The 57,854-nt window shown below is 45.2% G+C and overlaps 2 protein-coding genes and 3 non-coding genes across 6 annotated transcripts; 4 read left to right on the forward strand and 1 right to left on the reverse strand.

The window, feature by feature from the left end:
* Window positions 1-4,795: 4,795 nt before the first annotated feature.
* LOC109882156 (nuclear FMR1 interacting protein 1-like) lies at window positions 4,796-20,900 on the reverse strand. 2 transcript variants are annotated; one of them, XM_031818533.1, is made up of 10 exons: window positions 20,459-20,900; window positions 19,495-19,559; window positions 18,644-18,748; window positions 14,932-14,994; window positions 13,976-14,052; window positions 7,578-7,670; window positions 7,219-7,406; window positions 6,989-7,120; window positions 6,581-6,822; window positions 4,796-6,433 (listed from the first exon to the last, which is right to left on the reverse strand). In XM_031818533.1, exons 1-10 carry the CDS (start codon window positions 20,667-20,669, stop codon window positions 5,813-5,815), a joined length of 1,797 nt encoding a protein of 598 aa, XP_031674393.1. In that variant the 5' UTR covers window positions 20,670-20,900; the 3' UTR covers window positions 4,796-5,812. The 2 variants fall into 2 exon arrangements, with proteins under 2 accessions (XP_031674393.1, XP_031674394.1); XM_031818534.1 differs by having other exon boundaries at window positions 18,644-18,745; window positions 20,459-20,810.
* A 5,536-nt stretch (window positions 20,901-26,436) lies between these two features.
* LOC116366427 (nucleolar protein 58-like) lies at window positions 26,437-40,733 on the forward strand. The gene is made up of 12 exons (XM_031818535.1): window positions 26,437-26,850; window positions 27,471-27,547; window positions 27,697-27,749; window positions 29,045-29,306; window positions 29,586-29,650; window positions 33,940-34,347; window positions 34,562-34,725; window positions 35,421-35,555; window positions 36,806-36,867; window positions 39,076-39,218; window positions 40,060-40,187; window positions 40,293-40,733. The coding sequence occupies exons 1-12, from the start codon at window positions 26,806-26,808 to the stop codon at window positions 40,347-40,349; spliced, it is 1,599 nt and encodes a 532-aa protein (XP_031674395.1). The 5' UTR covers window positions 26,437-26,805; the 3' UTR covers window positions 40,350-40,733.
* LOC116366430 (small nucleolar RNA SNORD11B) lies at window positions 34,400-34,479 on the forward strand. The gene has a single exon (XR_004208273.1). It is a non-coding gene; the product is annotated as a small nucleolar RNA SNORD11B (small nucleolar RNA).
* LOC116366429 (small nucleolar RNA SNORD11B) lies at window positions 35,618-35,701 on the forward strand. Its single transcript, XR_004208272.1, has one exon. It is a non-coding gene; the product is annotated as a small nucleolar RNA SNORD11B (small nucleolar RNA).
* Window positions 40,734-45,138: 4,405 nt separating the features above from the next.
* On the forward strand, window positions 45,139-45,329 carry LOC116366428 (U2 spliceosomal RNA). Its single transcript, XR_004208271.1, has one exon. It is a non-coding gene; the product is annotated as a U2 spliceosomal RNA (small nuclear RNA).
* The last annotated feature ends 12,525 nt before the right edge of the window (window positions 45,330-57,854 follow it).

The raw sequence follows: 57,854 nt of genomic DNA on the forward strand, positions 1-57,854 counted from the left end.
GGTCAAATAAAAACCAGATAAAGCAAACACCTCACGGCACAACGCCTCTCCCCTATTGGACGCAGATAGTTTGGTGTATGATGTGTATGCTACGTGTGCCTTAAAAATATATGTTCTGTCCTTGAGCTGTTGTTGTCTATTGATGTTCTGTATTATGTCATAATGTATTATGTTCCGTGTTCCGTGTTCTGTGTTCTGTGTGGACCCCAGGAAGAGTAGCTTCGGCTTTTGCAACAGCTAATGGGGATCCTAATAAAATACTAAATATCTACAGTAGCTCTGATTGGACTGATCATGGCAACATCATACTTTCAAATCTTATCTAGCAGTCATGAATCAAATCAACAATCTACAGGGAAATCCTTTTTAATCCTTGTCATATGAAGAGAAGTTAAAACTTGTGCTCATCGGCCATAAACATTACACAAATTGCAAACGCATATTCAACAATGAGTGGTTTGGAAGGAATCAGTGACTAACTCCAAGCATTGCAAAGCAATCACTAGCCTGCTTTTCAGTGGAGTGGGGTTTGGGTTTAACGGTCTCTTTTCCAAGCTTAAACAGATAAACATTCAACATTGGCCATGCTGTCAATCCAGCATGACTTCTGCCGTGCTCAAAACAACAGGAAACTCGGGGCTGAGACTGGGAAAATACATTTCCAATGGTCATATAACTCGGAATTGCAAGTCGGGAACTCAGGCCTCTTTCTAGAGCTCCGATCTGAAGATCACTGACATGATTTAACCTTGTTTTTTGCTGAGTTCCCAGTTGTCTTGAAAGCACCATAAATCCAGAGAATGCCGGACTTTGATGACAAAATGAATGAATCCAAAGATATCTTGTATGCTGCTGCATAAATTGTGCAACTTGTGGTGCACATGTCAGAACAGAACTCTCTATAGCCTGTTCTAGAGAAATGTAATTATGAATATTGTTGAGCTTTAAATGTCTGCTTATATGCCCCTTTATTTATCCTACGGTTCTGACTTTGTGTGCAGAGAATACTGTAAGAAAGGCCCATGTTCTGAATTCTGTCGCTGTACATTTCAAAAGTGCTGAACAAAAAGTTACTGTAAGATGGCCCCGAAGAAGATGGCAGACATTTTACATGCCCCCAGTCGATTGTTTATTTGCGTTGTTTGAAACTTGTTTTTTAAACCTTGTTTTGTACATAATGTTGCCGCTACCATCTTCTATGACCGAAAATAACTTCTGGAAAACAGGCCTGCGATTACTCACTACAGACTAGCAGAATCCTTTTTTCCCCTTTCACGACTCTGACGAGCCCGACACGAAGGACACACTGCTTCCTCGGGGACAGGCCCCGATCACGTGAAGAGGCGGCAGAGAAAGAGAGGCCGATCGATTGAGAATCCGTAGGCGATCGAATAAACCCCCACTTCCTTCCATTCTGCTAGCAAACGTGCCATCTTTGGACAATACAATCGACGAGTTACGCGGAAGATTAAACTAACAACGGGACATTAAAAACTAACATCTTATGCTTCACGGAGTCACAGCTCAACAACATACTGGTTATACGATGTACCGGCAGGATAGAAACGTGGCGTCTGGTAAGACAAGAGGCGGCGGTCTATGTATTTTTGTAAACAGCCGGTGCACGATATCTAAGGAAGTCTAGAGCTTTTGCTCGCCTGAGGTAGAGTATATCATGATAAGCTGTAGACCACACTACCTACCGAGAGAGTTTATCTGTATTCTTTGTAGCTGTTTACATACCACCGCAGTCAGAGGCTGGCACTAAGACAGCATTGAATGAGCTGTATTACGCCATAAGCAAACAAGTTAACGCTCACCGAGAGGCAGCGCTCCTAGTAGCCAGGGACCATTTTACCAAATTTCTATCAGCATGTTAAAATGTGCAACCAGAAGGCGTCAAAAAAGCAAAAGCTTTACTCCACAGAGACGCATACAAAGCCCTATCTCCGTTTGGCAAATCTGACCATAATTCTATCCTCCTGATTCCTGCTTACAAGCTAAAATTAAAACAGGAAGCACCAGTGACTAGATCAATAAAAAAGTGGTCAAACGAAGCAGATGCTAAGCTACAGGACTGTTTTGCGAGCAGACTGGAACATGTTACGGGATTCTGCCGATTGCATTGTGGAGTACACCACATCAGTCATTGGCTTCATCAATAAGTAGACCGCACGTACATACCCCAACCAGAAGCCATGGATTACAGGCAACATCCGCACTGAGCTAAAGGCTAGAGCTGCCGCTTTCAAGGAAGCTTAGAAGAAATCCTGCTACGCCCTCCGACGAACCATCAAACAGGCAAAGCTTCAATACAGGCCCAAGATTGAGTCATACTACACCGGTTCTGAAACTCGTCAAAACATTACAGACTACAAAAAGGGAATATCTTTTTTTTGGCGCTAAAGTATTAACTTAAGGGGGCTGAATAATTTTGCACGCCCAATTTTTCAGTTTTTGATTTGTTAAAAAAAGTTTGAAATATCCAATAAATGTCGTTCCACTTCATGATTGTGTCCCACTTGTTGATTCTTCACAAAAAAATACAGTTTTATATCTTTATGTTTGAAGCCTGAAATGTGGCAAAAGAACGCAAAGTTCAAGGGGGCCGAATACTTTCGCAAGGCACTGTATACCCCACTTTGGACACTCTTTCTCTCCAACCCTTACATCTTATGGTTCCACAGGATGAGGGAAATGGGATACTAAACCCTTATTACTCCCTTCAGGGGATCTGACCTGACCTCTTGACCTCAACCCCTCCTTCGCCTAATCCACAGATGTCCATCCACTTCCCTTATAGCAATCCTGTGATCTCCTCCCATCCACCCAACACATTCCAAAGCCATCGGTCTTTCTACGGAGACCCATTACCTTCTGGCATAAACCCAGTCTCTTTTTATACACTATGCGTCTGATCTATCATGTCTTTAATATCTCAATGTTCAAAGTTTACCACGAATCCAACAGGATGAATGAACCGTTTCGCTGCCAGACAAGGCTCCGCTGATAGTCAGGTGTAGCAGTGGTAAGGTGTTGGGACAGATTGATATAGTCCCTAACAGTTTGTTGCCCCCCCCTGTCAACATTATAGTGCAATTAATGTATTGTTTAGTGTTGTGCATCGGCTTTGCTGGCATGCATCTAAAAACTGTCCCCACCAGGATTTACATGCTGGAGTTGGACGGTCGACCACTGAAAGCCCTGATGCCCTACAATTCAGTGAAGCCCAATAGATAGTGTGTTAAGCTTTGGTTGACATTTGAGAAAGAAAGAAATGGTAGTTATGCTGAGCTTATAAAAATGGCCCTCAATTTACCTCCAAATGACTTGAGGACCATCAACTGTCTGAGCTCCCTAGGAAGTATCCCATCCACCAGAACCAGTGAGTTCAGATCAGTCTGATTATCTGTGCTCGGAGTCAGAGGGGGACCAGCTTGAGGTAGGCTGTACCATCCAAGTGTTGAAAAGTAAATCTCTCCCATTTATAACACTGCACTAATCCATCAAAATGTTCTCCCAGTAAAGTGTAACCTGTGTGTTTGCTTGTTGACGTCTGTCTCCTAACCTCTAACTCTGCTCCAGACCCAACTGATGTTCTCCAGGACCTAGGGGGTTCAACCCAACACTCAGACCCAACTGATGTTCTCCAGGACCTAGGGGGTTCAACCCAACACCCAGACCCAACTGATGTTCTCCAGGACCTAGGGGTCCTGCCCAACACCCAGATCCACCCGATGTCCTCCGTTACCTGTTCTCCAGGACCTAGGGGTTCTGCCCAACACCCAGACCCAACTGATGTTCTCCAGGACCTAGGGGGTTCAACCCAACACCCAGATCCACCCGATGTCCTCCGTTACCTGTTCTCCAGGACCTAGGGGTTCTGCCCAACACCCAGACCCAACTGATGTTCTCCAGGACCTAGGGGGTTCAACCCAACACCCAGACCCAACTGATGTTCTCCAGGACCTAGGGGTTCTGCCCAACACCCAGACCCAACTGATGTTCTCCAGGACCTAGGGGGTTCAACCCAACACCCAGACCCAACTGATGTTCTCCAGGACCTAGGGGTTCTGCCCAACACCCACCTGATGTCCTCCGTTACCAGGGTTAGGGGTTCAATTAATTGTTGTATCCTAGGACACACAATAGATATACATTTCAACCACAAAAGGTGTACTAATGAGCTACGAGAGATAGAACAAAATGAATCATCATAAAGGAGGACTGAAATGAGATGATTTCACTGTAGACCAGGGCCTGTTCAAATAACAACATGACAAGCCTGTGTATGGCTCAAACTGATAAGCATGTGAATGGAGTGAAAATGATCTGACTTCGTGATCTGTGAGATAAGTAACTTTAATATGGTCAAGCAGATTACATGTTTTCTTCGCTATTTACAAAACGTAGCAACGTTTAAGACACGGATTTCATGTTGTAATGTTAACAAGGTCCCCAAAAGTAGTTGTTAACAAAAGGCCCAGCTCCCTGCCATCCAGAATCTCTATATCAGAGAGTGGTGAGGACAGCCCAGTACATCACTGGGGCCTAGCTCCCTCCATCCAGAACCGTTATAACCACCTAAGCCATAGACTTGTCTCTGCTTCCGCGGGGCAAGTGGTACCGTTGTATCAAGTCTGACACCAACAGGCTCCTGAACAGCTTCCATCCACATGCCATAAGACTGATACATAGCTTACATGCATTTCGCTACACCCGCAATAACATCTGCTAAACACGAGCATGTGACAAATACATTTGATTTGAAAAAGGACAAAGATGGTCCAAGAACTATCGATTTCCTGGGTTATATTCCCACAGTAGAACAAGTCATTTATTTCCATGTTGAAAAAAGAAGAGTACAAATAAAATGCCAGAGGTAGTTGATGTTTAGATGAAAACATAAATGACTGTAGGGAAATAACTCGCCAACATCAGAGACAAGGTGAAAGGTCAAGGGGACTGTCTTGATTTAAGGGTTAAAGGCTCTGCATGGCCAATCCGATATGGCCGTACAGCATTTACTGCGATACGGCCTCTACAGAAGTCAGGGCATTCATACTTCAGAGCTGTTGTGAAGGAAGGAATTTTGTGTTTATACAGGAAGTCCCGCCCCCAACTACAGTCATCCAATTATGTCAAAAACGGAGCTATACAGAGCTCTGCATGGTTACAAAATTTGGAGGTGCACGGCAATGCGGAGCTTGAGTTGGCCTCTGCAAGCCTCCGGAGGCTACGCAATTGTACGGAGCCTCCGGACCACATTTCTGGATCAAGAATAAATCTGCTTTTAGGGTGACAGTCTTGATTTAAAGGTTAGGGTGACAGTCTTGATTGAAGGGTGACAGTCTTGATTTAAAGGTTAGGGTGACAGTCTTGATTTAAAGGTTAGGGTGGCAGTCTTGATTTAAAGGTTAGGGTGGCAGTCTTGATTTAAAGGTTAGGGTGGCAGTCTTGATTTAAAGGTTAGGGTGGCAGTCTTGATTTAAAGGTTAGGGTGGCAGTCTTGATTTAAAGGTTAGGGTGGCAGTCTTGATTTAAAGGTTAGGGTGGCAGTCTTGATTTAAAGGTTAGGGTGGCAGTCTTGATTTAAAGGTTAGGGTGGCAGTCTTGATTTAAAGGTTAGGGTGGCAGTCTTGATTTAAAGGTTAGGGTGGCAGTCTTGATTTAAAGGTTAGGGTGGCAGTCTTGATTTAAAGGTTAGGGTGGCAGTCTTGATTTAAAGGTTAGGGTGGCAGTCTTGATTTAAAGGTTAGGGTGGCAGTCTTGATTGAAGGGTGATAGTCTTGATTGAAGGGTCAGGGTGACTTCAGGGGTCTTGGGTCTCCCAGACTTCATCATCATAGTTGGGGATGGAGGTCTGGGAGTGGTCTTCAGGGTGACCATCTCCATAATTAGCCTTCACAGCCAAGTCCATTGGGGTTTCCTGGAGGGGATGTGACTGTGAGCCGGCTGGTCCACTCTGTGTGTTCTCTTCCATGCTCTGGTCTTCTCCCACTTGTTGGGCTACAGACTGCTCAGCCACAGTCCCCAGGACATCAGGGTTAGAGTTCAGCTGAGTTATGACATCAGGGTTAGAGGCTGCACCTGGCATCTCCTCAGGATGAACATCTTCACCATTCAAAATGTCCACCTCTGAAGGTCCCTGGCAGACTGGTGGTTTCTGGGTACCTTCTAGTGATGACCTCACCTGGTCACCTTTTTCATCTGGACCAACCACAGAGGTAGCTGGGAGTAGAGCCCTCAGATCATCTGCTCTCACTTCCTGTGTCTGGAGGTCAAGGTTAGGGTCATCTCTGGTCACCGTGCTACCCAGAGTTCCCTCCTGGTCCTGAGTTTGACCCTCCAGTACAAAGAAGTTGTTTCGGACAATGTAGCGAACACACTGCAGGAGCACGTTCCTCTCATGGCGGATGTCTGGGGCCAGTAACTGTAAAGGTCAGGGGTCATAGAACAATTCAGCAGGCAGAAAAAAATGCTAACTACATTCACAATACAGACTTGAAAATGTTTAACTTTTATCTCAACCGATTTGTAAAATCAGTTGTGCCTTGATGCCTCTTTCCCGGTGTCTTACCATCTCAAGCAGAGTGGCGCGGCGCTGTTGGGGGGTGTCCATGTTGTTTCGTCCTCCTCTCGCTCCTCTTCCTCTCCCCCGACTAGGTCTATGAGGACCAGACCCAGGCTGTGGTTCCCGGGGGGGCTCAGGGTAGAGTCTCTTAGCCCCAGATGAAGCACTGTTCTGGGGCTTGGCTGGCAGAGCCTTCAGCATTGCCTGGTTCTCCTTCAGCAGCTGACTGGTCCTCTGGATGGGCAGGACTGAGACACCACTAACTTTACATCTCAACGTGTTGAATAACGAAATATAATGAAAGTTAAAATATTAAAGCTAAAACAGTGGAATCGACGTCTTCTGTTTGTTGCCTCCACACACAGACAGAGAAAACAAGCCTCCATACGGGGAAAACAGACATTTAAAGCTCACCTTGTGGTTCCTGGTCACTGTCGCTCTCGGTCATGGAGCCGTAGCTGGCCATCAGAGATCCCAGCCCTGATGTCATTTGTTTAGGGGCCACAGTCACCCCACCTCCACTGACTGGCTCCTCTGTATCAGAGTCTGCAGGGGTCAGAGTCAACAGGGGTTGTGTATACAGGAACAGACATTAGGACCTTTAAAAAACTAGTCTCTGGCAGGTTCCTGGATCACTGACTGACCTGGGTCGCTGTTGGCAAGAGCCCCCAGTGGGTCTCCCTCCCTGGGGTACTGAGTGAGGGGTGGAGGCCTCTCCATGGGGGGTTGAGTGGGGTGTGGCGGTCTCTCTGACTGACGAGGACCTGGTCTGGCCCATCTGCCCCTCTGGAACCTTCCACCACGCTGTCCACAACCCCTACCCCTCATCCTCCTGACAACAGAACACACAGCATGTTGTAGCATGGCCTTAATAGTTCAGCCAATATTAGGTCCCAACTATTCCGTGGAGGAAACTTGTGCATCAGTACAATATCATCCTGTTGTATTTGTAACCTAACTTGTACAAACCAATAAAAACAAATAAAAATGTAGGAAGAAGTACCCAAACTGAGCGGTTTCCAGCACCGCTCCAGTCTCCTCCCTGGCATCCATCACCTTCCTCCTCTTCTCCACGTTCACCAGGGTCGGGTAGTTCCTGTACAGACAGAGACAAAGCTCTGATGTGTGCTTTCTGATAGTGTCACGTGACCTTGAAATTACTAAAAGGTGTCCCGCAAGGGTTGATGTTGGGACCCATCCTCTTTACTATTTATATGAATAATATATCTGCAAAAAGCGAACATTAATCTATATGATAATAACACCATTGGCCCTGCTGCTGACCAGCCTGTTAGAGCATCAGATTTGGTTACCTTGCAGAAAGCCCTTATGGATTTCAAATAGGTCCTTCATGCGGCGGGAAAAACAAAATACATCCTGTTTTTTCTCATTGAGATATTTCAGATGGTTTACACATTTATGTGATGGTCCTCTCATTGAGCAGGTTCCCAACCATAAATATTTGGGCTTTTGGATTAGCAAAAATGTAAAAAAAATAAAAAGACAGACAGATGAGCTGGTAAAGCTGAGATTCAAGGCTTTATAGAACTAGACCAGGCCTCTCCCTAAACAGAAAGCAGGCTGGACACTCAACGTTCCTGCAGCCCCTCATTATGGGACTTCCCATTTATCAGAATGCAGCAGCCATTACTCTAAAACTCTTGGCTGCAGTGTTCAGGTTTAATACTCATCAATGCATCATTTATCAGCTGGTCAGCTGAACCTCTAAAATCCCAGTAGTTTAGAAAGCTGATGAGGAATAGATTCACTCTAGTTTGTGAGTGTTTTGGTAGATTGTAATAATTTGTGTTATTGAAAAGTTGTGAATCTGAAACGGCTGTGTCTGTTTTACTGAATGATGTTGAATAGTTTGTTCTCAGGTCACCATTGAGAATGAGAACCTGATCTCCCCTGAAAAATAACCACTACAAAAATACCCTTAAAGCTAACAAAACACCTATACTGTATATGCTTCTATAGACAGCTAAACAAACTGGAACAAAAACACCCTACTTTCGGAAAATATTCAGACCCCTTGAATTTTACCACGTTACGTTGCAAAATTGATCAAATAAAAGAAAGAAGCAATCTACACAATACCCCTTGAAGGATAAAGCGAAAACCGGTGTAACGATAAAAAATAAACAGAAATACCTCATTTACATCAGTATTCAGACCCTAGCCATGAGGTCAAAGGAATTGTCCTTATCTCTCCGAGACAGGGTTGTGTCGAGGCACAGATCTGGGGAATTGTACCCAAAAAAATGGGGACTTTCAAAGTTGCAGCCAAGAACACAGTGCCTCCATCATTCTTAAATGGAAGAAGTTTGGAACCACCAAGTCTCTTCCAAGAGCTGGCCGCCCTGCCAAACTGAGCAGTCGGGGGAGAAGGGCCTCGGTCAGGGAGGTGACTAAAAACCAGATGGTCACTGACAGAGCTCCAGAGTTCCTCTGTGGAGATGGGAGAACCTTCCAGAAGGACAACCATCTCTGCAGCCCTCCACCAATCAGGCCTTTCTGGTAGAGTGGCCAGACGGAAGCCACTCCTCAGTAAAAGGCACATGACAGCCCACTTGGAGTTTGCCAAAAGGCACCTAAAGACTCTCAGACCATGAGAAACAAGATTCTCTGGTCTGATGAAACCAAGATTGAACTCTTTGGTCTGAATGCCAAGCATCACATCTGGAGGAAACCAGGCACCATCCCTACGGTGAAGCATGGTGGTGGCAGCATCATGCTGTGGGGATGTTTTTCAGCGGCAGAGACTGGGAGACTAATCAGGATCGAGGGAAAGATGAACGGAGCAAAGTACAGATAGATCCTTGCTGAAAACCTGCTCCAGAACGCCCAGGACCTCAAATTGGGGTGAAGGTTCACCTTCCATCAAGACAACGACACTAAGCACACAGACAAGACAACGCAGGAGTGGCTTCGGGACAAGTCTCTGAATGTCTACCCACAGCTGGTGTTGCCACCCCTGGGGTCATGGCAACACCTACTGTACATGACCCCAGGGTGGCAACACATACTGTACAGTCTAAGTGATATCAATGGGTCTTTCTCTATTCTGATTGTTTTATACTGTTCAAGAAATTCTACACTCATTTGAGAATTTCCACAATGCCACGTAGGGCTGCATGATATGGGCAAACAATCTAGGCCTTATTTTTAACCAAATGTTGAAATTGCAATTTGACTTGTGATTTAGAGCATAACACTTGGGTGAACTGTTGGAATCATGGAAATAGAATGATTATTCAAATTTTATAGTTAGAATATAATAGTGGGCACGTCGAATACAGTGTTTGATATAACAAATGAAAATGCCAGGGAGGAGTTACTGTGACAGGGTAGGAACCAAAGTGTTGACAAGTGTTTCCTAGGAGACTCTTAAATATTTGGCTACATTGAATGTTCTCTCTTACCTACTTCACGAAGCTAACATATTCTTGCTTCGTGAATTCCTCTGATTTAGAAGTTACTGTTGCACAAAAAACATGCAGATTTAGTTCTACACCATCACTGGTATTATCAGGCTGTATTTGCTCGTTACGTTTGCTTGGACTCAGTACATTTGTTAGTAAGGTAGCAATTAGCATTAGCTAATAGTGTAATTGCAGAAGTGGATTAATATTAAAAAGCAAAGTGGAAACAGCGTTGTTGTCATCAACATTGCCGCATGTCAAATTCATTTTATTTGTCACATGCACCGAATACAACAGGTGTCGACCTTAGTGAAATGCTGACTTACAAGCCCTTAACCAACAGCATTAAGAAAATAAATAACACTTATTTGTAAGTACAAAATAGATAAAGAAAATAAAAGGAACAAATAATGAAACAGTAAAATAACAAGCGAGGCTCTATAATAGAGGTCGGCCAATTATGATTTTTCAACTCCGATACCGATTGGAGGACCACAAAAAGCCGATACCGATTAAAATCGGACCATTTTTGTTTTTGTAATAATGACAATTACAACAATACTGAATGAACAATTATTTTAACTTAGTATAATACATAAATAAAAATCAATTCAGTCTCAAATAAATAATGAAACATGTTCAATTTGGTTTAAATAATGCAAAAACAAAGTGTTGGAGAAGAAAGTAAACGTGCAATATGTGCCATGTAAAAAAGCTAACGTTTAAGTTCCTTGCTCAGAACATATGAAATCTGGTGGTTCCTTAAAACATGAGTCTTCAATATTCCCAGTTAAGAAGTTTTAGGTTGTAGTTATTATAGGACTCTCTCTCTCTATACCATTTGTATTTCATAGACCTTTGACTATTGGATGTTCTTATAGGCACTATAGTACTGCCAGCCTCGGGAGTTGATGGGCTTGAAGTCATACATCTTCGTCGCCAGACCCACTGGCTCCAGGTCATCTACAAGTGCATGCTAGGTAAAGCACCGCCTTATCTCAGTTCACTGGTCATGATGGCAACACCCACCCGTAGCACGCGGTCCAGCAGGTGTATCTCACTAATCATCCCTAAAGCCAACACCTCATTTGGCCGCCTTTCGTTCTCTGCTGGCTGTGACTGGAACGAATTGCAACAAAAAAAAATAGCTGAAGTTGGAGACTTTTATCTCCCTCACCAACTTCAAACATCTGCTATCTGAGCAGCTAACCGATCGCTGCCGCTGTACATAGTCTATCGGTAAATAGCCCACCCATTTTTACCTACCTCATCCCCATACTGTTTTTATTTATTTACTTTTCTGCCCTTTTGCACACCAATATCTCTACCTGTACATGACCATCTGATCATTTATCACTCCAGTGTTAATCTGCAAAATTGTAATTATTCGCCTACCTCCTCATGCCTTTTGCACACAATGTTATAGACTTTTTTTCTACTGTGTTATTGACTTGTTAATAGTTTACTCCATGTGTAACTGTTGGAGGAAATTATAGTTGAAATGATTAATAATGTATACATTTCAAATAGAACCATTTATTCTAATACTATTATGTATGGGCTCTTGGTTAAGCTGTTACTGAAAATGTAAGTGAAACGAATTAATTGTCTGTACCTCGCGGGAAGTTTAAGGGAGAGGGATGATGTATCTTTTCTGACAGATAAGAATGGTCCTTGATGTACCATTTGTGGAGGAGAAGATATCTTTTAGACAGATTGGAATGTCTGGTTTATGAGGGGAGTAGAAGACATCTCCGGACCTGAAAACACTGGGCTATTGTGGGAATCGAAGAGAGTGTGAGAAACTGATGATGTCATTTTATGTTCTCTCTTTAAAATGTAAGGGTCTTTGTATTTTTGGTTAGTACTCTTGCAATAAACGCTGTTACCTGGCTTTTAAGACTGGTCTCGATCTACTTCATGCATAATTAATGAATTTACAACTCATTAATGAATAGAGAGAGTGCGAATTTGATTTTGGCTATAAAACATATAGGAATTTAGAAATTCCACCAACAGTAACTCTGTGTTGTCTGTTCACACTGCTATGCTTTATCTTGGCCAGGTCGCAGTTGCAAATGAGAACTTGTTCTCAACTAGTCTACCTGGTTAAATAAAGGTTAAATAAAAAAATAATAAACAGCGCTGTACTTCAAGCACAGCGAAGAGCTGCTGGCAAACGGAGGAAAGTGTGGTTTGAATGAATGCTTACGAGCCTGTTGCTGCCTACCACCGCTCAGTCAGACTGCTCAAATAATAGACTTAATTATAATGTAATAAACACAGAAATATATGAGCCTTAAGTCATTAATATGGTCAAATACGGAAACTATAATTTCGAAAACTAAACGTTTATTTCAATGAAATACGGAACCGTTATGTATTTTATCAGACGGGTGGCAACCCTAAGTCTAGATTTTGCTGTTACATTGCACAACCTTCAATGTTATGTCATAATTATGTACAATTCTGGCAAATTAATTACGGTCTTTGTTAGGAAGAAACGGTTTCCACACAGTTCGCAACGAGCCAGGCGGCCCAAACTGCTGCATATACCCCGACTCTGCTTACACTGAACGCAAGAAAAGTGACACCACATTGATTATGTGCAATGCAAGACAAGCTAGTTAAACTAGTAATATCATCAACCATGTGTAGTTAACTAGTGATTATGATAAGATTCTAAAAAAACTATCAAAGATAAGTTTAATGCTAGCTAGCAACTTCCCTCCTTGCTGCCTGCCCTCACGTAATAGAAACAGGACAGAGGCAGGATAGAACAGAGGCGTGGCTGGTTATACGCTGCACCGGCAGGACAGGACAGAGGGTGGTTAACTTCCCTCCTTGCTGCCTGCCCTCACGTAACAGAAACAGGACAGAGGCAGGATAGAACAGAGGCGTGGCTGGTTATACGCTGCACCGGCAGGACAGGACAGAGGGTGGTTAACTTCCCTCCTTGCTGCCTGCCCTCACGTAACAGATGCCTGCCGCGCAGTTTCCTGCAATATAATTGGCATCCAAAAATGCAGATTACCGATTGTTATGAAAGCTTGAAATCGGCCCTAATTAAATCGGTCAACCTCTTATCTCTACAGGGGGTACCGGTACCGAGTCAATGTGGAGGCTATATACAGGGGGTACCGAGTCAATGTGGAGGCTATATACAGGGGGTACAGAGTCAATGTGGAGGCTATATACAGGGGGTACAGAGTCAATGTGGAGGCTATATACAGGGGGTACAGAGTCAATGTGGAGGCTATATACAGGGGGTACAGAGTCAATGTGGAGGCTATATACAGGGGGTACAGAGTCAATGTGGAGGCTATATACAGGGGGTACAGAGTCAATGTGGAGGCTATATACAGGGGGTACAGAGTCAATGTGGAGGCTATATACAGGGGGTACAGAGTCAATGTGGAGGCTATATACAGGGGGTACAGAGTCAATGTGGAGGCTATATACAGGGGGTACAGAGTCAATGTGGAGGCTATATACAGGGGGTACAGAGTCAATGTGGAGGCTATATACAGGGGGTACAGAGTCAATGTGGAGGCTATATACAGGGGGTACAGAGTCAATGTGGAGGCTATATACAGGGGGTACAGAGTCAATGTGGAGGCTATATACAGGGGGTACAGAGTCAATGTGGAGGCTATATACAGGGGGTACAGAGTCAATGTGGAGGCTATATACAGGGGGTACAGAGTCAATGTGGAGGCTATATACAGGGGGTACCGGTCCACATGGCTGGTAAAATAAACATCTTACTACTGCCAGAATCTACGCAAATTTGGCAGGTGTTAATATTAGGCCCCGATACTGGTGGTAACAGCACATTGTTCATATGGACCACAGAATCAGATCTAATCCAGAAGTAGTCATTTCAAGAGAACTTGAGGAAACAAAAGCATTGCTGATGATTGACTGCACCTTACAACAAAGTATTACCATGTTAAAAACATACTACAGTACTGACCTGCGCCTCTCCTCTCTCCATTTAGAAATCTCCTCTGGAGTGTCCAGCTTGATTCTCTTTGCCCCTGGGGCATGGTTCTATAGGAGACGGTACAGGAGGAGGTTAAACACATGGTTCTATAGGAGACGGTACAGGAGGTGGTTAAACACACGGTTCTATAGGAGACGGTACAGGAGGAGGAGGTTAAACACACGGTTCTATAGGAGACGGTACAGGAGGAGGAGGTTAAACACACGGTTCTATAGGAGACGGTACAGGAGGAGGTTAAACACACGGTTCTATAGGAGACGGTACAGGAGGAGGAGGTTAAACACACGGTTCCAGACAGGAGGAGGAGGGTAAACACACGGTTCTATAGGAGACGGTACAGGAGGTGGTTAAACACACGGTTCTATAGGAGACGGTACAGGAGGAGGTTAAACACGCGGTTCCAGACAGGAGGAGGTTAAACACGCGGTTCCAGACAGGAGGAGGAGGAGGTTAAACACGCGGTTCCAGACAGGAGGAGTTAGGGTATTGTTATTCTATACATGTATAGAAGCAACACTCTTGCTGACAGTTGTGGCTGCTTTGTGTGATGTGTTGTCTCTACCTTCTTGACATTTGTCCTGTTGACTGTGCCCAATAATGTTTGTACCATGTTGTGTTGCTACCATGTTGTGATGCCATGTGTTTCTGCCTTGATATGTTGTTGTCTTAGGTCTCACTTTATGTATTGTTGTCCCTCTTGTTGTGATGTGTGTTTTGTCCTATATTTATATTGTATTGATTTTTAATCCCAGGCCCCAGTCCCCGCAGGAGGCCTTTTGCTAGGCCGTCATGGGAAATAATCATTTGTTCTTAACCCGACTTGCCTAGTTAAATAAAATAAAATGAATATACAGGAAGAGGTTAATGCTTGGTTCTATATAGATGAGGGGTTGATGGGTAATAGCTGAGGCTGGCGGTCTACTTACATTTTTCCAGTGAATGTTGACCAGCTTCTCATGAGCAGTGAAGCTGCAGTCTTCAACTGAGCACTAAAAAACAGAAGTCTCTTTTACTGAAGGTTAACTAACACAATGCTTTGCCTGTTTTACTGAAGGTTGACTAACACAATGCTTTGCCTGTTTTACTGAAGGTTGACTAACACAATGCTTTGCCTGTTTTACTGAAGGTTGACTAACACAATGCTTTGCCTGTTTTACTGAAGGTTAACTAACAATGCTTTGCCTGTTTTACTGAAGGTAGACCAACACAATGCTTTGCCTGTTTTACTGAAGGTAGACCAACACAATGCTTTGCCTGTTTTACTGAAGGTAGACCAACACAATGCTTTGCCTGTTTTACTGAAGGTAGACCAACACAATGCTTTGCCTGTTTTACTGAAGGTAGACCAACACAATGCTTTGCCTGTTTTACTGAAGGTTGACTAACAACGGAAATGCTTTCTCTGGAACAGGCCCAGATCCTTGTGATTTGCATGAAGAGGAGGCGGAGAAAAGGGGGCGGACAGCCTTCTGAAAATTCATAGGCGATCGAATAAACCCCCACTTCCTTCCATTCTGCCAGCAAACTTGCAATCTTTGGACAATAAAATCGGCGAGTTATGCAAAAAATTTAATTACCAAAAGGACATTCAAAACTGTTATATCTTATGTTTCACAGAGACTTGGCTGAACGATGACACTATCAACATACAGCTGGCTGGTTATACGATGCACCGGCAGGACAGGACAGAGGCTGGTTATACGATGCACCGGCAGGACAGGACAGAGGCTGGTTATACGCTGCACCGGCAGGACAGAACAGAGGCTGGTTATACGATGCACCGGCAGGATAGAACAGAGGCTGGTTATACGATGCACCGGCAGGACAGGACAGAGGCTGGTTATACGCTGCACCGGCAGGACAGGACAGAGGCTGGTTATACGCTGCACCGGCAGGACAGGACAGAGGCTGGTTATACGCTGCACCGGCAGGACAGGACAGAGGCTGGTTATACGCTGCACCGGCAGGATAGAACAGAGGCTGGTTATACGCTGCACCGGCAGGATAGAACAGAGGCTGGTTATACGCTGCACAGGCAGGACAGGACAGAGGCTGGTTATACGCTGCACCGGCAGGATAGAACAGAGGCTGGTTATACGCTGCACCGGCAGGATAGAACAGAGGCTGGTTATACGCTGCACCGGCAGGATAGAACAGAGGCTGGTTATACACTGCACCGGCAGGACAGGACAGAGGCTGGTTATACGCTGCACCGGCAGGATAGAACAGAGGCTGGTTATACGCTGCACCGGCAGGATAGAACAGAGGCGTGGCTGGTTATACGATGCACCGGCAGGATAGAACAGAGGCGTGGCTGGTTATACGCTGCACCGGCAGGATAGAACAGAGGCTGGTTATACCCTGCACCGGCAGGATAGAACAGAGGCGTGGCTGGTTATACGCTGCACCGGCAGGATAGAACAGAGGCGTGGCTGGTTATACGCTGCACAGGCAGGATAGAACAGAGGCGTGGCTGGTTATACGCTGCACCGGCAGGATAGAACAGAGGCGTGGCTGGTTGTACGCTGTACCGGCAGGATAGAACAGAGGCGTGGCTGGGAACGGGGCGTCTGGAATAAATAAATAAATACACATTAAAAACTCTGGACCACCTGTACTCCACACACAGAGACACATACAGCTCTCCCATGAGAACACCAGCTGTTCTGGAAGACTGATCACGCTCTCCGCAGCCGATGTGAGTAAGACCTTAAAACAGGTCAACATTCACAAGGCCGCAGGGCCAGACAGATTACCAGGATGTGTGCTGCGAGCATGAGCTGGCCAACTGGCAAGTGTCTTCACAGACATTTTCAAGCTCTCCCTGTCCGAGTCTGTAATACCAACATGTTTCAAGCAGACCACCATAGACTCTGTGCCCAAGAACACGAAGGTAACCTCCTAAATGACTACCGACCCATAGCAGTCACGTCTGTAGCCACGAAATGCTTTGAAAGGCTGGTCATGGATCACATCAACACCATTATCCCAGAAACCCTAGACCCACTCCAATTTGCATACCACCCCAACAGATCCACAAATTATGCAATCTCTTTTGCACTCCACGCTACCTTTCCCACCTGGACTAGAGGAACACTTATGTGAGAATGCTATTCATTGACTACAGCTCAGCATTCAACACCATAGTGCCCTCAAAGCTCATCAATAAGCTAAGGACCCTGGGACTAAACACCTCCCTCTACAACTGGATCCTGGACTTCTTGACGGGCCGCAACAGGTGGTGAGGGTAGGTAACAACACATCTGCCATGCTGACCCTCAACACAGGGGACCCTAAGGGGTGCGTGCTCTGTCCCCTCCTGCACTCCATGTTCACTCATGACTGCACGGCCAGGCACGACTCCAACACCATCATTACATTTGCAGATGACACAACAGTGGGAGGCCGGATCACCGACAATGACGAGACAGCCTATAGGGAGGTCAGAGACCTGGCCGTGTGGTGCCAGGACAACAACATCTCTCTCAACATGATCAAGACAACGGAGATTATTGTGGACTACAGGAAAAAGAGGACCGAGCACACCCCCATTCTCATCGATGGGGCTGCAGTGGAACAGGTTGAGAACTTCAAGTTCCTTGGTGTCCACATCACCAACAAAATAACATGGTCCAAGAACACCAAGACGGTCATGAAGAGGGCACGACAAAACCTATTCCCCATCAGGAGACAAAGGATTTGGCATTGGTCCTCAGATCCTCAAAAGGTTCTTCAGCTGCACCATCGAGAGCAGATTATTGGCTGAATCACTGCCTGGTATGGCAACTGCTCGGCCTCCGACCGCAACGCACTACAGAGGGTTGTGAGTACGGCTCAGTACATCCGAGGCCAAGCTCCCTGCCATCCAGGACCTCTATACCAGGCGGTGTCAGAGGAAGGCCCTACAAATTGTCAAAGACTCCAGCCACCCAAGTCATAGCCTGTTCTCTCTGATACCGCACAGCCAGCGGTACCAGAGCACCAAGTCTAGGTCCATGAGACTTCTAAACAGCTTCTACCCCCAAGCCATAAGACTCCTGAACACCTCATCAAATGGCTACCCAGACTATTTGCATTGTCCCCCCTCTCCTTTATACAACTGCTACTGTTATCATCTATGCATAGTCACTTTAATAACTCTACCTACATATTACCTCAACTAACCGGTGCCCCCACACATTGATTCTATCGGTACCCCCCTGTATATAGTCTCACTATTGTTATTTTACTGCTGCTCTTTAATTACTTGTTACTTATATTTCTTATTTGTATATATATTTTTAAACGGCATTGTTGGTTAGGGGCTCTTAAGTAAGCATTTCACTGTAAGGTCTTGGTTAGGGGCTCTTAAGTAAGCATTTCACTGTAAGGTCTTGGTTAGGGGCTCTTAAGTAAAGCATTTCACTGTAAGGTATTGGTTAGGGGCTCTTAAGTAAGCATTTCACTGTAAGGTATTGGTTAGGGGCTCTTAAGTAAGCATTTCACTGTAAGGTATTGTAAAGTACTGTTGTATTAGGCTCATGTGACTAATACAATTTGATTTGAAGCTTGGAACCCTGATGACCTAGTATGATGTCATTACATTCGGTTCATCACCTCATGTCAAATCAGAATAATTTGATCATGAGAATCAGTTACCTTGACATGTTCAGAGACATGTTGGTCATACTTGTCTTGGTTTTTGAAGCCTCGGTCACACGGGTCACAGAAATGTGAAAACTCTGGTTCTTTTTTATTTTTCTGCTGGAAAGAAAACAAAACATTTGAACCCATTACAGTCAAATCAGTCAGTCCCCCTATTGGAGTGTTACACTGTCTAAGACGGGGATGGCCAACTGATGGGGGACACAAAAAAACAAATCATCATGAGGGGCCACAGTGTGTCTGTGTACCACCATCCATGAAGGGGAGGAGATGGGTTAAAGGAGGATTTTTAAGCCTTGAGACATGGATCGTGTATGTGTGCTTTTCAGAGGGTGAACGGGCAAGACAATAGTCAGTGCCAGGCGCACAGGTTGGTGTCAAGAACTGCAACGCTGCCGGGTTTTTCACACTCAACCGTTTCCTGTGTATTTAAAGAACTGTCCACCACCCAACTTGACATCTATGGGTAGCATATGAGTCAACATGGGTCAGCATCCCTGTGGAACGCTTTTGACCAACTGAGGCTGTTGAGGGGGGAGGGGGTTGCAACTCAATATTAGAGAAGAGTTCTGCATGTTTTATACACTCGGTGTACTTTGTATCCCTCATTTACTCAAGTGTTATCATTATTTTTGCAGTTACCTGTGTTAATGGCTTGTTTATTGTTTATTCCATGTGTAACTCTCTGTTGTTGTTTGTGTCACACTGCTTTGCGTTATCTTGGCCAGGTCTTAGTTGCAAATGAGAACTTGTTCTCAACTGGCCTAGCTGGTTAAATAAAGGTGCAATAAAATAAAAAATATATATCAGAGACCTGGCTTTTGGTTTGATGGTGGATTTACTACCTTTTTCCCATGGTTGTTGGGACGACCATAGTCCTGCCTTCCGCCTCCACGATGGAAGTTCTGGCCTGTGGGTCAAAGGTCAAAACAACAATATTATGACTTGCCGACCTACTGCTGGGTGCAGTTCAGTCATCACCAATCTGACACTTCTGTTCTGTTAATAATGCCCAGATTCTGGTTCAACCCAGACGTGAACCAGCATCTCCTCTGCCCAGATACTGATTCAACCCAGACGTGAACCAGCATCTCCTCTGCCCAGATACTGATTCAACCCAGACGTGAACCAGCATCTCCTCTGCCCAGATACTGATTCAACCCAGACGTGAACCAGCATCTCCTCTGCCCAGATACTGATTCAACCCAGACGTGAACCAGCATCTCCTCTGCCCAGATACTGGTTCAACCCAGACGTGAACCAGCATCTCCTCTGCCCAGATACTGGTTCAACCCAGACGTGAACCAGCATCTCCTCTGCCCAGATACTGGTTCAACCCAGACGTGAACCAGCATCTCCTCTGCCCAGATACTGGTTCAACCCAGACGTGAACCAGCATCTCCTCTGCCCAGATACTGGTTCAACCCAGACGTGAACCAGCATCTCCTCTGCCCAGATACTGGTTCAACCCAGACGTGAACCAGCATCTCCTCTGCCCAGACACTGGTTCAACCCAGACGTGAACCAGCATCTCCTCTGCCCAGACACTGGTTCAACCCAGACGTGAACCAGCATCCCCTCTGCCCAAATGATATGTACATTACACGGGGCCAAGCTTGGTCAGCCCTACTGACCTACCCCACTAACTGGCGTCATGAAGGTTTACTTCAACAGACCTGATTGGTATAGGTCATAGTAGTCCACCAGGGGCTCTCAGCCAGGCACGTGTCAACCTAGGGACCGTGCAAAGAAGCCTCTTTACCAGGCCGCTGCTAGAACCATAACTCTCCTAGTTAGTATAATACTCACCATATGAGCCTCTGGGTCGACCTGGTCCGGGGCCGCAGTTCCAGTGTTCTCCCTGGCCGTTGTATCTCCACGGCTCGGACGGTGGCTCGTACCAGTTCCACATATCGGGCTGGAAGTTGCTCGGGGGTGGAAGGAACGTTGGCGGACTCACCATCGAACCCGGAGGAGGCGAGACAAAGTTCGGCGGAGGGTAGCTTCCAAAATCATTCATGATGTAGGTGGCGCCTCTTCTTCAATGCTATGTGGATTCAATTCGTTTGTATAAATGTTTGTCCAGCTACGACCGCGGAGGTATAATAAGAACCGCTACAACACATGTGTGTTTCTGCTCCCGTTGCCGCGTTCACGTGATAGTCGTAACTAGGAAACACTGAAATTTCCGAATATGCAAGTATTGGTTGTACTTATGTACACGTGCCGATTTCAACCAGTCAGCAAGTCGGACATTTGAGTTTCCTAGTTCCGACTGGCACATGAACGCCACAAGTTTACATCTGCAAAGCGTGTTCACCAGACTAAACGTCATATCCGCTCGTTTACAAAAACCAAAAACAATTCAATAATATCATTATTTGAGGTAACAACGATTTAGGCAAAATGAAAATTTACCATAACTCGTGTAGTTTATGAAAACGAACTCATGTAGAATTATATCTGCCCTATGTACATAGTGATTGTACACTGGTCTCTTTAATAAGATTTACATTTTTATTTTATTTTTTTATTTCACCTTTATTTAACCAGGTAGGCTAGTTGAGAACAAGTTCTCATTTGCAACTGCGACCTGGCCAAGATAAAGCATAGCAGTGTGAGCATACAACAAAGAGTTACACATGGAGTAAACAATTAACAAGTCAATAACACAGTAGAAAACAAAGGGGGGGTCTATATGCAATGTGTGCAAAAGGCATGAGGAGGTAGGCAAATAATTACAATTTTGCAGATTAACACTGGAGTGATAAAAGATCAGATGGTCATGTACAGGTAGAGATATTGGTGTGCAGAAGAGCAGAAAAGTAAATAAATAAAAACAGTATGGGGATGAGGTAGGTGAAAAGGGTGGGCTATTTACCAATAGACTATGTACAGCTGCAGCGATCGGTTAGCTGCTCAGATGTTTGAAGTTGGTGAGGGAGATAAAAGTCTCCAACTTCAGCGATTTTTGCAATTCGTTCCAGTCACAGGCAGCAGAGTACTGGAACGAAAGGCGGCCAAATGAGGTGTTGGCTTTAGGGATGATCAGTGAGATACACCTGCTGGAGCGCGTGCTACGGATGGGTGTTGCCATCGTGACCAGTGAGCTGAGATAAGGCGGAGCTTTACCTAGCATAGACTTGTAGATGACCTGGAGCCAGTGGGTCTGGCGACGAATATGTAGCGAGGGCCAGCCGACTAGAGCATACAAGTCGCAGTGGTGGGTGGTATAAGGTGCTTTAGTGACAAAACGGATGGCACTGTGATAGACTGCATCCAGTTTGCTGAGTAGAGTGTTGGAAGCCATTTTGTAGATGACATCGCCGAAGTCGAGGATCGGTAGGATAGTCAGTTTTACTAGGGTAAGCTTGGCGGCTTGAGTGAAGGAGGCTTTGTTGCGGAATAGAAAGCCGACTCTTGATTTGATTTTCGATTGGAGATGTTTGATATGAGTCTGGAAGGAGAGTTTGCAGTCTAGCCAGACACCTAGGTACTTATAGACGTCCACATATTCTAGGTCGGAACCATCCAGGGTGGTGATGCTAGTCGGGCATGCAGGTGCAGGCAGCGACCGGTTGAAAAGCATGCATTTGGTTTTACTAGCGTTTAAGAGCAGTTGGAGGCCACGGAAGGAGTGTTGTATGGCATTGAAGCTTGTTTGGAGGTTAGATAGCACAGTGTCCAAAGACGGGCCGAAAGTATATAGAATGGTGTCGTCTGCGTAGAGGTGGATCAGGGAATCGCCCGCAGCAAGAGCAACATCATTGATATACACAGAGAAAAGAGTCGGCCCGAGAATTGAACCCTGTGGCACCCCCATAGAGACTGCCAGAGGACCGGACAGCATGCCCTCCGATTTGACACACTGAACTCTGTCTGCAAAGTAATTGGTGAACCAGGCAAGGCAGTCATCCGAAAAACCGAGGCTACTGAGTCTGCCGATAAGAATATGGTGATTGACAGAGTCGAAAGCCTTGGCAAGGTCGATGAAGACGGCTGCACAGTACTGTCTTTTATCGATGGCGGTTATGATGTCGTTTAGTACCTTGAGTGTGGCTGAGGTGCACCCATGACCGGCTCGGAAACCAGATTGCACAGCGGAGAAGGTACGGTGGGATTCGAGATGGTCAGTGACCTGTTTGTTGACTTGGCTTTCGAAGACCTTAGATAGGCAGGGCAGGATGGATATAGGTCTGTAACAGTTTGGGTCCAGGGTGTCTCCCCCTTTGAAGAGGGGGATGACTGCGGCAGCTTTCCAATCCTTGGGGATCTCAGACGAGATGAAAGAGAGGTTGAACAGGCTGGTAATAGGGGTTGCGACAATGGTGGCAGATAGTTTCAGAAATAGAGGGTCCAGATTGTCAAGCCCAGCTGATTTGTACGGGTCCAGGTTTTGCAGCTCTTTCAGAACATCTGCTATCTGGATTTGGGTAAAGGAGAACCTGGAGAGGCTTGGGCGAGGAGCTGCGGGGGGGGCGGAGCTGTTGGCAGAGGTTGAAGTAGCCAGGCGGAAGGCATGGCCAGCCGTTGAGAAATGCTTATTGAAGTTTTCGATAATCATGGATTTATCAGTGGTGACCGTGTTACCTAGCCTCAGTGCAGTGGGCAGCTGGGAGGAGGTGCTCTTGTTCTCCATGGACTTCACATACCGTTTTACCCACTTTTTATTTTATTTCGCCTTTATTTAACCAGGTAGGCTAGTTGAGAACAAGTTCTCATTTGCAACTGCGACCTGGCCAAGATAAAGCATAGCAGTGTGAACAGACAACACAGAGTTACACATGGAGTAAACAATAAACAAGTCAATAACATAGAAAAAAAAGAATCTTTATACATTGTGTGCAAAAGGCATGAGGAGGTAGGCAATAAATAGGCCATAGGAGTGAATAATTACAATTTAGCAGATTAACACTGGAGTGATAAATGATCAGATGAACATGTACAGGTAGAGATATTGGTGTGCAAAAGAGCAGAAAAGTAAATAAAATAAAAACAGTATGGGGATGAGGTAGGTAGATTGGGTGGGCTATTTACCGATAGACTATGTACAGCTGCAGTGATCGGTTAGCTGCTCAGATAGCAGATGTTTAAAGTTGGTGAGGGAGATAAAAGTCTCCAACTTCAGAGATTTTTGCAATTCGTTCCAGTCGCAGGCAGCAGAGAACTGGAAGGAAAGGCGGCCAAATTAGGTTTTGGCTTTAGGGATGATCAGTGAGATACACCTGCTGGAGCGCGTGCTACGGGTGGGTGTTGCCATCGTGACCAGTGAACTGAGAAGGCAGAGCTTTACCTAGCATGGACTTGTAGATGACCTGGAGCCAGTGGGTCTGGCGACGAACATGTAGCGAGGGCCAGCCGACTAGAGCATACAGGTCGCAGTGGTGGGTGGTATAAGGTGCTTTAGTAACAAAACGGATGGCACTGTGATAAACTGCATCCAGTTTGCTGAGTAGAGTATTGGAAGCAATTTTGTAGATGACATCACCGAAGTCGAGGATCGGTAGGATAGTCAGTTTTACTAGGGTAAGTTTGGCGGCGTGAGTGAAGGAGGCTTTGTTGCGGAATAGAAAGCCGACTCTAGATTTGATTTTGGATTGGAGATGTTTGATATGAGTCTGGAAGGAGAGTTTACAGTCTAGCCAGACACCTAGGTACTTATAGATGTCCACATATTCTAGGTCGGAACCATCCAGGGTGGTGATGCTAGTCGGGCTTGCGGGTGCAGGCAGCGAACGGTTGAAAAGCATGCATTTGGTTTTACTAGCGTTTAAGAGCAGTTGGAGGCCACGGAAGGAGTGTTGTATGGCATTGAAGCTCGTTTGGAGGTTAGATAGCACAGTGTCCAAGGAAGGGCCGGAAGTATACAGAATGGTGTCGTCTGCGTAGAGGTGGATCAGGGAATCGCCCGCACGCAGCAAGAGCAACATCATTGATATATACAGAGAAAAGAGTCGGCCCGAGAATTGAACACTGTGGTACCCCCATAGAGACTGCCAGAGGACCGGACAGCATGCCCTCCGATTTGACACATTGAACTCTGTCTGCAAAGTAGTTGGTGAACCAGGCAAGGCAGTCATTAGAAAAACCGAGGCTACTGAGTCTGCCGATAAGAATACGGTGATTGACAGAGTCGAAAGCCTTGGCCAGGTCGATGAAGACGGCTGCACAGTACTGTCTTTTATCGATGGCGGTTATGACATCATTTAGTACCTTGAGCGTGGCTAAGGTGCACCCGTGACCGGCTCGGAAACCGGATTGCACAGCGGAGAAGGTACGGTGGGTTTCGAGATGGTCAGTGATCTGTTTGTTGACTTGGCTTTCGAAGACCTTAGATAGGCAGGGCAGGATGGATATAGGCAGGGCAGGATGGATATAGGTCTGTAACAGTTTGGGTCCAGGGTGTCTCCCCCTTTGAAGAAGGGGATGACCGTGGCAGCTTTCCAACCCTTGGGGATCTCAGATGATACAAAGGAGAGCTTGAACAGGCTGGTAATAGGGGTTGCGACAAAGGCGGCGGACAGTTTCAGAAATAGAGGGTCCAGATTGTAAAGCCCAGCTGATTTGTTTGGGTCCAGGTTTTGCAGCTCTTTCAGAACATCTGCTATCTAGATTTGGGTAAAGGAGAAGCTGGGGAGGCGTGGGCGAGTAGCTGCGGCGGGGAGGGGGGGGGGGGGCTGTTTTCCCGAGGTTGGAGTAGTCAGGAGGAAGGCATGGCCAGCCGTTGAGAAGTTTCATATGTAAATACTGTATTCTAGTCTTGGTTCATCCCATATAGCCCCAGTGTAGAGGTGTCATTATACCCATAAAACCTAACGGTCAAAGAGGGAAATGGTTCCAGTGGTATTTCCACCATTCATTTTTCCCATTGGGGATTTTAGAAACACTTCAAATAAGGTCTGTGTTTCTTGTACGCTTACCCTGGCATTACGTTTTCATAACCATCTAAGTCTCTCTCGGACAAGGTGATTTTTATCAATATATTAGTCTCAATTTACTCTCAGATTTGAAAATACAAATGATCATCAAAACAGACATCATGCAAAACTGCAAATGCCTGGAAGCTCCTGCATGTCATCTCTCGCTGACAACTTTGCTAACAGGTATTGTGTCAATTTAAAATTGTACAAGACAGTTCACAGAATGGTCCATTTAAAAAATGTGGCCAATTTATTATTTACTACATTTAGCTAACATTATATAGTTAATCCAGAGATTCTTACCTTCTGTATGTTCTGTATGATAGCCACATTAGCAGCTAATTAGCATTTCCTTTGGGGGGGGGGGGGCGACTACAGGCGAATATATTGATAAAAGTAATATTTTCCGAGAGAGATTTAGATGGTAATCAAAACGTCACACTAGGGTAAGCGTACATGAAACACAGCCCTGATTTTAAGTGTTTCAAAAATCCCCTATGGGAAAAATGAATGGTGGAAAAAACGATTGGAACCATTTCCATGTTTGACCGCTAGGTTTTATGGGTATTATGACTCATACTGTGGTACTTTATATAACTGCTGCTGTACACACCTTTTCTATTTATATACTGTCCATAATGTCTATATATATATATATATATATATATATATATATTTACATTTCTGTCTAGGTAGCCTAGTGGTTAATGTTGGGCCAGTAACAGAAAGTTCCCGGTTTTGAATACCCAAGCCTCCAAGGTAAAAAAAAGTATGTGCCCTTGAGCAAGGCATTTAACCTTAATTTGCTCAAGGGGCTCCGTACTACCATAGCTGACCCTGTAAAACAACTAACTGGTGTGTGACAGTACATTTTTATATATACGTTTTTTATTTTGGATTAATTCCTGGCTTATTTTGGGGGGATTTGCGTGTATCCTTTTGTACTGCAAGGTTTTACTGTATGGAAGGAACATGCACTGTTGGCGCTAGGAACATAAGCGCGATAACAACTGCAAAATACGTGTACGCGGTTCGCGACCAAAATGTTCTCGTCGGATTTGTTTGTCTCCAAATAGTTCACTCTGCCACTTCTCGCGATGTTAGAGAGAGGACGTGCTTCCGGGTGAGGCACACAGATCACCGCGTGGAACACATTCCCGTTGGAACTGCGACTAGCGAAGGCTTTCTAGGAGATAAGTTTGTTTCGGGTTTAAACTTGGTGAAAAAGCGTCAGAGATGCTTGTTTTATTTGAAACCGCTGCTGGTTATGCAATATTTAAAGTGAGTATTTAGCTAAAGTTGTATTCTAAATTCTAATAATTTTAGATGGGTGCATGACAATTTTCAATCATTGAACCGGGTTCGCGGTGTAGCTAGCTAAATACGTTATTTTCCTGGAGTAGCTAGATATTGTATTAAAATACAAAGTATTTCAATGTCAAGACCTGTTTAACATTGTTTATAGTACACATGGCTTCTCTATTTAGGTCGTCGTGGTAGTTCTCGCATGCAAACCTTTTCCGCAACGAGGCCTTCTCATTCAACACGCTGCAGTTAAGCAACCACGTTGCATGTGGCAAGTTACCTAGATCTGCTGGATATACAGATACGTTGCTACCCTGGACTTGGCTTTTGTAATTATGCGACTATTTGAACCCGTTCTATTTTCGAAGTTTAAATAATTTATTTGTTGCCAATGTTTACCCAACATTTCAAATAGGCTTCTCTTCCAAGTTAGCATAACTGGTGCGTGGTACTTTGGAGGGACCGCGTGCTGGCTTTCTTGTCACACATTACTGACGGGTTTTAATGACAACACATGTAAACCGAGTTGAGTTAATGCAATTAATGTATGGTATGCCCGTGTACTTGATAGAACTTTAAATCTTTTTTTGTTTCAGGTCCTCGATGAGTCAAAGCTCCAAGAGGTGGACAGTTTATGGAAGGAGTTCGAAACTCCGGAGAAGGCCAACAAAGTGTGAGTTATGGCCCCATGTCTGGAGAGAGGAGTGTTTAGATTCTCGAGGGGAATACGTTGTCAATGAACAGTAGTATTACACATTATCAGCATAAGGAACATGTTTCTGGAGTTGACAAATAACATGTCGCCACCATTTCTCCTTCCAGAGTGAAGTTGAAGCACTTTGAGAAATTCCAGGACACAACAGAGGCCTTGGCAGGTAGACAGAATACTTTCACCTCACTATAGTTTACCAGTTAGTGCACAAGGGCTGTCAGTCAAGGCTTCTGCATGCTTCAGCTAGGTGAACCAACAGCGTGTTCGCATACTCCCTTAATTAAAAGACCATTGCTTGAAAAAATGAGAAAAGCGGCAATAATAGTGTTTGTCCAACTTGAGAAGCCATAGCCAGTATACACTTCCTCAAACTAGTCAGTAATAATTGAAGATGACTCAAGAAATATCATTCTCCCCTTTATTTTTATTTTTACCATTTTAAATCTACGTAAGCTGTTAGGTGCAGTATTTAGGAAGTTTGAAAATGTGCATGGAAAACAAGTATCGTTGAAGTGTGCACAAACATCTGGGGAAAACACCTGACCGAAGACCAAACAAACACGTTTCTGAAGATATGCACTAACTATCCCCAACTGTTTGGGATGGGAAGCATGCAGAAGTCTTTAGGTGTTGAGTCTATGAATAAATACATATTACTAATGTCCTGTGTCTAAATGTTGGAACTATAACAGTCGTTTGTATATGTAATGTATGTGGACACCCTGTCAAATTATTGGATTTGGCTATTTTAGCCACATCGGTTGCTGACAGGTTTATAAAATCGAGCACACGACCATGCAATCTCCATAGACAAACATTGCCGTCGGAGCAGCTCACAGATCACTGCACCTGAACATAGCCCATCTGTAAACAGCTACCTACCTCATCCCCATACTGTATTTATTTATCTTGCTCCTTTGCACCCCAGTATCTCTAATTGCACATTCATCTTCTGCACATCCACCATTCCAATGTTTAATCGCTATATTGTAATTGCTTTGCCACCATGGCCCATTTATTGCCGTACCTCCCTTATCTTACCTCATTGCACTCACTGTATATATACTTTTTCTATTGACTGTTTTGTTTATTCCATGTGTAACTGTTGTGTCAAATTGCTATTCTTTATCTTGGCCAGGTCACAGTTGCACATGAGAACTTGTTCTCAACTGGCCACCTGGTTTAATAGAAGTGGAATATATACATGTTTTATATTGGCAATAGAATGGCCTTACTGAAGAGCTCAGTAACTTCCAATGTGGCACCGTCATAGGATGCCACCATTCCAACAAGCCATTCCTAAGCGCTGTTATTGTGAAGTGGAAACGTCTAGGAGCGACAACGGCTCAGCCGCAAGGTGGTAGACCACACAAGCTCACAGAACTAGACTCCCGAGTGCTGTAGCGTGTACACGTCTCGCCTGTCCTCATGTTGTAACCGTATCTCTCCTCTGTCCAGCGGCCACGGCCATGACGGAAGGGAAGATGGGGAAGAGTCTGAAGAAGGTCCTAAAGAAAGTGGTGGCTAAAGAAGCTCATGAACAGCTGGCCATCAGCGACGCTAAGCTGGGGGGCGTCATCAAGGAGAAGTTGAACCTGAGCTGTGTCCACAGCCCTGCGGTGGCAGAGCTGATGAGAGGCATCAGGACACAGATGGAGTCCCTGATCACTGGGCTGCCCCCCCGGGAGATCAGCGCCATGTCTCTGGGACTGGCTCACAGGTAGGGTGAAAAAGACAACGCTTGGTGTTTTGGATTTATTAGGATCTCATTAAATGACGCCAACTAGTCTTATAACAAAAGACATTACAAACACTTTATAATTTACTCACATCAATATGTAGTGTGTGTGTTGCCGATGATTATATCATGCTGTCTGAAACCTCGTGTGGATTTCCTCAGCATTCGTCACTACCCCTGAGGCAGCACCTCCCTCTGTCGTATTCATAGAAGACCTGAAAGGCTGCAATGGCAGATCCTGACCTGTTTCTGTTTCCTCAGTTTGTCCCGCTACAAGCTGAAGTTCAGCCCTGACAAAGTGGATACCATGATCGTTCAAGCTATCTGTAAGTACCTCCTCTTAGACCAGGGCATCTTTGATGGGGGTGGGGGCCACAACAACCTCACACATCTCACATTACCCCCCCACCTTGCAAGCAAAACATTTTAGCGGCCCCCTCACGTGACAGTGAAGAGAATTTAACTTTTAGCGTTCATTTCCTACAATTCTGCTATAGACTAGGCACATTAGTGCAGTTTTTAAGATGACTGATCAATGGGCCCTGGTCGGTAATTCGACTACTGTGATTGCTAAGTTAGTCGAGCGGTTAACTTATCAATAACACAGTAAAATGCTGACAGGCCAATGACGTGACTGCTGATGCACAACCACGTGTGAAAATGTCACCTTGTCCATTCTGTTATTCTAATTCTCAGCCGTAAGTTGAGACTCTGACTGAGTTCTCTCCCCAGTACAGGGATGTGTGTCCGCGAGCCTACAGGACGTGGGCCAGTGGAAGCCTGTTGCTCATCCCTGTCTTACTCTGTCCATGTAAAGGGACTGTAGCTCAGTAACAGGTGTGACTCATCCCTGCCTTACTCTGTCCATGTAAAGGGACTGTATCTCAGTAACAGGTGTGACTGATCCCTGTCTTACTCTGTCCATGTAAAGGGACTGTAGCTCAGTAACAGGTGTGACTAGTATTATGGTCTGTAGACAGGAGTAACTAGTATTATGGTCTGTAGACAGGTGTGACTAGTATTATGGTCTGTAGACAGGTGTGACTAGTATTATGGTCTGTAGACAGGTGTGACTAGTATTATGGTCTGTAGACAGGTGTGACTAGTATTATGGTCTGTAGACAGGTGTGACTAGTATTATGGTCTGTAGACAGGTGTGACTAGTATTATGGTCTGTAGACAGGTGTGACTAGTATTATGGTCTGTAGACAGGTGTGACTAGTATTATGGTCTGTAGACAGGTGTGACTAGTATTATGGTCTGTAGACAGGAGTGACTAGTATTATGGGCTGTAGACAGGAGTGACTAGTATTATGGGCTGTAGACAGGAGTGACTAGTATTATGGGCTGTAGACAGGAGTGACTAGTATTATGGGCTGTAGACAGGTGTGACTAGTATTATGGTCTGTAGACAGGAGTAACTAGTATTATGGTCTGTAGACAGGTGTGACTAGTATTATGGGCTGTAGACAGGTGTGACTAGTATTATGGTCTGTAGACAGGTGGGACAATAATGGTCTGTAGCTCAGTAACAGGAGTAACTAGTATTATGGTCTGTAGCTCAGTAACAGGTGTGACTAGTATTATGGTCTGTAGACAGGAGTGACTAGTATTATGGGCTGTAGACAGGAGTGACTAGTATTATGGGCTGTAGACAGGAGTGACTAGCATTATGGGCTGTAGACAGGTGTGACTACTATTATGGTCTGTAGCTCAGTAACAGGTGTGACTAGTATTATGGTCTGTAGCTCAGTAACAGGTGAGACTAGTATTATGGTCTGTAGACAGGAGTGACTAGTATTATGGTCTGTAGATAGGAGTGACTAGTATTGTGGTCTGTAGATAGGAGTGACTAGTATTGTGGTCTGTAGACAGGTGTGACTAGTATTATGGTCTGTAGCTCAGTAACAGGTATAACTAGTATTATGGTCTGTAGCTCAGTAACAGGTGTAACTAGTATTATGGTCTGTAGCTCAGTAACAGGTGTAACTAGTATTATGGTCTGTAGACAGGTGTGACTGGTATTATGGGCTGTAGACAGGAGTAACTAGCATTACGGTCTGTAGACAGGTGTGACTACTATTATGGTCTGTAGCTCAGTAACAGGAGTAACTAGTATTATGGTCTGTAGCTCAGTAACAGGTGTGACTAGTATTATGGTCTGTAGACATGAGTAACTAGCATTATGGTCTGTAGCTCAGTAACAGGTGTGACTAGTATTATGGTCTGTAGACAGGAGTAACTAGTATTATGGTCTGTAGACAGGAGTAACTAGTATTATGGTCTGTAGACAGGAGTAACTACTGTTATGGTCTGTAGACAGGAGTAACTAGTATTATGGGCTGTAGACAGGAGTAACTAGTATTATGGGCTGTAGCTCAGTAACAGGTGTAACTAGTATTATGGTCTGTAGACAGGTGTGACTAGTATTATGGTCTGTAGACAGGTGTGACTAGTATTATGGTCTGTAGACAGGAGTGACTAGTATTATGGTCTGTAGCTCAGTAACAGGTGTAACTAGTCTTATGGTCTGTAGCTCAGTAACAGGTGTGACTAGTATTATGGTCTGTAGACAGGAGTAACTAGTATTATGGTCTGTAGCTCAGTAACAGGTGTGACTAGTATTATGGTCTGTAGCTCAGTAACAGGTGTAACTAGTATTATGGTCTGTAGACAGGAGTGACTAGTATTATGGTCTGTAGCTTAGTAACAGGTGTAACTAGTCTTATGGTCTGTAGCTCAGTAACAGGTGTGACTAGTATTATGGTCTGTAGACAGGAGTAACTAGTATTATGGTCTGTAGCTCAGTAACAGGTGTGACTAGTATTATGGTCTGTAGCTCAGTAACAGGTGTGACTAGTATTATGGTCTAGCTCAGTAACAGGTGTGACTAGTATTATGGTCTGTAGCTCAGTAACAGGTGTGACTAGTATTATGGTCTGTAGACAGGAGTGACTAGTATTATGGTCTGTAGCTCAGTAACAGGTGTAACTAGTCTTATGGTCTGTAGCTCAGTAACAGGTGTGACTAGTATTATGGTCTGTAGACAGGAGTAACTAGTATTATGGTCTGTAGCTCAGTAACAGGTGTGACTAGTATTATGGTCTGTAGCTCAGTAACAGGTGTAACTAGTATTATGGTCTGTAGACAGGAGTGACCAGTATTATGGTCTGTAGCTTAGTAACAGGTGTAACTAGTCTTATGGTCTGTAGCTCAGTAACAGGTGTGACTAGTATTATGGTCTGTAGACAGGAGTAACTAGTATTATGGTCTGTAGCTCAGTAACAGGTGTGACTAGTATTATGGTCTAGCTCAGTAACAGGTGTGACTAGTATTATGGTCTGTAGCTCAGTAACAGGTGTGACTAGTATTATGGTCTGTAGACAGGTGTGACTAGTATTATGGTCTGTAGACAGGTGTGACTAGTATTATGGTCTGTAGACAGGAGTAACTAGTATTATGGGCTGTAGCTCAGTAACAGGTGAGACTAGTATTATGGGCTGTAGACAGGAGTGACTAGTATTATGGTCTGTAGATAGGAGTGACTAGTATTATGGGCTGTAGATAGGAGTGACTAGTATTATGGTCTGTAGATAGGAGTGACTAGTATTATGGTCTGTAGATAGGAGTGACTAGTATTATGGTCTGTAGACAGGAGTGACTAGTATTATGGTCTGTAGACAGGAGTGACTAGTATTATGGTCTGTAGACAGGAGTGACTAGTATTATGGTCTGTAGACAGGAGTGACTAGTATTATGGTCTGTAGACAGGAGTGACTAGTATTATGGTCTGTAGACAGGAGTGACTAGTATTATGGTCTGTAGATAGGAGTGACTAGTATTATGGTCTGTAGACAGGAGTGACTAGTATTATGGTCTGTAGACAGGAGTGACTAGTATTATGGTCTGTAGACAGGAGTGACTAGTATTATGGTCTGTAGACAGGAGTGACTAGTATTATGGTCTGTAGACAGGAGTGACTAGTATTATGGGCTGTAGACAGGAGTGACTAGTATTATGGGCTGTAGACAGGAGTGATTAGTATTATGGGCTGTAGACAGGAGTGACTAGTATTATGGGCTGTAGACAGGAGTGACTAGTATTATGGGCTGTAGACAGGAGTGACTAGTATTATGGGCTGTAGACAGGTGTGACTAGTATTATGGGCTGTAGACAGGAGTGACTAGTATTATGGGCTGCAGCTCAGTAACAGGTGTGACTAGTATTATGGGCTGTAGACAGGAGTAACTAGTATTATGGTCTGTAGACAGGAGTAACTAGTATTATGGTCTGTAGCTCAGTAACAGGTGTAACTAGTATTATGGTCTGTAGCTCAGTAACAGGTGTAACTAGTATTATGGTCTGTAGCTCAGTAACAGGTGTGACTAGTATTATGGTCTGTAGCTCAGTAACAGGTGTAACTAGTCTTATGGGATGTAGCTCAGTAACAGGTGTAACTAGTATTATGGGATGTAGCTCAGTAACAGGTGTAACTAGTATTATGGGCTGTAGCTCAGTAACAGGTGTAACTAGTATTATGGGCTGTAGACAGGTGTAACTAGTATTATGGGCTGTAGCTCAGTAACAGGTGTAACTGGTGTTTTGATCTGTGCAGCTCTGCTGGATGACCTGGACAAGGAGCTCAACAACTACATCATGCGCTGTAGGGAGTGGTACGGCTGGCACTTCCCTGAGGTGGGGAAGATCATCACTGACAACCTGGCCTACTGCAAGAGTGTTCGGAAGATAGGCGCTCGTACCAACGTGGCAACCACCGACCTGTCTGAGCATCTCCCCGAGGAGGTGGAGGCAGAGGTCAAACTGGCTGCAGAGATCTCCATGGGAACGGAGGTGTCAGAGGAGGACATCGGCAACATCATGCACCTGTGTGACCAGGTGATAGAGATTACAGAGTACCGCACCCAACTGTACGACTATCTGAAGAACAGGATGATGGCTATCGCTCCCAACCTGACTGTCATGGTGGGGGAACTGGTAGGGGCACGGCTCATCTCACACGCTGGTGAGTCATGATCTAACGGCCAATCACACAGCAGGAATCATTCACAACACAAAACAAGCGGTGATTAATATGACTATATGTCACAATCCTGATACCTGATGCTTTTCAGTCACTACCTCATCTGAGCTTGAATTAAAACCTTTTACCTGGACACCTGTAGTAGGCAGCTGGAAACGCCCAAACTGCTCCTAAATGCTCTGGTTCTCTCTGACAGGGTCCCTGTTGAACCTGGCCAAGCACCCGGCCTCCACAGTCCAGATCCTGGGAGCAGAGAAGGCCCTGTTCAGAGCCCTGAAGACGCGCAGAGACACGCCCAAATATGGTCTCATCTACCACGCCTCTCTGGTGGGACAGACCTCGGCCAAGAACAAGGGCAAGGTGAGGCTTTTGTTCCAGCCATCACTAGAAGTAGAATGTCTCTCCACACTACAGTACTGTTGTCGTGTTCCAGGTGTGATCTAGTTCTAATCAGAATGTCTCTCCACACTATAGTACTGTTGTCGTGTTCCAGGTGTGATCTAGTTCTAATCAGAATGTCTCTCCACACTACAGTACTGTTGTCGTGTTCCAGGTGTGATCTAGTTCTAATCAGAATGTCTCTCCACACTACAGTACTGTTGTCGTGTTCCAGGTGTGATCTAGTTCTAATCAGAATGTCTCTCCACACTACAGTACTGTTGTCGTGTTCCAGGTGTGATCTAGTTCTAATCAGAATGTCTCTCCACACTACAGTACTGTTGTCGTGTTCCAGGTGTGATCTAGTTCTAATCAGAATGTCTCTCCGCACTACAGTACTGCTGTCGTGTTCCAGGTGTGATCTAGTTCTAATCAGAATGTCTCTCCACATTACAGCACTGTTGTCGTGTTCCAGGTGTGATCTAGTTCTAATCAGAATGTCTCTCCACACTACAGCACTGTTGTCGTGTTCCAGGTGTGATCTAGTTCTAATCAGAATGTCTCCACACTACAGTACTGCTGTCATGTTCCAGGTGTGATCTAGTTCTAATCAGAATGTCTCTCCACACTACAGTACTGCTGTCATGTTCTAGTCAAGCTTCTTTCTCTCCTCTCAGATCTCCAGGATGCTGGCAGCCAAAGCATCTCTGGCGATCCGCTACGATGCCCTGGGAGAGGACACAAACGCTGAGATGGGAGTTGAGAACCGTGCCAAGCTGGAGGCCAGACTACGCCACCTAGAGGAGAAGGGAGTAAGTAGCTCTCTCTCTCTGCCCCTTACTGCTAGAGGCCCAAACAACCAGCCCACATGAGATGCCAAGCAGTGATGATGATGACTAATGTCAACAGTCCTGAAACTACCTGATGCTTTTCAGTCACTACCTCATCTGAGCTTGCATTAATAACCTCACTGGTGTACGTTGGACGCTAGCGTCCCACCTGGCCAACATCCAGGGAAATTGCAGAGCGCCAAATTCAAAAACAGAAATACTCATTATTTAAAAAATCTGAAAACATACAAGTGTTATACATAGTTTTAAATATGAACTTCTTGTGAATCCAACCACTGTCAGATTTCAAAAAGTCTTTAGGGGTCGAAAGCATACCAATGTGATTATTTGAGAACATCGCCCAGCAGACAAACCATTACAAAACGGTAACCAGCCAAGCAGAGTTACACAAGTCAGAAATAGAGAGAAAATGAATCCCTTACCTTTGATCTTCATATGGTTTCACTAAGACTTTCATTTATTCAATAAATGTTCCTTTTGTTCGATAGTCTCTATATCCAAAAACCTCTTTGTTTTCTTCAGTAATCCACGGCTCAAACAGTTACAACAGGCAGACAAAATATCCAAATTGTATCCGTCAAGTTCATAGAAACATGTCAAACGATGTTTTATATTCAATCCTCAGGTTGTTTTTAGCCTAAATAATCAATAATATTTCAACCGGTCAATAACGTTGTCAATATAAAAGGTAAACAAGAAAGGCAGGCTCTCGGGATTGAGCATGAAAAAGCTCTGACACTGTAGGGTCCAGTCATTCAGACTGCTCTTACTCCTGCATTTTTCAGAATAACAAACCTGAAACCATTTCTAAATTCTGCTGACATCTCGTGGAAGGCATAGGAACTGCATAGCAACTGAGTCATAAGTCAACGGATACTGTGATGGCATTGTATAGAGAACTAGAACAAACAAATGTACTTCCTGGATGGATTTTTCTCAGGTTTCCGCCTGCCAAATCAGTTCTGCTATACTCAGACATTATTTGAACCACTGTGGAAACTTTTGAGGGTTTTCTATCCAAATCTATGCATATCCTAGCTTCTGGGACTGAGTAGCAGGCAGTTTAGTTTTGGAACGCTACGCGTTTCATCCAAAATTCCCGAATGTTGCCCCCTACCCTAGTGAAGTTAAACAGTGATATCCTGCTTGTCCCCTACTCATCTACTCTACCGGTCCCCTAATATTGTGCTGACCCTGGTTTATCCCTTCAGATCAGAAGAATCAGTGGAACAGGCAAAGCCATGGCGAAGTCTGACAAATACCAACACAGGAGGTGAGTTACACCTGGAGACTACTGTATTGGGTAAATAACCTTCTGTCGCGTCTCTCTGGTAACTGGCCGACTGTCGCGTCTCTCTGGTAGCTGGCCGACTGTCGCGTCTCTCTGGTAGCTGGCCGACTGTCGCGTCTCTCTGGTAGCTGGCCGACTGTCGCGTCTCTCTGGTAGCTGGCCGACTGTCGCGTCTCTCTGGTAGCTGGCCGACTGTCGCGTCTCTCTGGTAGCTGGCCGACTGTCGCGTCTCTCTGGTAGCTGGCCGACTGTCGCGTCTCTCTGGTAGCTGGCCGACTGTCGCGTCTCTCTGGTAGCTGGCCGACTGTCGCGTCTCTCTGGTAGCTGGCCGACTGTCGCGTCTCTCTGGTAGCTGGCCGACTGTCGCGTCTCTCTGGTAGCTGGCCGACTGTCGCGTCTCTCTGGTAGCTGGCCGACTGTCGCGTCTCTCTGGTAAAGTCTTTGTCATGTCTTTGGCATAATTAAAACTGATGACTTATTTATCAAATAACTCTCTAATTATTATGTGATTAATCATGTAACTGTAATTAACTAGGAAAATATTCCGATTACAACGTTATAATTTTCCTAATATAACTTTCAGAGATATAATATCTGATCTCAGTCTTCTGATTAATGAATTATTTACCTCACATTAGTCTCATTCCAAACGTCATAAATTGTTGGTTATCTGCACGAACCCAGTCTTCACTGAGTCATCCATACATCAATTGTCTTAAAATAATTGATTTACTAAGTAATTCACAGAAATGCATCACACAAACAAAATAGATATATTTCCAAAGAAATGATACAGGGTATGTGCCCTAGTGGGCTAAGTGGTTTTCCACTTTAATTTTGAGTGTGACTCCAAATCCAGACCTCCATGGTTTGATAAATTTGATTTCCATTGATAATTTGTGTGATTTGTCAGCACATTCAACTATGTAAAGAAACAAGTATTTAATAAGAATATTTCATTCAGATCTAGGATGTGTTATTTTAGTGTTCCCTTTATTTTTTTGAGCAGTATATTTACAAAGAAAGGAGGATGTGCCCTAATGGCGGCTTGTTAGACAGTGATAATTCTAACAATTTAAATGCTAATCCTTCGCATATGAACGCTCATTTGGGAACTATTGCAATCAATATATATTTACGCTCAGTGTCGTCGGTATCTCTGTTGAAACGTTTTTTTCTGTTTACGACCTCCCTGACCACAGCAGCCTGGTTTTAGGAGACAGCGGGGGATGGTGCTCGCTGTACCCAAAGAGGGTCATGACAACCGATAGTTGAAGCATTGTATCAACTTGGTCTGGGGGGGGAGGCCCTATGCTCGCAACTTAATTCTGGGGGGGGGGGCATGCTTGAAATATTTAATAAAATATACTGGGCCCTGTTTCCCCCGCCAGTGAGCTCGGGACAGACATCTGTATGTAGGCTATTTGATCAAGAGATAGGAAGTAATCAGGTAGCCCTATTTTATGACGTTTCCATTGGATCCGAGCATGACACGAGTGGTCAAAAAGGAGAGAGCTGGGAATATTTTTCAAATACATTGAGGAACTTTTGTAATTTTCAATGGATGGGAAAATGGTATGTTTGCTTGCTGTTTTGAGGTGACAAAGCATTACTTTGAGAAGCTCCACAGGTCATTAGTAGTGGTGCGTTAAGCCCATCAGAAATACTATCAGATGGGCACATTTTTAAGCCTACATTCGCGCGCAGGCTAGTCAGCATATAGGTCTACTTCTATGCGTTTGCGTTCTTACTCAACATTGACAGGAGCGCTGCCAAACAAAATAAGGACTAAATTAACTGGTAAATGGAATGCTATAAACACAGTTTCTCTCACAAGTGTAGCATAGGTTGTGCACTCTGCAAACAATGTGTCCACTCCAACAATGAGTGCTGAAAGACTAAACTGAAATTACCATAACCAAACAAGCATTGTAGATTGTAAATGATAGGAATGAAGGGTAAATGTAGTACTGGTGATATATGTAATGGGGAATTGATATACACTAACAATCAAGCGCAAACAATTCACTGAGATGGTCGTGAATCAGAAAGGTGTCTCATGTGCCATAAATTGACTTGCTACTGCTCGACTAAAACATCTTGGTCGACCAACAGCCTTTAAACCAATCAATCGACCGTCGGCTAATTACCAACTGTGCTGTTAACTAACGTTCTGTCATGTCTACGTAGTGACGTGAAGGTGTACGACCCCTCCGGAGACTCCACCCTCCCCTCTGTTTCCAAGAAGAGGAAGTTTGAGGAGGTCGAGGAGGAAGAGGTGGCCACACCGGTGACAGTCAAAACCAAGAAACCCAAGAAAGAACCTGTGGAAGGTCAGTTGAGTAACTCTTAGCCATAATCCTGTTATATAACACAACCCATAATACACCATCCATCCTGTTATATAACACAACCCATAATACACCATCCATCCTGTTATATAACACAACCCATAATATTCCATCCATCCTGTTATATAACACAACCCATAATATACCATCCATCCTGTTATATAACACAACCCATAATATACCATCCATCCTGTTATATAATACACCATCCATCCTGTTATATAATATACCATCCATCCTGTTATATAACACAACCCATAATATACCATCCATCCTGTTGTATAACACAACCCATAATACACCATCCATCCTGTTATATAATACACCATCCATCCTGTTATATAATATACCATCCATCCTGTTATATAACACAACCCATAATATACCATCCATCCTGTTCTATAACACAACCCATAATATACCATCCATCCTGTTATATAATACACCATCCATCCTGTTATATAATACACCATCCATCCTGTTATATAATATACCATCCATCCTGTTATATAACACAACCCATAATATACCATCCATCCTGTTGTATAACACAACCCATAATACACCATCCATCCTGTTATATAACAACCCATAATACACCATCCATCCTGTTCTATAACACAACCCATAATATACCAGCCATCCTGTTATATAACAACCCATAATATACCATCCATCCTGTTATATAACAACCCATAATATACCATCCATCCTGTTATAGAACACAACCCATAATACACCATCCATCCTGTTCTATAACATGAGACCGGTTCTCAGCCGTCTTAAGTGCTATTGTCTCACGGTGCTTTCTGTTTTCATTCAGAACCAGAGGCTTCAACGGCAGCAGAAGAAACTCCCAAGAAGAAGAAAAAGAAGTCCAAGAAAGCAGAGGAGGAGGCGATGGACGTAAAGGAAGAGGAAGAGGAGGCGACCGTCTCTCCCACAGAGGAAGTACGTAGCTGATGGGGACATGCCTCCAGAATATATATATTCCTGCTCATCTAAGCCATTCTGACTGAACGAACATACTAATTTGTTATTTCTTGTGACTTCCAGTCGTCAAAGAAGAAGAAGAAGAAGAAGAAAAAGGTGAAGGAGGAAGAGGGAGATTAATCTGGTTGGGGAGAAACTGTAGTATATTAGGACTTTTAGTTGTCGTTGTATCTACCAGGACCAGACTGACTCGTGTATCAGCCTGACTGTTTAAAGACTAGAGAACTGGAGACGGAGGTAATTTCAGAATGACCAGCAGCTGATCTGTTATGAGACTTGATGATGGTGTGTAAATCCTCCTGTGGATTTGAGTTTAAGATGAACCTTTAGTTTACTGTAACCTCTTATTACTAATCAACTAAAGACCCAATAGACTGTCTACAATATCAATGTCCATGTTAAAACACTTCATTCCTCCACTGGTTTAACGATGTACCTTTTTTTAAAGATGGGTTTTTCTGCTGTCTTTGTCCATAAGTGATTAAATCCATTTTCTCAGCGGTATTTCCTTTCATTCCAGCTATGGTGGATTCAGACCCCTTGACTTTGTCCACCTTTTGTTACGTTACAGCCTTATTCTAACATGATTCAATAGTTTTTTTCCCATCAATTTACACACGATACCCCACCAAATGACAAAGCTAAACAAGTTTGAAATGTGTGTACATTTATTCAAAATACAAAACTAACATATCGCATTTAGTCACTTCACCCCTTCCTACATGTGCAAATTACCGCAACTAACCTGTACCCCCGCACACTGACTCTGTACCCCCTGTATATAGACTCCACACTGACTCGGTACCGGTACCCCCTGTATATAGACTCCACTGACTCGGTACCGGTACCCCCTGTATATAGACTCGTTAGTGTTACTTTTATTACATTTTATACTTCAGTTTATTTGGTAAATATTTTATTACGGTCATTGAGCTGCACTGTTGGTTAAGGGCTTGTCAGTCAGCATTTCACAGTAAGGTCTACACTGTTGGTTAAGGGCTTGTCAGTCAGCATTTCACAGTAAGGTCTACACTGTTGGTTAAGGGCTTGTCAGTCAGCATTTCACAGTAAGGTCTACACTGTTGGTTAAGGGCTTGTCAGTCAGCATTTCACAGTAAGGTCTACACTGTTGGTTAAGGGCTTGTCAGTCAGCATTTCACAGTAAGGTCTACACTGTTGGTTAAGGGCTTGTCAGTCAGCATTTCACAGTAAGGTCTACACTGTTGGTTAAGGGCTTGTCAGTCAGCATTTCACAGTAAGGTCTACACTGTTGGTTTGGTTAAGGGCTTGTCAGTCAGCATTTCACAGTAAGGTCTACACTGTTGGTTAAGGGCTTGTCAGTCAGCATTTCACAGTAAGGTCTACACTGTTGGTTAAGGGCTTGTCAGTCAGCATTTCACAGTAAGGTCTACACTGTTGGTTAAGGGCTTGTCAGTCAGCATTTCACAGTAAGGTCTACACTGTTGGTTAAGGGCTTGTCAGTCAGCATTTCACAGGAAGGCCTACACTGTTGGTTAAGGGCTGTCAGTCAGCATTTCACAGGAAGGCCTACACTTGTATTCGGTGCATGTGACAAATAAAGTTTGATATAAGTATTCAGACCCTCTACTCAGTACTTTGTTGAAGCACCTTTGGCAGCGATTACAGCCTTGAGTCTTCTTGGGTATGATGCGACAAGCTTGGCTCACCTGTATTTGGGTAGTTTCTACTCCTGGTGCTGTATGGACTGAAGCTGGCTGGTGATACCTGTTACCAGCATGAACTACCAAGTGAAGTTCTGCAGCAGTTTGGCACCACAGCAGCGTACAGCTTCAAGGCCTCTCCATCCTCCTGCTGGTTCCAGCTCCGTCACAATGCAGTTGGACAGTGAAGATGAAAAGGATTTCCTTGCCAATCTATGATTCATCATATTTACAGTACGTACGCAAGGAGTGGACTTTCTGGAACTGGTGGAGAGACACAGCTGATGGTGGCAGTGTGAGCGAGAACAGTGGCAATATCTGGAGGAAACCATGGAGCAGCTAGCCTGCCAAGCAGCACAACAACCTGGAGAGAGATGCCTAGCACACACATTATTTGAGTTAAGCTGCTTGTTCAATAAGATAGCATATATACCTTGTTATTAGCTTGTATCTATAATTGTTGATGAGTTAGGTAGCATGTTTACTACCAATACACTGCTTAAAACTATAATTGTTCAGAATGTGTTGGTTTACTAGTTAAGAAAATAAATCAAATCAAATTGTCAATAATGTGGAAATGTATATAAACACAGAAATCCCCAAACCCAGAAAAGGGACATAGACAACCCACCCAACTCACGCCCCTGACCATACTAAAACAAAGACATAACAAAAGATCTCAGGTCAGAAGGTGACACATGCAGGACAAGCAGAGCCCAGTTCTACAACACCTTGGACACAGTGAATACTCAGCCATATCCATCCTGATGCCCAGTCTTTGTACAGAGCCCAGTTCTACAACACCTTGGACACAGTGAATACTCAGCCCATATCCATCCTGATGCCCAGTCCTTTGTACAGAGCCCAGTTCTACAACACCTTGGACACAGTGAATACTCAGCCCATATCCATCCTGATGCCCAGTTCTTTGTACAGAGCCCAGTTCTACAACACCTTGACACAGTGAATACTCAGCCCATATCCATCCTGATGCCAGCTCTTTGTACAGAGCCCAGTTCTACAACTACCTTGACACAGTGAATACTCAGCCCATATCCATACTGATGCCCAGTTATACAACACCTTGGAACCACAGGAATACTAAGCCCTATCCATCTGATGCCCAGTTCTACCCAACACCTTGGACACAGTGAATACTCAGCCCATATCCATGCCCCAGTTCTACAACACCTTGACACAGTGAATACTCAGCCCATATCCATCCTGATGCCCAGTTCTACAACACCTTGGACACAGTGAATACTCAGCCCATATCCATCCTGATGCCCAGTTCTACAACACCTTGGACACAGTGAATACTCAGCCCATATCCATCCTGATGCCCAGTTCACAAACACCTTGGGACACAGTGAATACTCAGCCCATATCCATCCTGAATTGAATTCAAGACTTCTGCAGGTGCAGCTGGCCATGTTTGGGACTAATTATACATATTCAAACGAGCTCAGATGTTGCTGGCATTATTGGGGAAATGGTGCCAGAGGTGAAAGGTCTCTTCAGTCAGGTGGAAGCTTTAGTAAGGCGTCTGCTGGTCGTCCCTGCCTCCTCTGTCGAGGCTGAGAGGAGTTTTAGTGCCCCGGGGAGGCTTAAGACATGGCTTAGATCATCCATGAGTCCAAAAAAGGCTGAATTAATGTGGCCATGTGGTACGTGCACTAGCAGAAACTGGACAGACTGGACCTGGACAGGTTTAATGGAAGCGTTCGCTTAGATCCAGTGGTGAACCGTGACTATCGGACCTCGGCTTTCAGAGGGACCAAAAATCTTCCAATACGTTGTGTCAAACTATAAAATCCTAAAAATAACAGAAAACATAGCATCACTTAATGTGCCCGACATGATATAGTCTGTAGTCGGGCCGTTCTAGTGAAGGAGGAGCTTTTCATGACATTGTGAACGATGACATTCACTCCAGTCGGCCCCATGAAGTCAGAACAATACAATAGCACAACTATTTCATTAACAAAATTAAACCAGCTATTACTTCCCATTAAAAAAATATATCACTGATTAGTGTGGTGAACGTCATAAATTAAAGTTACAACACAACAATGTTTCACAGTCATGTGAGGTCCTGGTGGACCTAATGGATAACAGTACAATAATTTGTGCTTCGGCTCATTAAATGTGGTTAATGTAGGGCTCATTAAATGGGGTGAATGTAGGGTTCATTAAATGTGGTTAATATTGGTCTCATCAGGCTCAGGTAGCATCAGATTAGAATGTTCATGCTGAATCAAAGCTCTCATCAAATCCAGACATTTATATGCGTTATAATGCTTTTGAATGACACTTCCATGTTTTGGTGGAAACTACCAGGTTACCCGGGAGAAAAGTGATTTATTATCGTATAATGCACATACAGGTGGATTCACAAGACACCAATCAAGTAACTTACATATACAGTATCTTCATTAGGCCTAATGGCATTTTATGAAGTTAGTTATAGTGACTGAGTAAGTCTAATTATAAAAGTAAGCCTCCAAAGTGCCATGTTTATTATGTGGAGGAATCATTTAGGCAGCCAGGACCATCCGCTCCTTAGCTCTCTTACTGCAGTCCAGTGCCATAGACATCTTTGAAGTAATTTAGGAGGGACACTTTATGAAGGCCTTCTCACAATGGACTTATCATACAAGGCTCTACAGACAGATACAAAAAAGACAGGCTATTTTTATTGTTAACGTTATTTTCGTTGACGATGTCTTGAAGTCAAGTCGTTCAACATTGAAATGCAGTTTTCTGTACCACACAGGACAACCAGGAAAAAGTGACGGTCGGTGGAACTCTGGCGCCACCAAGTGGACAATTGCTTCAGTTCGTTTGTGGCAGCGATGCTACCAGATATACTCGATACAAGATCAAATGTTATGTCAATATTATTATCTCCAAATTGCCCCCCATCCCCCACTCCCCACACGTAATATATTATTATTCCAATTTAGCTGTTGATCAGGTTAACGTGTTCTCTCATTTCTGATTGGAGGGCGGATGACCACGTGATCTTAGAACCTACAAATGTGTTACTTTGTAACAGTCAAACGTGGTCATTCCTGGCGTTGATCAACTCCCCATCCATGCCACCATTTATTTAAAGCATTATATTTTTATGGAAAACAAAAAGCATACAGTGCTCATTTTGATGTAGCCATAATCGAATTTGACGTGTCGGAGAACGGCCACTTCGTCCCGAAATCATTGCAGGTATCGCTTCTCGGCCTTTTGGCTAAGATCAAGTGTAGTATCTGTTCTTATCAGTTTAATATCTGATACGTCCCCTATCTGGGGACCATATATTAAATTGATTTTTGGAATAGGGAGATGGAATAGGGGCTTGCTCCGTCCACTCCACGCATCGACCTGGTATTGCAGTACCTCCAGGAACGGTGCACCCCCTTTCATTGTAAAGAGAAATCAGACAGAAGAAGCAGAGTTGCTTCGTTGGTCTGTATTGTATTTTCACATTGAGCAACTGTTTGAACGTTATTGACGGCATTGATGCGAGTGACCAGTCTTGTTCAGTACATCACAACACATCCGGGTATCTCAAGCACCCCGGTAAAACACAAGAGTTGCAGTAAGGAACATTTACCAACAGATGGCATCACTGTGCCATCTTACACCCATAACATCTTCCATTTAATAAAATAGGACAGGAGGTGTCAATTCACTAACAAAACAAACCTAGTAACAATTTCCAACATTAAACAGTTTAGTATCATTTATTTATTTTTCTCAGGTAACAATAACACATTTTGATATTCTCTTCACTTTTATCTCTGTCTGTCTGTCAACAATCCCTGATGGAAGACAGGGGGCTTGTCTGCGAGGACTGCGAGGACTGCGGGTTCCTGCACAGGCGTGTCACCTGAACGTCTAAGGGGAGAATTGATGGGCGAGGGAGCGGCCGACCTGTGATCCCCTGGCTCTTCGCCCAGTGCCTCAGGCCCCATGTGACTTGCTGGGGTTCTGTCTTTTGTCAAATCAAATCAAAATCAAATCAAATGTATTTATATAGCCCTTCGTACATCAGCTGATATCTCAAAGTGCTGTACAGAAACCCAGCCTAAAACCCCAAACAGCAAGCAATGCAGGTGTAGAAGCACGGTGGCTAGGAAAAACTCCCTAGAAAGGCCAAACCCTAGGAAGAAACCTAGAGAGGAACCAGGCTATGTGGGGTGGCCAGTCCTCTTCTGGCTGTGCCGGGTGGAGATTATAACAGAACATGGCCAAGATGTTCAAATGTTCATAAATGACCAGCATGGTCGAATAATAATAAGGCAGAACAGTTGAAACTGGAGCAGCAGCACAGTCAGGTGGAAGTTGAAACTGGAGCAGCAGCATGGCCAGGTGGACTGGGGACAGCAAGGAGTCATCATGTCAGGTAGTCCTGGGGCATGGTCCTAGGTCTCAGGTCAGTTGAAACTGGAACAGCAGCATGGCCAGGTGGACTGGGGACAGCAAGGAGTCATCATGTCAGGTAGTCCTGGGGCATGGTCCTAGGGCTCAGGTCCTCCGAGAGAGAGAAAGAAAGAAGGAGAGAATTAGAGAACGCACACTTAGATTCACACAGGACACCGAATAGGACAGGAGAAGTACTCCAGATATAACAAACTGACCCCAGCCCCCCGACACATAAACTACTGCAGCATAAATACTGGAGGCTGAGACAGGAGGGGTCAGGAGACACTGTGGCCCCATCCGAGGACACCCCCGGACAGGGCCAAACAGGAAGGATATAACCCCACCCACTTTGCCAAAGCACAGCCCCCACACCACTAGAGGGATATCTTCAACCACCCAACTTACCATCCTGAGACAAGGCTGAGTATAGCCCACAAAGATCTCCGCCACGGCACAACCCAAGGGGGAGGCGCCAACCCAACAGGATGACCACAACAGTGAATCAACCCACTCAGGTGACGCACCCCCTCCTGGGACGGCATGAGAGAGCCCCAGCAAGCCAGTGACTCAGCCCCTGTAATAGGGTTAGAGGCAGAGAATCCCAGTGGAAAAGGGGAACCGGCCAGGCAGAGACAGCAAGGGCGGTTCGTTGCTCCAGAGCCTTTGCGTTCTTGCGTTCACCTTCCACTCCTGGGCCAGACTACACTCAATCATATGACCCACTGAAGAGATGAGTCTTCAGTAAAGACTTAAAGGTTGAGACCGAGTTTGCGTCTCTGACATGGGTAGGCAGACCGTTCCATAAAAATGGAGCTCTATAGGAGAAAGCCCTGCCTCCAGCTGTTTGCTTAGAAATTCTAGGGACAATTAGGAGGCCTGCGTCTTGTGACCGTAGCGTACGTGTAGGTATGTACGGCAGGACCAAATCAGAGAGATAGGTAGGAGCAAGCCCATGTAATGCTTTGTAGGTTAGCAGTAAAACCTTGAAATCAGCCCTTGCTTTGACAGGGAAGCCAGTGTAGAGAGGCTAGCACTGGAGTAATATGATCAAATTTTTTGGTTCTAGTCAGGATTCTAGCAGCCGTATTTAGCACTAACTGAAGTTTATTTAGTGCTTTATCCGGGTAGCCGGAAAAATAGAGCATTGCAGTAGTCTAACCTAGAAGTGACAAAAGCATGGATACATTTTTCTGCATCATTTTTGGACAGAAAGTTTCTGATTTTTGCAATGTTACGTAGATGGAAAAAAGCTGTCCTCGAAATGGTCTTGATATGTTCTTCAAAAGAGAGATCAGGGTCCAGAGTAACGCCGAGGTCCTTCACAGTTTTATTTGAGACGACTGTACAACCATTAAGATTAATTGTCAGATTCAACAGAAGATCTCTTTGTTTCTTGGGACCTAGAACAAGCATCTCTGTTTTGTCCGAGTTTAATAGTAGAAAGTTTGCAGCCATCCACTTCCTTATGTCTGAAACACATGCTTCTAGCGAGGGCAATTTTGGGGGCTTCACCATGTTTCATTGAAATGTACAGCTGTGTGTCATCCGCATAGCAGTGAAAGTTTTACATTATGTTTTCGAATAACTCCCCAAGAGGTAAAATATATAGTGAAAACAATAGTGGTCCTAAAACGGAACCTTGAGGAACACCGAAATTTACAGTTGATTTGTCAGAGGACAAACCATTCACAGAGACAACTGATATCTTTCCGACAGATAAGATCTAAACCAGGCCAGAAACATGTCCGTTGTAGACCAATTTGGGTTTCCAATCTCTCCAAAAGAATGTGGTGATCGATGGTATCAAAGCAGCACTAAGGTCTACAAGCACGAGTACAGATGCAGAGCCTCGGTCCGATGCCATTAAAATGTCATTTACCACCTTCACAAGTGCCGTCTCAGTGCTATGATGGGGTCTAAAACCAGACTGAAGCATTTCGTATACATTGTTTAGGCCGATAGTTTTTTATGTTTTCTGGGTCAAGGTTTGGCTTTTTTCAAGAGAGGCTTTATTACTGCCACTTTTAGTGAGTTTGGTACACATCCAGTGGATAGAGAGCCGTTTATTATGTTCAACATAGGAGGGCCAAGCACAGGAAGCAGCTCTTTCAGTAGTTTAGTTGGAATAGGGTCCCAGTATGCAGCTTTGAAGGTTTAGAGGCCATGATTATTTTCATCATTGTGTCAAGAGATATAGTACTAAAACACTTGAGCGTCTCTCTTGATCCTAGGTCCTGGCAGAGTTGTGCAGACTCAGGACAACTGAGGTTTGGAGGAATACGCAGGTTTAAGAGGAGTCCGTAATTGCTTTTCTAATAATCATAATATTTTCCTCAAAGAAGTTCATGAATTTATCACTGCTAAAGTGAAAGTCATTCTCTCTTGGGGAATGCTGCTTTTTAGTTAGCTTTGCGACAGTATCAAAAAGGAATTTCGGATTGTTCTTATTTTCCTCAATTAAGTTAGAAAATAGGATGATCGAGCAGCAGTAAGGGCTCTACGGTACTGCACGGTACCGTCCTTCCAAGCTAGTCGGAAGACTTCCAGTTTGGTGTGGCGCCATTTCCGTTCCAATTTTCTGGAAGCTTGCTTCAGAGCTCGGGGTATTTTCTGTGTACCAGGGAGCTAGTTTCGTTTTTAGGGGTGCAACTGCATCTAGGGTATTGCGCAAGGTTAAATTGAGATCCTCAGTTAGGTGGTTAACTGATTTTTGTCCTCTGGCGTTCTTGGGTAGGCAGAGGGAGTCTGGAAGGGCATCAAGGAATCTTTGTGTTGTCTGTGAATTTATAGCACGACTTTTGATGTTCCTTGGTTGGGGTCTGAGCAGATTATTTGTTGCAATTGCAAACGTAATAAAATGGTGGTCCGATAGTCCAGGATTATGAGGAAAAACATTAAGATCCACCACATTTATTCCATGGGACAAAACTAGGTCCAGCATATGACTGTGACAGTGAGTGGGTCCAGAGACATGTTGGACAAAACCCACTGAGTCGATGATGGCTCCGAAAGCCTTTTGGCAGTGGGTCTGTGGACTTTTCCATGTGAATATTAAAGTCACCAAAGATTAGAATATTATCTGCTATGACTACAAGGTCCGATAGGAATTCAGGGAACTCAGTGAGAAACGCTGTATATGGCCCAGGAGGCCTGTAAACCAGTAGCTATAAAAAGTGATTGAGTAGGCTGCATAGATTTCATGACTAGAAGCTCAAAAGACGAAAACGTCATTTTTTTTTGTAAATTGAAATTTGCTATCGTAAATGTTAGCAACACCCTCCGCCTTTGCGGATGCACGGGGGATATGGTCACTAGTGTAGTTTTGCCCAACCTAGGTCGAGGCACAGACACGGTCTCAATGGTGATAGCTGAGCTGACTACACTGACTGTGCTAGTGGCAGACTCCACTATGCTGCCTGGCCTGCACCCTATTTCATTGTGGAGCTAGAGGAGTTAGAGCCCTGTCTATGTTGGTAGATAAGATGAGAGCACCCCTCCAGCTAGGATGGAGTCCGTCACTCCTCAGCAGGTCAGGCTTGGTCCTGTTTGTGGGTGAGTCCCAGAAAGAGGGCCAATTATCTACAAATTCTAACTTTTGGGAGGGGCAGAAAACAGTTTTCAACCAGCGATTGAGTTGTGAGACTCTGCTGTAGAGCTCACCACTCCCCCTAACTGGGAGGGGGCCAGAGACAATTACTCGATGCCGACACATCTTTCTAGCTGATATGCACGCAGAAGCTATGTTGCGCTTGGTGATCTCTGACTGTTTCATCCTAACATCGTTGGTGCCGACGTGGATAACAATATCTCTATACTCTCTACACTCGCCAGTTTTAGCTTTAGCCAGCACCATCTTCAGATTAGCCTTAACGTCGGTAGCCCTGCCCCCGGGGTAAAACAGTGTATGATCGCTGGATGATTCGCTTTTAAGTCTAATACTGCGGGTAATGGAGTCGCCAATGACTAGAGTTTTCAATTTGTCAGAGCTAATGGTGGGGAAGCTTCGGCGTCTCAGACCCCGTAACAGGAGGAGTAGAGACCAGAGAAGAATCGGCCTCTGACTCTGACCCGCTGCTTAATGGGGAAAACCGGTTGAAAGTTTCTGTCGGCTGAATGAGCGACACCGGTTGAGCGTTCCTACAGCATTTCCTTCCAGAAACCGTGAGAAAGTTGTCCGGCTGCGGGGACTGTGCCAGGGGATTTACACTACTATCTGTACTTACTGGTGGCACAGACACTGTTTCATCCTTTCCTACACTGAAATTACCCTTGCCTAACGATTGCGTCTGAAGCTGGGCTTGCAGCACAGCTATCCTCGCCGTAAGGCGAGTACAGCGGCTGCAATTAGAAGGCATCATGTTAATGTTACTACTTAGCTTCGGCTGTTGGAGGTCCTGACGAATCGTGTCCAGATAAAGCGTCCGGAGTGAAAAAGTTGAGGAAAAAATAAATAAATATATGAACGGTAATTAAAAAGTGAAAACCGTAAAGTTGTCAGGTAGCAAAACAGGTTGGCAACAAAACGCACAGCAACTCGAAAACAAGCCTGCAAGTTGTGACCGGAAATGACGTCCAAATGACGGCCAAAGGGGTCATGCGACCCCTTTGGCCATCAGGGTTCTGAATAGGTGCTGGCTCAGCAATCCGAAGGTCAACCCTGTTACGACGGTACATTGATCCATTCACTTCGACCAAGTAGGAGCGTGGTGCAACTTTCTGTACACAGGATCCGAGTCTCCAGAGGCCTGTCCGGTCCCCTGGTAGTGGCTTCATTCGCACCGTTTCACCCACCCTGAGCTCAGGTAAGTCTTTTGCTGATTTGTCGTAGATGAACTTGGAGACCTGTCTTCTGTGACGTAGCTTCACCAGCACGTCTGTCACCACACATGGCTCCAGGAGAGTGCTGGCTACTGGCAGAGCTGCTTTTACGCGCCTTGCCATGAGGCGCTGTGCCGGGCTGCTATCCATGCCTTCTGTCGGGGTATTGCGCCACTGCAGGATTGCTTTCCAGGAATCTTTGCCCTCTCGCAGAGCCTTTTTGCAGAGGTTCTTTGCGATTTTTACTGCGGACTCCACCTTCCCATTAGCTTTTGGGTGTAGTGACGTGCTCGAATTCCCATTCTGCAGCAAATTTTCGGAACTCAACTCCGGAGAATTGGGGTCCATTGTCTGAAATTACCCTATCTGGCTGGCAATAGCGGGCAAACTGAGCCTTGCAGCGTTTGATCGTTGTCTCCCAAAAGTCTGAGTAATGATCGACTACCAGCAGAAAGTCTTTGCCACTGTGCTGGAAGAGATCTAGACTTACTATCTGCCAGGGGCGCATCGGTAGCTCGTGGGACATCATCGTCTCTCTCTGTTGCATATTCATTGCAGACTGTGCATTTACTGACATAGTCTTTGATTTCACTCTGCATTCCTGGCCAGTACAGTGTGTCACGTGCTTGTCTGTAACAGGCCTCACCTCCTATGTGACTTGAGTGCACGCGTGCCAACATCTCAGGGCGCAGAGATCGGGGAATAACGACTCTCTGACACTTGAATATTATTCAGTTTTGAACACTGAGCTCCTCTTTGACTGGCCAATATCCTCTGACGGCTAAAGCAGTTTCTTCCTTGCAGTCGGCCCAGCCCATCAGAATCACAGACCTCAATGCCTGGAGTTGCTAATCCCTGTCTGTGTGCTCTCTGATTTGTATAAGGTGCTGGTCAGTAACATTGAGGTAGTCAGCCTGGTTGATGTGTTCAACATCCACTTGCTCTGTTTGTAAGCTGCACACTGCGTGTTGTTCATGCATGGAGCGTGTGTGAGTGCCTGATGCAGTAGCCCTGCTGAGCGTGTCACTCACATACATCTCTGGCCCTGGCTTATACACCACCTTGAGGTTGCAGTTTTGTAGGGCCAGTAGCATGCTCTGCAGTCGTTTTGGGGCATTCAGAAGAGGCTTGCTGAGTATAGCAATAAGGGGCTTGTGATCTGCCCGTACAGGTAGTGGTGGAAGCGTTGGCATGCAAACACAATGCTGAGGCACTCAGCATTCTCTATCTGGGCATAGTTCTGCTCTGTTGGGGTGAGTGCCCTAGAGGCGAATGCCACAGGCTGGCCCTCCTGCATGAGGCAACAGCCAAGTCCATACTGGCTTGAGTCACTCTGAATCGTGACAGGTTTCGACACATTGTAGTATCGCAGTACGGGTGTCTGGGTGACCAGTTGTTTTATTTCCCTCACCGCTGCGTCATGTTTTGGGAGCCAATGCCAGATGGTGTCCTTGTCCATGAGCCTCCTTAGTGGCTCACACACTTCAGAGAGCCGCGGTAGGAATTTGGCCAGGTAGGTGACGAATCCGACGAAGCGCTGCACTGTCTTCACGTCAGATGGGTGGGGCATTTCCAAGACAGCCTTCACTTTTTCAGGATCCACCTTCAATCCGGTGGAGGACAAGATGTGCCCATGAAAGCGGACCTCTGGCACTTTAAACTGAAGCTTTTTTATGCTTAGCCTTAGCTTGACCTGTCTGCATCTGACCATCAGGGCCAGCAGCTTGGCGTCATGGTCACATTCTGCCTCCTCATCACTGTCCCCACCCACTACGAGGATGCCATCTGCTATGGGTTCCACGCCACTGAGCCCCATCAACAGCTCATGCTGTTTCCGCTGATACACCTCTGGAGCCACAGAGACACCCAACGGAAGCTTTAACCACCTCTTCCTGCCCCAGGGTGTCCAAAAGGTGGTCATGTAGCTGCTGGGCTCGTCGAGCTTGCACTGCAGGAAGGCATCTCTGGCATCCACGAGCGTGAAGACTCTGGCCTTTGGGAGCTTGTAAAGAACATCCTCCAACGTGGGCATAATGTAATGTGAACGTCGCAGAGCCCGGTTGAGGTGTTAGGATCAATGCATATCCGTAGCTTGTCTGGTTTCTTGACGATAACCATATTACTTATCCAGTCTGTAGGCTCGGTGACGGATATGATGTGGCCATCTGCTTCGTATTTGTCAAGCTGAGCCTTCGTAGCTGCTTTCATGGCCACTGGTACATTGCGGGGTGAACACTGGACAGGCTGGATTGCTGCGTCCAACTCAAAGTGGACTTCCCCGGGAACTGACTCGACCGGTACGTTGAAGACATCATGGTACTTGCTTAGGAGTGTCTCCTTGCTCAGGGGCCCAGCCTGGACTTTGTCTATAATGTTAAGATCAGCTGGGATGGTGAAGTTAATAAAAGCCCAAGGCGCTCGCATGTAGAACCTGACAGTAATGGCGGTTGACTAGCCTCAACTATTTCAAACTCAAGGGTGTATTTCTGGCCACGTAAAACACACTCTGTCACAAACAGGCCTAAAGAGGTCATGAACTGGCCTGAATACAGTTTCAGCTTGGTACTACTCTGTGAGTTTGTCTCTGGGCGCGAGCCTCCTTTTGTCTAAGGCTCATAACGTTGCATGTGGCCCCTGAATCTAGCTGGCATTGCTGTGGTTTATTATTAAGTAGCAGAGTGACAAACCACTTTTGTCCTTTTGCCCTCACTGCCCCTATGCGCTCGCTAGCATATACATCCTCTGTGCTGTCGTTCCCTTCATCTGTGTTTGTTTCCATGGAGTGCACTTTACCCTCCTTTCTCTTGCTTTTCATGCAGACCCTTGCAAAGTGATTAGCTGTACCACAGGATTTGCACATTTTTCCATGGGCTGGGCAGTGTTCTTTTCCTCGTCCATGAGAAATGCCACAATATCGGCATGTATTGGGGTTGTCTACTGCAGAGTTGGCTGTAGTATTAGCATTAGCTGTGGCAAAGGGGAATTTCTTTACTGGCTGCCTGAATGTAGCATTGACATTGTCCATATGTTGCCTTTCTAGCTCCATGGACCTTATCTGTACTCATCTCTTGAGTGCAAGAGCAGACAAAACAGAAAGCTAGTCTCTTTTGAAAATCCCAGTAGATCCATAAATGTTCTTTGCAGTCACTAAATCATGATGATCAACTACTGAAAGGTGCAGAATGATGGGCAATTACTCTCCTTTTATGCATATTGCACCAAACTATTTCATACACATCAGATTTGATTCCTGATTACAAATGAAAAAAAAAATTGCGTGCACGATTAATTTATCGGTATCAATCCAATTCCATGTATTCAATACATAGGCTGGTTTTCTCCTAGTTTTGTAGACTTTCCATTGGCGTACAGAAACACAATCCACAATAGAAATAAGGAAAGCTGGATACAACGGAGGAACACTACTGATAGGAATGTATTGGCCTCAATCCACACCAAAACATTTGGATTTGGACTCTCCTCTGGTCCTATCTTCTCCTCTCCAGCCCTCTCTTCTCCTCTCCTCTGGTCCTATCTTCCCCTCTCCAGCCCTCTCTTCTCCTCTCCTCTGGTCCTATCTTCTCCTCTCCAGTCATCTCCCCTCCCCTGCTCTCCAGTCATCTCTTCTCCTTTCCTATCCTCTCATCTCCTCTCTGGGCAATGACATATGTTTTGACTTGCCATTCTTCAATCAAAAGATCCAAAGGCTTTTTTGCGTTTATCATTGACACCGATAAAAATCTGGGGTGTGAACTACGTTTCTATTCAAGTGTTGATCGACATGGTAATGGGTCTATAGTATTGGAGAAAAGTTGAAAAAACGGACCCTCTGTTACATCATAACGTACAGCAAGCATATAGCAACTATTTTTGTTTTACAATCTCTCTCCACCAGGTGTAGCACATCTCATAGTTTAGAAACAAGAAATGGATAGTATCCCCCCTCTAAAACGCTGTTGACAAACTTTGCTGCCCTGTTTCCAGTTGTCCACATGGCTGGGTGTCACGCTCTGACCGTAGATTGCTTTGTATGTTTCTATTTTTGTTTGGGAATCATACTTAGGCAGCCTGTTTTCCACCTTAGGTTGTGGGTAGTTGTTTTCTGTTGAGGGTTTGTTTCACCTGTTAGAACTGTTTCGGTTATTCCTTTTGTTATTTTGTATTTAGTGTTCAGTTTCGAATAAATAATATGAACATGTACCACGCTGCACCTTGGTCCTCATCTTCTTCCTCTGAATGCCGTTACAGAACTACCCACCACCAAAGGACCAAGCAGCGTGGAGAAGAGAACCGTAGATACGAGGAAACACGGCTGGCAAGGAAGCCCGAGAGGCAGCCCCAATAATTTTTTGTGGGAGGCACACGGGGAGTGTGGCAGAGTCAGGTTGGAGACCTGAGCCCACTCCCCGTGGCGATCATGGGACTGGTCAGGCCCGGGCTATGGGGTGAAATTGGAGGTGAGCAAAGGAAGCAAAGCCGAGACTGTGAAGGAGTTGATGGGGAGACTGGAGGAGATAGCAATGTGAGAGCTGCTGTGTTGGTGCATGAGGCACGACATCCGCCCAACGGAGCGTGTCCGCGATTTGATGTCACATGAGTCAGCTCTCCATACTCGTCCTGAGGTGCGTGCTGGCCGTCTGGTGAAGACTGTGCCAGCCCACGCACCAGGCCTCCTGTGCGCCTCCCTAGCCCTGCACGTCCTGTGCCAGCTCAGTGCCACAGCTCTCCAATACGTGCTCTGAGCCCGGTGCTTTACATTCCAGCTCCCTGCATCTGCCGGGCTAGGTTTGAGGATCCAGCGGAGGGTGCCAGCCCTGCTCTCCAGACCGCCAGTGTGTCTCCTCGGCCAGGATATCCTGCATCGGCTCTGCGCAATGTGTCTCCCGTGTGTCTGCACAGCCCAGTGCGTCCTGTGCCTGCGCCCCGCCGGGCTAAAATCACCATCCAGCCAGGACGGGTTGTGCAGGCCCTTAGTTCGAGACCTCCAGTGCGCCTCCACGGCCCGGTCTATCCTGTGCCTCCTCCAAGGACCAGGCTGTCTCTCCGTCTCCTCCCTCCAGGTTCTCCCTCCAGTCCGGGTCTGTCAGAGTCTCCCTCCAGTCCGGGTCTGCCAGAGTCTCCCTCCAGTCCGGAGCTGCCAGAGTCTCCCTCCAGTACGGAGCTGCCAGAGTCTCCCTCCAGTCCGGAGCTGCCAGAGTCTCCCTCCAGTCCGGAGCTGCCAGAGTCACAGCCCCTCAGTCCAGAGGCGCCAGAGTCGCAGCCCCTCAATCCAGAGGCGCCAGAGTCGCAGCCCCTCAATCCAGAGGCGCCAGAGTCGCAGCCCCTCAATCCAGAGGCGCCAGAGTCGCAGCCCTCAGTCCGGAGTTGCAGCCCCTCAGTCCGGAATCGCAGCCCCTCAGTCCGGAGTCGCAGCCCCTCAGTCCGGAGCCGCAGCCCCTCAGTCCGGAGCCGCAGCCCCTCAGTCCAGAGGCGCCAGAGTCACAGCCCCTCAGTCCGGAGTCGCAGCCCCTCAGTCCGGAGTCGCAGCCCCTTAGTCCGGAGTCGCAGTCCCTCAGTCTGGAGTCGCAGTCCCTCAGTCCAGAGGCGCCCTTCAGTCCAGGGCATCTACGAGGGCCTTCAGTCCGGGGTCGGCGGTGAGGGTCCCCGCTCTAGAGGCATTACTTAAGTGGGCCGAGCCAAAGGTGGAGCAGGGTCCACGTCCCTCACCAGAGCCGCCACCGCGGAGTAATGCCCACCCAGACCCTCCCCTTTGGGTTCAGGTTTTGCGTCCGGAGTCCACACCTTTGGGGGGGGGGGGGGGGTTTGGGGTACTGTCACGCCCTGACCATAGATTGCTTTGTATGTTTCTATTTTTGTTTGGCCAGGGTGTGATTTGGGTGGGCATTCTATGTTTGTATGTCTAGGTTTTTGTATTTCTATGTTTCGGCCGGTTGGTTCTCAATCAGGGACAGCTGTCTTTCGTTGTCTCTGATTGGAATCATACTTAGGCAGCCTGTTTGCCACCTTAGGTTGTGGTAGTTGTTTTCTGTTGAGGGTTTGTTTCACCTGTTAGAACTGTTTCGGTTATTCCTTTTGTTTATTTTGCATTTAGTGTTCAGTAAATAATAGACGTACCACGCTGCACCTTGGTCCTCACCTTCTTCTTCCTCGAATGCCGTTACACTGGATGAATCTATTCAAGTAAGTCAATACATTGACTTACTTAAATTTTTTTTTTAAACAATGTATTATTAGCTAACTAGCTACAGTGCAGACTATCTCAAATGAGCTGCTAAATGAGCTAGCTAGTTGACTAGCTTGCTATCTAGCCAACTTCACATACTGTATAATAACTAAGTGAATTAAATATCACCAGCTACCTAACTTCATTTAGCTAGCTATCTTGATGTATTTATCACTGTAAAAACAAACTCCAAATGCATTTGTAGTAGCTAGCTAACAGCCATGGAGGGTGAAAGGATAGCAGCCCCCAACTGTCAGTAAGAGAGGAGGCTATTCTGGATAGGGCAGGTACTTGTGTAGTTCAGTCCCTAGAAGTGAGAACGGTGATAATAGTACATAATATTCAGTGTAGTGTATTTTGACTATAATGAAGTCTGTTTCTTGCGAGGGTTATATATCAATATTTATAATGCATGTATTTATAACACTTGAATAGAACTAACTTCCTTCAATAAAGCATTTTGCATTCTCTACTGGT

This window comes from Oncorhynchus kisutch, unplaced genomic scaffold, assembly GCF_002021735.2.
Source record: "Oncorhynchus kisutch isolate 150728-3 unplaced genomic scaffold, Okis_V2 scaffold1464, whole genome shotgun sequence".
Classification (NCBI taxonomy): Eukaryota; Metazoa; Chordata; class Actinopteri; order Salmoniformes; family Salmonidae; genus Oncorhynchus; species Oncorhynchus kisutch.

Excerpts from the sequence above, each read along its gene's own strand:
- LOC109882156 (XM_031818533.1), bottom strand. The coding sequence starts at position 20,669 with ATGAATGATTTTGGAAGCTACCCTCCGCCGAACTTTGTCTCGCCTCCT. Across the intron at positions 19,560-20,458 it reads TCGACCCAGAGGCTCATATG|GCCAGAACTTCCATCGTGGA; the intron begins GTGAGTATTATA and ends TTTGACCCACAG. Across the intron at positions 6,434-6,580 it reads GCGCCACTCTGCTTGAGATG|TTACTGGCCCCAGACATCCG; the intron begins GTAAGACACCGG and ends TGACCTTTACAG.
- LOC116366427 (XM_031818535.1), top strand. The coding sequence starts at position 26,806 with ATGCTTGTTTTATTTGAAACCGCTGCTGGTTATGCAATATTTAAA. Across the intron at positions 27,548-27,696 it reads CCGGAGAAGGCCAACAAAGT|AGTGAAGTTGAAGCACTTTG; the intron begins GTGAGTTATGGC and ends TTCTCCTTCCAG. Across the intron at positions 29,307-29,585 it reads TCTCTGGGACTGGCTCACAG|TTTGTCCCGCTACAAGCTGA; the intron begins GTAGGGTGAAAA and ends CTGTTTCCTCAG.